The 71,382-nt window shown below is 39.1% G+C and overlaps 3 protein-coding genes across 11 annotated transcripts in view; 2 read left to right on the top strand and 1 right to left on the bottom strand.

Annotated features, from left to right (window-relative positions):
* TWF1 (twinfilin actin binding protein 1) overlaps nt 1–10,938 on the top strand; it is a 19,442-nt gene extending 8,504 nt beyond the window's left edge. For all 3 annotated transcript variants that reach the window (XM_066183121.1, XM_066183123.1, XM_066183122.1), the window contains 5 exons: nt 1–95; nt 4,626–4,751; nt 5,479–5,629; nt 6,036–6,157; nt 7,724–10,938. The exon at nt 1–95 is cut by the window's left edge and continues 10 nt beyond it. In XM_066183121.1, coding sequence (XP_066039218.1) covers nt 1–95; nt 4,626–4,751; nt 5,479–5,629; nt 6,036–6,157; nt 7,724–7,894 — 665 coding nt within the window. In that variant the 3' untranslated portion in view covers nt 7,895–10,938. The remainder of the gene's footprint in view (nt 96–4,625; nt 4,752–5,478; nt 5,630–6,035; nt 6,158–7,723) is intronic.
* Nucleotides 10,939–13,024: 2,086 nt separating this feature from the next.
* Nucleotides 13,025–28,217, bottom strand: IRAK4 (interleukin 1 receptor associated kinase 4). 4 transcript variants are annotated; one of them, XM_066183116.1, is made up of 13 exons: nt 28,030–28,079; nt 27,715–27,887; nt 26,536–26,681; nt 26,015–26,212; nt 25,121–25,281; nt 23,681–23,745; nt 23,324–23,438; nt 20,519–20,628; nt 18,436–18,477; nt 17,327–17,510; nt 16,468–16,530; nt 14,746–14,904; nt 13,025–14,637 (listed from the first exon to the last, which is right to left on the bottom strand). In XM_066183116.1, exons 1-13 carry the CDS (start codon nt 28,030–28,032, stop codon nt 14,605–14,607), a joined length of 1,452 nt encoding a protein of 483 aa, XP_066039213.1. In that variant the 5' UTR covers nt 28,033–28,079; the 3' UTR covers nt 13,025–14,604. The 4 variants fall into 4 exon arrangements, with proteins under 4 accessions (XP_066039213.1, XP_066039217.1, XP_066039216.1 ...); XM_066183120.1 differs by lacking the exons at nt 18,436–18,477; nt 28,030–28,079 and adding an exon at nt 28,104–28,130; XM_066183119.1 differs by lacking the exons at nt 13,025–14,637; nt 18,436–18,477; nt 28,030–28,079 and adding an exon at nt 28,104–28,217 and having other exon boundaries at nt 14,665–14,904.
* Nucleotides 28,218–38,111: 9,894 nt separating this feature from the next.
* PUS7L (pseudouridine synthase 7 like) lies at nt 38,112–54,542 on the top strand. Of its 4 annotated transcripts, none has more exons than XM_066183114.1 (10): nt 38,112–38,221; nt 43,757–43,855; nt 43,945–44,878; nt 45,614–45,692; nt 46,656–46,851; nt 48,522–48,620; nt 50,093–50,174; nt 51,524–51,801; nt 53,442–53,495; nt 54,049–54,542. In XM_066183114.1, the coding sequence occupies exons 3-10, from the start codon at nt 43,981–43,983 to the stop codon at nt 54,370–54,372; spliced, it is 2,010 nt and encodes a 669-aa protein (XP_066039211.1). In that variant the 5' UTR covers nt 38,112–38,221; nt 43,757–43,855; nt 43,945–43,980; the 3' UTR covers nt 54,373–54,542. The 4 variants fall into 4 exon arrangements, with proteins under 4 accessions (XP_066039211.1, XP_066039209.1, XP_066039210.1 ...); XM_066183112.1 differs by having other exon boundaries at nt 45,533–45,692; nt 54,049–54,541; XM_066183113.1 differs by lacking the exon at nt 53,442–53,495 and having other exon boundaries at nt 45,533–45,692; nt 54,049–54,541.
* The last annotated feature ends 16,840 nt before the right edge of the window (nt 54,543–71,382 follow it).

Below are 71,382 nucleotides of genomic sequence, written 5' to 3'. Positions count from 1 at the left end.
CACTGAATGGATATAAAAAATATTTAATATCACAATCCTCCCCTGCACCTTTGACTGCAGCAGAAGAGGAACTTCGACAAATTAAGATTAAAGAGGTATCTAAAATGTCTTCAAGCATGTGTGGGAAATGGTACAGAGTTCCAAATGTGTTGTAGGGAAATGCTTTTCTAGGGTAAAAAAAGGCAGAACAGAAAATGGAAAGTTTCAGAAAGTGTGAGTGGAGGAGCATATAAATGTACTTCTCGATGGGTTGAAACTGCAGGATGATGATGGCTGGAGTTGAAGTGGCATGAGTTATCTCACTGTGTTTAAAAGGCCGAATGTCCGAATCAGAGGTCTGGCAGCTGCAGAGCTTAATTGTTGCAGCTTCATTTTTTAGTATCACTGTATGTCCTTCTTTGTGAAGGGTGACCAGGCACTGGCACTGGTTGCCCAGGGAGGTTATGGGGTCTCCATCCCGGAGATAATCAGAAGATATTTGGACAGAGAACTGGGCAGCTGGCTCTAGGTGGCCCTGATAAAAGTGTCATTGGACAGCGTGGCCTATGGAGATGTCTTCCAACCTCAGTCATTGTTCACATATGACTGCCCTCATGCATTTCCCATGGTGGTAGAAATTGTAGAGAAAACACAGAATAGCAGTTATTGCAGTGAGTGAGTGATTGTCAGGAGTATTTCAGCAGCCTTTTTCTTAGAGGAAAGGTAGATAGTTTCTGGTACCAGTGCACTTGTCTTTGAGAAGAAGGGAAGAGGATTCCAGGATTTATTTATTCCAGGGAAGAGGATTTATTTATTTAAAAATAAAACAGAAATCCAGACTAAATAGCTGATCACTTTAAGAGACTGATTTGCTTATGGTACAAACAATTTTGAGAAAAATCTCTATCAAATGCCTTTAACCAAAAAACTGATTATTTTAGTAGCTGGTAATTGATAGTAACTGATAGCTAGCCAGTGACTGAAAAGTTTCAGAGGATTCTTTTTATCATATTTTTCCTTCATTTGAACACTGTTTATGTCAGATGTATATTAAAATAGGTCATGTGCTGAACTCATTTGTTCTTTAGACTTGTATGTTAGAGCTGTGGTACGTGTGTTTGAAGTATGATTTATTTCTGCAGCTGGATACCAGGCAACCATTGTGTTAAATACAGCTGTGTATTTTCTTTTACATTTTCGCTCTACTGTGCTTTTGCTGCAACTTTGTTTTTTATTGCCTTTTTTTTTTTCCCCAATGGTGTCTATTGTTAGTTTTCATGTCTGATTTTAACAATTCAATGCAGAAATACATTCACCATCATTAAATACTGCATTTTACTTCATCAGCTTTTTAAAAAAAGCAATAATGCATGTAAAACTTCTGTGGGATCAGTGATCACTTCTGGTATTAGTGTATGTACTACATACAGTGTGTTTAGAAGCTGATTCATGCAGACTAAGTCTTTATGTGTTCTGAAAATTCAGCAGCAATACCTTTGCTTTTCAGGGACACATAAATTGCATATTGCTGCCATTTTGGCTTTGTTTGAAACATCTCACAATACATTAACTTGCATCATTTTTCATTTTTCTCTTCATTGTTTCCACAAAAGTTACAAAGCCTGTAATTAGATTTAGAAAACAAAAAGCTTTCTGATTTTAAAAAGCTTTCCATATCTATATTCTTTCATAATTACTCTAAGAAATATTTTACTGGGTCACATCAAAGGATCACCTAGTCTGTTGTCAAGACCTTGAGAGAACAGCAGAAAGCTAGGAAGGATGTAGGAGCAGGGCAAGAAGGCCATAATTACCTTAAATGCTCTTCCGTTGCCTCAACATCTGCAGGTAGTGATCTTCCTGCACAAAAGATGACATCTTACTATATAATTCTTCTTAATAGATTTTTCATCCATCATCTAGTCTTGTCATTTGTATAAATCCACATAAAGGTTTTGTTGGCCACAGGTCCTGTGGCAGCATATTCCACAGCTTGAAAAATACTGTATAAAGAACCACTGACTGCTCTCTAGAATCTTTAGTTTATTCTGATACTCCTACAGATAATGTGGCAAAGGCAAAGAAGAGTCATTCAGTCAGTCTTCAGTTTGCCCCTCCCCTTAGGTAAAGCCCTTTGTATCCCAGAATGCCAACCATATCCTGTGCAGCATCAAAAGTAGTGTGGCCAGCAGGTAAAGAGAGGTCGTCATCTCCCTCTGCTCTGCTCTGGTGAGATCCCACCTGGAGCACTGCATCCAGCTCTGGGGTACTCAGTACAAGAAAGACATGGACCTGTTAGAGTGGGTCCAGAAGGGGGCCACAAAAAATGATGATAGGGTTGGAGCACATTCCCTGTGAGAAAAGGCTGAGAGAGTTGGGGTTGTTCAGCCTGGAGCATTGAAGGCTGCAGGGAAATCTTAGTGGCCTTTCAGTACTTAAAGGGGGCTTATAAAAAATAAGGGGACAGATTTTTTAGCAGGACCTGTTGCAATAGAACAAGGGGGAATGGAAATTTAAACAGGGTAGGTTCAGATTAGTTGTGAGCAAGAATTTGTTTTAATGATGAGTGTGATGAGATTGCTGAGAGAGGTGGTAGATGCCCCATCCCTAGAAACATTCCAGGTCAGATTGGATGGGGCTCTGAGCTACCTGATCTATTTGATGATGTTGCTGCTTACTGCAGGGAGGGTTGGAAGACCACCTTTAGAGGACCCTTCCAATCCCAACTGTCCCATGATTCTCCATCCATGGACCTCTGTTGTATTCCTTATCAGTTATCTCTTCCAGGCTGGCAAGTCCTCATCTGGGTAGTTCTTCCTCCTAAACAAGGCACTCCATGCTTCTGATCCTTTTGCTTTTCTCTGCAGTTTTTCCAGTTCTGCTATGTAATTTATGAGATGGAGGGATGGGGAAGCCAGATCTGCATGTGGTATTCAAGATGCAGGCATGTTACTGATATCTACAGTGCGTAATAATGTGTTCTGTTCTCTATTTTCTAACAATTTATAACATTTCATTTGTGGGTGGGGAATGTTTGGGGGTTTTTGTTTTGCTTGGGGTTATTTTCAGATTTAGTCAGAATGACATGCAAGGTCTTGCTCCTGAACGGTAGTAGCTAGCTCAACCGTATCACCATACACGTAAAAAAGAGGGTTTTTTCCTCCTGTGTACATTTACATTTATTCACAGAAAATTACATCTGCCATTTTATCCAGCATTCAGCAGCCATTACTAATTAAATCTTAGAGGTGAGAATTTAAATATCCTTAAGTGACTTAGTTGGTTCTGTTCATATTCTTATATCTGGAGTTACACTGGGTTACTCTTTTTCCATGTCTTATCTCCACACTTCACAGATTGTTTTTAAGTTTGGAGTACTTGTTTCCTACCTGTATTTTAATATGGTTTCTAGAGTATGGTATTTTATTATGGTTTATTATTTTCGTGATGCCTCTTTTACATCTTTCAGTCAGGATTTTGTGCAGATATATATTTTGCAAAATATTTTTTCTATAACCTTGTTAATAAATTTAGCAATCTTTGTGCAAAGTAAGCTCTCCACCTGCTTTCTTTTCCTCCTTCCTTGTTGCTGACAAGCTGTTCTTTAAAATGTGAAGTATAAGTAAGTGTTGCCACAAGTGTTTGTTTATAATTTTTTATCAGTTTCATATTGTATTAGCATCTCTTTTTAATAAAGCTGCACATCTTCTAGTTGATAGATTTAAGGCCCACACTTTCCATTTGGTACACGTTTTTGACTTTTGCAGCTTCATAACCAATGGTAAAAGTAATTGTGAAACTATAAACAGAAGTGAATATATTCAAAAACTAGTACCTAGACAATAAACTATGACTGAAGGAGACTGAGGGCCAGACCCCATTTTAAGAGAAACTCAGTGAATATTAAGATAAACATAAATTCTTGAACATCAGCTTTAAAATAACTATTCTCTCAAATAATTTGACACTAATATAACTGGATTATGAGCAATTGTCTAGTTTGTCCTAGACTTTTTTTTTTTTTTTACTTTGTGCTAGACCTTCTAGAAGTAAGAAACTAGGATTTTATTTGTTTGTTTGGCTTGGTTTTGATATTGACTTTTTGGGGAAGTATGTTGAAGCAGGAGGGAGAGTAGTAGCTTTACTTTTCCTTCAAGAAGATCAGTTTGTCTCATATTTTCTCTCTTCCTTCAAAAATTCTGACGTCCTAGAAATCATGTCTTTGTTTTGATCTAAAATTTTTCAAGCTATAACAAAGTTTATAAGGAATATTTTCAGTTCAAAAGTATAACACAGCATATGAAAATCAAGATTTTTCTTCCTGGATTATTGTCTCTTTACTAGATTTTAACTTAGAACTTCTTCGCTGACACTTGAACCAGTTTTCCCTCTGATGATTTTGTTGCTGTGCTAAGCAGAGCTGTTTCAGAGATAAGAGACTTTGCCAGCTAGCAAACAAATATGACCTGTAAATTAAAAAATGCAAAATTTTGTATATGGGGATTATTTCTTGGTGTGGTTTATTCTTGGAATAGCTACTGCTAATGCTATGTGTAACTATATGGAATGCATTGTCAGTCATTGTATGAAACCAAATGAATGCCTGCAGAGGTTTCTTTTAACATCTCAGCTGACTTGTGTTCCAGGTGCAGGCGGATGTTGGTGTTGATACCAAGCATCAAACACTGCAAGGAGTAGCATTCCCCATTGCTAAAGAAGCTATTCAGGCTCTGGAGAAACTGAAAAATAAGAAACTCAATTATGTACAACTGGCAAGTATCAAATATTTTAACTATTTTTTAATAATGAGTATAAAATAGATGACCCACATATTAAACAATGTGTGTTGATGTAGTATGTGTTGGAGGTTTGCACAAACGGTACGGGACTGCTGGGAGATGTTTCCACTAGCTTTATTGGGACAGCAATCTCTATACAAGGTTGAGACAATTGAAAGATGGCAACAGCTCACCTCTTTCCAGCAGCAACCAAAGACCTCTTTGTTACAGGGCATTTTAAAAGTTTTCCAGCCAATAGCATGTTATTAAGGCTTACAGACAATTGTTCTAGCCAATCACTAAAAGCACACGTACACCTGCTTCAAACAAAGCTTGCTTGTATGCTATTAACAATACACAATACTCTATTATTAAGCTTAAAACCTTCTACTGTCTTTCTAGGCATATTTTTCTGCAGTCTTAATGTCTATCCTAGCCAAGCCTAAAAACTCAAACTATTGTTTGGTGTCCTTTCTTACTGTATCATTGCATCCTTTCTACTTTCATGCTTTGCAGCTGCAACTAACTCTAAGTTCTCTGCTCTTTCTGTTTCTAAGGCCTGCTTTTACAACTTGTAAAAATCTTCTTTTATTATTTCCCACAGTAGTATGCTGATAAATTACCATTTTGAATTAGATTAATTCAAACTTCTATCTGTCCTGTCATGTTCTCTGGTTTGTTTTTTGTGTATTAACTATATTCATGTTTGCTTTGTTTACAGCAAATTGATATGAAAAATGAAACTATTATTTTGGCCAACACGCTTGATACTGAACTTAAGGACTTGCCAAAAAGAGTTCCAAAGGATGCTGCACGTTACCACTTTTTCCTGTATAAGCACACACATGAAGGAGACTATTTGGAATCCATAAGTATGAGAAAATTTCTCAGTATGAAACTTCACTGGCTTGTTTCAAATTCCTCAGGAATTTTGAGTCGGAGAGAAAGATGTGTCAGTGTGATCATAACTTTCAGAGTAATTTGGTTGTGAAACTGAATTTGTGAAGGAGAGCTGAAATGTTTGTAAAGTATGAGCTGTCCCTTTTGATTATGAACACTCATAAATGTGAAAACATACAGATACCAACCATTCTCTTATCCCCTGTTTGAAATGAAAGACTTGCTGACACAAAAAAGTTCTAGGCCGGCACTATGTTTTTTGCTTTCAGATTGCATTGTTGATTTCCACTGCCTCTGTGCTATAAATCGTTTTATGATGCAGCTTTTGATAGAGTGTATTTATGGTCTGATTTGTGTTGTTGTTTTCTTTCTCTGCAGTTTTCATCTACTCTATGCCAGGGTATACCTGTAGTATACGAGAACGAATGCTCTACTCTAGTTGCAAAAGTCCACTGTTAGAAATTGTAGAAACGCAGTTGTGGATGCAGATAGTTAGAAAGGTAAGTGCAGTTGGGTGTATGGGTATTTTCTCCATTCCTGTTTTCCCTTCTTCATGGGAAACTAGAACTGTCTCTGTTACCACCTTGTCTAAACAGTGACAAGTGTGTAACTTCGTTTGTCCTGAACAGGAAATAATTGATGGAGCTAAAGATACAAAGTTAAGTCATGGAAGTTTTACTCTGTTTCAGAATTTCTACACTTTTATCTTAAACAAATAAATCCTTGTGCATCAAGGAAGTATTTGAGAGTACTTTGAAGGATTTAATAGAATTGACATGATTTCTTACTCAAAGTTGTGTTGCATTTTGGACCAGAACACATTGCTGTTGTTTATCACTAAATTCCATTAAAGCCAAAGTTATGTAGGGATTTTCAAAATAATTTCAAGATGCAGTTCTGAAAACTAGAACTGCTATCTTAGGAGTCCTTGATGGGACAAACAAGCATTTGTAAGTAAGCTGATCTTTTCATTCTGTGTAGATTTTACTGCAATGCAAAAAGTTGCTTCTCACCTCCCAAGCAGACACCACAGAAATGGTCCACTTGTGACCTATGGTTACTTTTTAAACAAGTAACCTTGTTAAAAGCTTAGTTTCTGTGGAGATTATGTTTACCTTAAAAATAGCAGTTAATGCTAACCATTTTTACTGAGATGACATGAATTAACTAGATTTTTGCTATGTGTTTTTGTATGTAATTCTTTTTCTGAAATTGTCTTTTGTACAACAAAATTAAAGCACCATGTGACTCCTGAAAATTCCTGCAGACAGAAATTTCTGAAGCATGTACACGTAACAGCAAAACTGGGGCTGGCAAGTCTGTCAAGTGTTATGGTTGGCAGGGCATGAAGTGCTGAATGCTCAGCAGAACAAGGCCATAGCATTTCTCTGGATTCTAAATTCCTGGAATTTAAAACAGTGGAGTTTGGCTTGAGAACAGAGAACTATTTTCTTTCTATTTGGTTTCATATATCTAGATTTTGAAAACTAAAACATTCCTCTCCATTTTGTTAATTATTTTAGTTTTTGCTTGCTAAACACTTGAATACTTGCTGAGTGACTGTAGCCAGCTAATAATACGAGCTTCTTTATACTCCTCCCCTTCTTTCTCAAGAGATAAGTGAGATAACAATAGCAATGAGATAACACATTGCTTATACAGTTAATGTTTAGAGCATGTTATAGTGAACAACTTCGATTCTTAAAATGTGTAAATACTTAAAATGAGTAAATAAGCACTAGTTTCACATGGAATGTGCTCTCCTAGTTAGTGTTAACAGGTACACTGTGCCAAAGCTTGGGACAAAAAAGAAAGTCCTTGGCATATGTACTGTTTAGTTGTGCTTATATTTCAGGAAAATAATTAAGTCACACAATACTGATAAGAGTACAGGGGAGTCTCAGAAAAGCTATCCAAGATTTCTCAGGGCATTAGGCACAAGTTGGAGAACCTCTCATGCTTGACTTTGAACATTATTGCACATATGGTTTTAATATAGCATTGAGTTTCAGCAAAGTTTCTGAATGTTTTTGACTTTGAGTATGATGTTGTTTTTTTTCTGCCAGATTGAAATAGATAATGGTGATGAGTTAACTGCTGACTTTCTTTATGAAGAAGTACATCCAAAACAACATGCTTACAAACAGAGTTTTGCTAAGCCAAAAGGTCCTGCTGGGAAGAGGGGAATACGAAGACTGATTAGAGGTCCAGCAGAGACTGAAACACCCAGTGATTAGAAACTGTGTTTGTATTTGTTAGAGTAAGAAATGGAATTCTGGCTTTTGGTAATGAATTGAAATCATTCCATTCGTAGATACTAGGGATAAAAAAGAAAAAAAAGCTCTTTTTACTCTTCTCTTTTCTGACCTCAACACTTTTTATATTGTTACATGATTATATTTGTTGACCATGTTTTATGACATATAGAAGAGATAATTATTTTAATGCTATTAGAGAAAAAATAAGCTAGTGTCCCTTTATTTTAATTCAGAATCCATTATTTAATAGCTGTACATGTGATCATAAACTTTGCAGACATAAGACTATGAAGCCCATGTATTCTGTGGGTAAATCACAGCCGTATTCTTATGTATAGCCTATTAAACCCGTAGAAGAGATGTCAGAAGAGATGAAGGACTACATAGCATTGTCCCAGTTGAAACTTTGTTTTTCCTTGTAGCACTAATGGACAATAGTAAAATAGAAGGTTGTCTTTGGATTTTGACGGGATGCGTTGCTGGATTTTGTTGTTGTTTGTTTGTTTGTTTCTTGTAATGGAAAAGATAAACTAAAATCTGTTACCTTTCAATTAATATAAGCATTCAGGAATACGTGGACATTTTCCTAAGCAAAAATTTGGTCATCTCAAACTTAATAACTAATTTAATGAATTATCTTTTAAAGAAATGTGATAGAAAATGCCACAGCTTTTCCAGACTTCTGTATCACTTGTAAGCATTACATATTATGTACTGAATGACCAAGTAAAAGGTGATTAAAAGTCCATGGGTTAGTATACTCAATAGATTATGGAGCTGCTTTCAGAGCAATATGCCTGAAGTATCTAATAAGTAATTAATTATTGGTGCACTTGGAACTAAAAATGTGTAAGTTCAGTAAAAATTGAAGTACTCTTGCTTCATAACAGTGAGTTATCCTTGAGGTCCTACTGTGTTTGCAGTATCAACTGCAATTTTTTACTTTCAAGGTATTCTGAAAATTACTTTTCCTAAATGTTTGAACTTCAGTAATAACTTACATCTGTAATTTAAATCCAGCTAGGTCTTGAATAACTGCTGGCAGCAAGCCCCTGGTTAGGATTTTTGGAGGTTTTTTCCTCCCTTCTTCAGAATACTAAAATCAGCCAGAATAGTCTAAACACGATTGAACTGTAAGTAATGGGTTTAACAGGAAGAAAAAAATAGATTATTTTAATAAGTCCATTAAGGGAGACTTAGACGTGGAAATCAAGTATTGGATGACCTTAAATATTTAAAACTGTGTGATGAAGCAAATACTCGTGAATAGATTATATTCTCAGTGAGGACTTGCTTTTTAGTGTTTTGTATGTGACCTTTGTGGTTTTTGAGTTTTGTTGGTTTTGGTTTTTTTTTTAAAGCTACATGGGAGTTGCCAGCTTTGGTTCATTGGATATTATTGTAGCTGCTGGAAATACTCATTTTAGAGCTGAATCGTGTGTTTACCTGGTAGAAGATGGATTTTAACCTAGTTTTGTAGGGATTAATGTTTTGACACTAGTAGTTCCTGACAAAAAATTGTTTTATCTATTGTTTGGCTATACTAGCTTGCTATTGACAACTGAGATTGCACTATATAATGTGAAGGTTGCAATAGTTGGTTTTACTGTGGTTGTTTATATGCAGCAGAAATTTTACATTTCAGCTTTTTTCCATTTAATTTTATACACTACATCGGTCCAATTCAATAGCTCTTGATCCTCAGCTAATCTCCTGCTTGCCCTTAGCTCTTGTGTTTTTTTCCTGACTCTTGCCCCCTTCGTCTAGGGCAAGGAGCTGGTCTTTGAAGTGTTTCTTCTGTACTATGGCAGGCAGGTCATTTTTTTTTTTTTTAAATATGGTTGCTGTGTGCTCAGCTCATTGTACACTGTAATTAAATGTATTTTTAGATTAACTCAGAATATTTGCAACACACCTAATTCACTTTGGAGTTTTTGTTTTGGTTTGGTTTTAAGGAGTGTAGCATTTAAAAATTACTGCTAGAAGGTTGTTTGAATTTAGTATTCCTGCCCTTGTGCCAGCCACAGGAGGGGTGCACATACATCTTTACACTTTCTTGAGCCAGTAAAGAAGTTCAGCTTTTTAAGACTAATTGTTTTAAATAATGAACAGTTTGACCTGATATGGTTGTGTGCATGTTGTGGGGGTTTTGTTGGACGTTTGTTTTGGGTTTTTTTTCCCTATTACTTTTGTTGTTTTGTTTTTGTTGATGTTGGGATTTTTTTTGGGGGGGGTTTTTTTGTAATCCTGCCCTGGGTAGATGAGAAGATGGAAAACAATCTGGAGGATGATGAGAGCTGGCTAAGTGATTATGCAAGAGCATTTATGATGAGCTGCTTTAGAGTTCTGCCCAAACCAGACATTGTAAATTACCTTATGTGAAAATACTCTACGTGATGTACACACCCTGGCCCAGCCAGGAGTCAGTCATGTCCTGAGCATGTCTCCCCCTCACTTTTCCCCAAAAAGAGAATTGTATGAAGTCTTGCACTGCTGGCTGCTTTTCCAGGCCTCTTGTAGCTATTCTCCTAACAGCAATAAGAAATATCTGTTCCTTTTGTAAGATCTATCACTTTTACATCTACATAGTTGCCTCCACTTCTGTTTATGACTGTTCAGAACCAGTGCAAAATGTGGGTATTAATCAAAATTGCTCCTTTAACTTTCTCTGCTCATTAAATAATTGAAAGTGTCCATTCAAATTGTTGTTGGCCTTCATGAAGCCCAAAAGCAATGCAGCTGCTTGCAGTTAACTCACAAGCTATTAAATAGTTAATTAACAGGACAGGTGATTATTTAATAAATGTTTATGTTGCAAGTTAGGATGATCTTGATCCTTTAAAACACTCCTCTCAAAGGTTAAACTAATCAAGGTAAAAATTGCTGTTGCTCAGATAGACACAGTAAATAAAATTTATCAGTGTGTTTATGTATTCAATGAAAGCCATCTTCAGATGCTAAAATTAACTAAGTTTACCTTATCTATTTTGTAATTTACTTTATAAATAAAGATTGATGCTTTAGCTTGGTGTTGTCGGAATCATTTCACAGTCTCTTTAACAAAGATCTATATTCTAACATCTGAATGTGTAATAGGCAGTTCCCATGGGACTAGCAAGTGACTGCAGGGTGTAAGAAGGGAGGTGAGCAGAAACAGAATTCCTTACTTTTGCTATTAGAGAAAAATCACGATGTTAGAAACAGGTACTTTCCCACTGCTTTATGGGAGCAGCACTTGAGGGCTCCATAGCAGGATCCAACGGTGTTCTTCTCTTGAGGTTTCTGTGCTTTCAGTAATAAGCCCCTTCAAAAATTTCTTCTGTCCTTCTAAAATGCTGAAGTAGTTGACTGGTGATTTAACAGTTCTCTCTGTTCTTACTTGCTCAGCATGAACTACTTAATGAAACTACTCATTATGTTGTTCAATTAAGACTTTTTTTGTATAAACTGAAAATAATTTGCTGTAGACTTTCTGTTACCCTGAAAGTTCAAGATGAAAAGAACATTTACTGGTTTGGCTTTTCTCTTAACTGTCCTGCCAACACATCCTCATGGGGAAATATTTGTGATGCAGCAATTTTATAATTGAAAGAAGAAAATTTGAAGATGTGAACTAGGACTGCAGGCAGTAATTTTAATGCCAAATGCTATCTATAATCAGAGCTGTAAGAGGAACAGGCATAAGGTAGGAGGAGGGAATAGGCTAGGTCTCTATGTACCCATGAATATCAGAAGCAATTTTATTTGCCTTTTGGTCAGTGGGTGGTAAATAAGCTCCCAGCTGGAAGACCCAAATAAAGATGAGGCATTTCCCATTTCAGTAATACAAAGTGCTATGTCTGGTGTGTTGGTTCAGAAAGCAACTGGACAAACTGATCAAAGAAAATTGTACCAGAGTCTTAAAAACTTAAGGAAGACCGTACACCCTGTCCAAAGTGACCGAGTTGCAAACTGTACAAAGCCATTGTATTCCAATGCAGTATCTCTAGGTAAGCAACCTGTTCTTGCTTTTGTTTCTCAGCAGCCACTTATGGCTCATCCCAGCCTGAAGGCTGTGCAGACACCTCTGCTCGGGCTCCCCGCAGCCATTCTCTTACTCCTGCTGTGGCCAAGGGGAGAACTGTTGCCCTTCCTATTAAGTTCTCCTAAAAAATGCAATATTCTTTGGATCATTATAATTTGTTTTCATCTTGCTATTGCTTTCTAATTGTGGAATTGTAGTAAAGCGCTCTTGCTATTTTTCATTCATCTGTCTTTCCCTGGGTGACTAAATTGCTTTATGCTACAGTTCTTAGATCTTTTAACATGCAAAGGGGTTGGCTCTTTTGCTGGAGCATAGTGATCCTCTGTTGCCCTCCATGGCACCTTCCCTGCTGAGACAGGATGTAGGCCAGCCAGATTAGCCCCATCTCTGCCCCACTGGAGCTTTCTTCACCCACCAGGGACTGTACTGGATTTCTCTCAGCTCCAGTTCTATGAAACCAGATCATCCCATTATAAATATCTTGAATGACTCAAGTTACTGATCTGTGTCCTAGAAAGCCTTATTGTAGTGAATAACACGGATGTATTCTAGGATAATTTAATGTTTTTGCAGGGAACAAAAGAAACTAAAGTCAGCTACTCTTATCCTCTCTTAGTGTCTAGAAATGTTGACTTTACTGTGTGAGGACTTCAAAAAAAAAAAAGTTGCCACATAAGTTAGCTAGTTTTACCTAGTTAACCCCTCCTGCTTTCATTCACTAAAGAAGTTCAACTTTTTCCTAAATTGTATGACAGGGTAGCTAAAATGCTCCATTTTCAGTGAGGAAGGGAAAACTACTACCAAAACCTCACTGCTGAGAGCAGCACTGCAAATAGTAATGGTCTAGTATGACAGAGCAGGAACTCCCATGCTTGTAGCTGAGATTCTCCTCACACTGAAGAATATCACGGTTGTATGAACAAAAACATTCCACCATACCAGAGGTGAACAGAGCTGGCCAGGGAGCTGCTACAGCAAACACACTTCTGGACAACAGTATAGCTGTCTTCCAGCTCCAGGGAATAGTAAAAAGCAGATGTGATCTAATAAGAAACCTTCACATAACAGCAGGAGATGTTTAAAACTGAAAATGGCTTCAGCAGTTTTATTCTAATTTAGCTTTACAGCTGCCTTTTTCTCCAGGTTCAGAGCTGTACAGCTTAATTCCATGCAGTGTGGTTACCATAATGTTATTAACAGAAATGCAAGCAACATAAAATGATGATTATTTCCCAGGCTCAAAGTTTAAACAGCAGAAAGAAGTAATAATCCAAAGCTTTTATTTATGTTAACAGTTTTTTACAATTTATACTCAAAAAAGCTAGAAGCCATTAGGTAGATCCTTTTTTCTAAATTAAGCTAGCAGTTTGAAAAGGCAATACAAAATGAATTAATAGCCAGAAATCTAATGATATCATTACATTAGAAATCACATGCTTCCTACAATGAGATATATACTCCTGAATGCAGTCACACATAATCAGTTTTTCAAATTTAACTGTATGCCACACTATGTTCTTATCCCTATGCTATTAAGAAAGTTCATGAGGTACAAAATGAGTTTATATGAAAATAATATCTTTCATTTACAATGGTAATATGTTCATATTTAGTCCTAAGTATCTGGAATCCTACTAGTCACTTTCATTCCATTTTTAGTCTGCTTTGATCTGTCAATGTTTCTATTTTAAAAAGCTTTCCATTTATACTTCTAGAAGTGTTTTTTGTATGTAGTTAATATACATATATATATTAAAAATAGCTTAATAATTTGACTAAGTAAAATGCAGAATGGGTCTTCACATCATTGCTCTGATCCCTATCAGAAAAGCAACCATCTGTATTTATAATCCATATGGAATCCTCTCCTAAAGTACTAAAAATACTCAATCCTCCTAAAATAGTGTCAAAGTAGCTAAGAGTCTTCCTGTGAATAAAAATTAAATGGTTTTTCATCATAGAGTTCACTGTAAGAAGGCATTTGCAAGTGCAAATGCATCTGCACAGCAAGATAACTGTTTTGCTCGGGAATCCTTGAAATGAAAAAACAACCTAGAAAATGTCTTGCGCCATTTAATTGACTAAAACTGACACCAAGACGACTTTTTGATAATAACACATTCACTAACAGTACCAGACCATTCAGACTAATATGAACTCTCAAGCTAAAATATTAAGTAGAAGCTTCTTTTAAAAGGGTAATTCTATTGTCATTTCCCAAAAAGTGAACATTAAGTATCATTATAGCTACTAAATAGTTTTGTCTTCAATAGACAAAGGTCTAATATACCTGATCAAGAGAGCAATTTGCAGAAAAATCATTCTGCCCAGTTAGTCATATGCCTTTGCAGCAGACATACTAGGTAACTGGAAATAAAAAAAAAAATCAAATAGATTATAATATGGAAATGCATTTAATAAGCTGTAGGAGAAGATGATGTACCAGCACTGCAATTTGTTAACACAAGAAAGAGTTTTCTCATGTTAAAGGCCCAGTGACAAAGGATATGTGAAAGAGCTGCTGACAGGCCAACAGCTCACCTTACGTGTGTCTAGAAAGTTCTGGAAAGCAGAACTGCTGATAATGGTGCACTAAATACTAATGAAATATTTGGTACTGGCATCTACATTACAGAAACACTGGTATATCAGACAAAACACAGTATCAAGTTTTTATCTCTTGGAGCTGGTGTTGGACCTGGAAGAGAACAAGACAGAAATATAATTAACTGATACAGTAACCATACACAGGGGACATACACACACACACCCCTAAAATAAGCTTTTTATCTGAAAGACTACATACCATCTTAATGTCTGGCCTTCTGGTCTTTTTGTCATTCAGACACCGATCAGCAATTGAATACATTTTATGAATTGAAGGTACATCCCAGTCACTCATTTTTTCATCAACATAATCCTCAATAGTTGCTTCCTCATCCTCAATTTCATCTTTTATACTTAGCTACAAGAGAATTTGAACCAACAAGCAGATAACATTGTAAGTATCTGAACAGCAAGTGAGAGTATAAATGAACTGTAATTTTTTATTAATTTATTAATTTATTTTATTCTATATCATTTTAATTACCACAACATCATAAAGCAAATTTCTTTAAGCTGTATCATACAGATTTAACTGTCTTCCACTTCAAGGCTCAGTTTTCTAGTATTGTTTCTTCTGTAAGAGAAGAGGCACAATCGGCAAAGTATCTTAATAACCCACAAATATGCAAGCCTAAATTGGTTTAATTTTTTTAAATCACTTTTATAAAGCCTCCTCCTGTGAACGAATGTCTGTCTGCAAACTAAACTTCCATCTCCAGTCGCAGTGGCGGCGGTATCACTGGAAACTTCCAGTCAGAAATCAAATTTTAAATCTGATTTAGTCCAAAAATCCTCAGTTTCAACACACTTGACATGGGTTATCTGTAATCACACATACTGCTTGAGGAAGCATAAATGAATAAATAAGAGGCAAATCTTTTGCCTTCCTCTATGGGTCAGTCTGAATTGCTGACCAGCATTCAACTACCTCAAAATTTTCCTTTCAAGCTAAGGATGCCATATGGTCTTACACTGACCATTCTCTTTATGGTCCCAAAAGTACATTACAAGACAAACTGTACCAGTCATATTCCCTATTAAATCCTATCTCTGAAAAAGCCTACTTTAAAAAACCTGAGTTCTCCAAGGTGTTTACAAGCTCAACGTGATGATTATTCTGCTACTCCAGAAGATACAGCTTAGAAGGACAAAAAACCCCTATTAATACTACCCTTTAGGTATTCCTAAAGATTTGGAAGGAAGTGATTGATACTGTTCCAAACAGTATGGAACAAAATCAGACCTCAATGCTATTTCATACTTAATAAATAAATTAGTCTTTATGTAAAACGTATTCTAGGAAAACCTTGCAATAAAGTTCAGAACTTGGTTTTAAGCTATGTGAAAAGCTAAATTATGAAGAATCTTGTAAGGTTTTTAATTCAAGAGAGTGAGCTCTGAGACTTCAGTGTCCTAATTAGCAGACTGAATTACTAACTGAATAGTAAAGAAAATTCAACCCACCTCTCACTCTGCAAAAAAGGCTCTTAAATTTCAGACTTCACTAAGGGTAAAAGCTAAGGTACTTGCAAATTGTTAGTGAAGTTGAAGAAGATGGAAACTGATACAGAACCATAAAGAAACAAGAGAGATGAACAGAAAGTTTCAGGGAATGAGGAATTATCGGGGCATCTGGGAATATGTTAATAGAGTACAATGGTATTACAATAAGCAGTACTAAAACAAAGAATTCCAGTAGCAGATTAGAAGATGATGACCCTAAGGGCTGAGCAAATCTACCAGCCAAGAGAGAAAAGCTTCAGCCTCACTTCCAAGACAAACATTGACAAAAAAAGCTGTTTTCACAACTACATATTTTAAAGACTAATTTGATTGTCGCACAACCTCTGTTAACTGACTATGATTTAATAGAAAGTGATCTGGAGCAGTGAGAGGGAAGGAGAAAGCAGAAAGAACATACCAGCAACTGTGGCTCCCGGTTTTCATCTACTGGAGGAAGACCTGTTATTATTTCTAGTAAGACCTAGAAGGAAGAAAAATCAGAAGAGAAAATGAACCCAGAATAACCCCTAGCATACATACGATTTGCAAGGAGCATGACCTCCAGCCTGTCAGCAAATACTCTCAGGATCTGTGTATGTCCAAAGATTTCCTATTCAATTCATTGCTTTTTTCCTACCTTTATTTGCATTAACTGTTATTAGATGTGCGGCTTACAGATTTCAACACAAGTTATTCTCACCCTACGTGGTGTTCCTTCACAGCAAGACTGAAGGATTTCCAAACTATTCAAACATAGTGTTGGGCCTACCTTCCCATGAAACTAAATGCTGTGAAGGAAATGGTCAATAATGAGTAGGGTCTTAGATCTATTCAGAATGGATTCATTTTACTTCCAAATATTAAGCTGATGTCTTTTTTGTACTCAGCTCTAAGGCAAATCCAACATGGACATTGTTTTTTTGTGCTGAATATGGTAAAACACAATAATTTTGGAGCATTTTCTTTAATTTTCTTTTTCAGCCTGAGTTACACTTTTGTGCAATACCATGCAAGCAAAAACAATGTTCCACACCACTTCAAACCACATTCAGCTAGAACTTGGAATATTATTTTACTCTGGTCTTCCATGCCGCCAATCAACATATTCAAATGATTGTAACACAGTCAAAGTTTAAAAACACCATCTCAAGAAAATATCTGTTGGGAAAAATAAAAATTACAGACCAGAGTAATAATTTAATTACCGATACTCTTGATTTTGTTGTCTTGTATCATTTACAAAAGAAGTCATATACTGCTTCCCACATTCCACTTACTACTCCAAAACTGAAGATATCAGATTTAGGTGTTATCTCTCCTCGCAGAGCTTCAGGTGCCATATAGGCTGCCGTTCCAACAATTCTTTCAGTCATGATTGTCTGTGTGAATGTTACAGATGCCCTTGCAAGGCCAAAGTCGGAAATTTTGGGCACATATGTATCAGTTAATAAGATATTTGCGCTGGTGAAAAGGGGAGGGAGGGGAAAAAACAAAAATGAAAAGAGAATTTTACAAACAGTACAGTAAATAGGTTTTACGACAGACTAATAATTCTTCAGTAATCAAATGTAAATGCTTTTGACTATCTTGAAAGCTAAGATATTTATACGTTATTCATAAAACAAGTTACGTAAATTTAGTTTTGTTGGAAATTTCTCAATTTCAAAATTCATTCCTCTAAATAAATGAATAACTGACTGCAAGATCCATCCAAGTTTTCTCTTATGTGTGCATGTACGCATGCAAAAAAAAAAAAAAAGGCAAAACAACAAAACACAAGGAAAAAAACTAGACACTCCCCCTATCCCCAAACCTTAGAAATACAAAACAATATTTCTTTCTTATAACAGACCAATTATATTACATTTATGGTTTGGCTTTAAGAGGGACACTAGAGAATACTTAGCTCTGATCAGCTGCTAGTGGATGACAGTTTAATTCTTATAGTCTAAATCTATGCTCAGAACTAACAAAAGTAGGTTTTTTATACCTATTATCTAATAGTATGTCAACCATGACAAATTCATGTGCCAAACAAATAATAATACTCGTATTCTTGTCATGAAAGAAAACCAGGAAATTATTACTGGTTTATTACTTATTACTGCTGGAATATTGTATGTGCCATGTTTTCACTTGCCCTCCAGGTTTTACTTTCCTTCAAAAAAGCAACCCTGGCAAATGAGGCTAATCTCAAAGTCCTTAATGCTTTAATAAAATACTCAATGGGATGAATTACAGCAGACATCTACTGGCTTTTAAACTTATACCACTTGGAACCATTTTTAAATAACTTGATTTAATATTTATGAAATTCTCATTTTCTGATCCCTTTAATGGAACTGTAAGAAAGGCAAAATAGCCTGATAGAACATATAACACTTACTAGAAAGTTATATTTCTAACTTCCCCTTCTTGTTCATCAAACCTGAACAAAATTAACAGAGCTGTAAGTTACAATGGATCACTTGATGTTAGAACTTTTGTAAATAACGCTAGATATATGACCACGACAAAAGGCCAAACACTTGTCAAGGCATCATCCACCAACTGGTTTCCTGTTTAAAGCTCAACATCTTAGAAAAAAAAAAAAAGAAAAAAAAAAAAAAGAGAGAGAGAAAAGGATCACAACTTCATATATCTCAGTTTCTTATCAACTTAAGTCCAAACAGTGGTCATTTTTTGGGGGTACACCACAAAGAGCACAACAAATGCAAATTTTACTGCAACTTTCAAGCTTCAAAAGAGAACTGAAGTACTGAACTATTTCCTGGGCGTAACAAATCCAAAAAACTATGAACAATTGTGAGAATACCCATTAAATCGTGTCCCCTCTAGCCTAGAGAAGCTGTTCTAGTGCCTTTGTATTTATGAATGGTCTCTACATGTCACAGCAAAATGAAGACTTAAGATAATCTTAAATGTCTCTTCATCTAAGTGTTATCTGGGAGTGGCACCACTTTTAATAATACCAATCAAATCTATTGAACTATTCACACAACAAGTTGCAAAATGTTATCCAAACAACAACAACAACAACAAAGAAAACCAACCCCAACCCCCAATTCTCTAATATGATCAACTCACAGGAGTTAGAAGGGTAGAAGCAGTGCAAGGTAAAAAAGTGCATCCCTTCCAGTCATTACACTTCTCCAGAGGCTTAAGCAGGGAAGAAAGAAGAAACAAACTGTCAAAGCAGCAAGCACACACGAGGCCGCTGAAGCAAAAGCTTGTTCCCCACAAGCTGAAAGGTCACAAAACTGAAGTTGCCTGCATTCAGCAGCTGCCAGAAGCCAGATAGATACTGAAAAATCATCCATAACACGGGGTCAGTCATTTGCTCCTTCTTAACCGTCTGAAGGAGTAAGGCATTTGGAGCTTTTCTTCAAAGATTTGGGCTGCTTTTTTTTTTTAAAAAAAATACAGTAAACTGTAGCAGGAAAGAGGAAAAAAAAAGCAACATCAAAAACACCAGTAGAAGACAACCAAACTCTACAACAAAACCCTCACCTATGCTGAGTTCTGATATCCATAGTAAACAACTCTGGTATAACAAAAAATGAACATTATCATTGAAGAACCCTGAACATCATGAACCTGGCTGAAGTAATTTAACTGCACTTATAAAAAATAGGAGTAAATCAAAGGAGACACTCTGAAGAAGTGTTCTAGGGAAAAGAAAAACAAAAAAAAGATGTGTTTCTATCTGAAAAATTCCCTATTTAAAAATTAATTGTTCAACAGCAGCTTCATTAGAAGCAGTTGGTAAAGTACAGAACTTTTTGTGTGTTCTCATGGCACTCAACTATTTGAAAGTAACAGATTATGTTGCAAATTACTATTTACACATTATATTTAAAACACAAATTACAATTACAATGCAAAACTCTCATGGCTGGAAAGCTGCCCAGCAGCTGAGGGGGCTGGTAGAAAAGGAGCCTCAGGGAAGACTCACTACAATTGCCTGACAGGAGGCTGGAGCCAGGTGGGGGTCAGTCCCCTCTCCCCAGTAGCAAGCAACAGGAGAAGAGGAATTGGCCTCAAATTGTGCCACAGGAGGTTTAAATTAAATGCTAAGAAAAATTTCTTCACCAAGTGAAGCAGTGAAAGAGGCTGCCCAGGAAAGTGGTGGAGTCACCGGCCTGGAGATATTTAAAAGACATGTAGATGTGGGCACCTGGGGACATGGCAGTGCTGGGTAACAGTTGGACTTGATGAGCCTAACGGTCTTTTCTACCCTAAGCAATTCTATGGTTCTAGCCCCAAAATTATCTTTAGAAGTCGGTACTGGTCGTGTCCTTGTGGCACAGACAGGATTCTGGTGATGGATGTCACTTGCAGAAGATTGTGCCCATGACTGAAGTAATGCTTTTTGCAGTATGTTCTCTCTAAAATTACTTTAACAAAGGGAAAGATGGGAAAAAAAAAAAAAAAAGAAAATGCAGCCAGCAAAAGTACGCAGCTTTTACCTTTTAATATCTCTGTGAATATGATTATTTTCATGCAAAAAGTTGATGCCATTTGCTGTACCTTGAACAATTTTACACCTCATATTCCAAGGAATTGGTGGAGTTTCATCCTGGATTAAGAAGAAAGGCAAGTAAAAATCTTAAAGATATATATACACTCACATAAATCAAAACAAACATACAAAAACCCCACAACCCAAAAGTGACTTCTTGCTATGTTTTGTTGTTTTTAAGTAGATGATTAAAACCACTACCAGCATACATTTCTTAATTGACTTGGGCAGAAATGCATGCCTCTGTCACATTACACTCTTTCCCTGCCTTTTGCCTTAGATTAAGTTACCAGTTGCAGGAAACGTTCTTGGTTAATGTTTGACTCTGACCCTCCCAGGCCAGCTGCTTTGCAAAGACCTATCTGTATCTACTGCAACTCCTACTTCATACTGGCACTGATACCAGAGCCTTCACCCCGAAGAAAATAATTCACAGCAATCCACAGATTTTACTATCAACAAAAGTCAACCTTCCAGTGGTTTCAGATTTCTTGAGAGTTTAGCTTTATTTATGCTACTAAACCTTAGAAGGACGGACATCTACACTTCAAAACCAGTTCTTAATCTTGTCAGTGGCCAAGGGAAGTGGACTACAGTATCTCAGCATTCTACCACCTCCCTTGCCTGCTCAACATCCAGACACAAAGATGACACAAGCAAGAGTCCATGCATCAAACACATCCAGTGAAGTCACAAAATGAAGTTATCAGCAAGAACATATATTCAAGTCAGTATATTACTCACCTCTCTGATCTTATTAGAAATACTTTATAGATTCTGATTCAGATTCCTTAATTTACATCATAAATTCGTGTCTTCCATGTAAAGGACTCAGTTATTTCTCCTTTAGCTTTTAATAATCCCCAATCTTTTAAGCTCACTTGATGATAATGGCCAGTTACACAGATGAATATTTTCATATACATCCTTGTTAAGCACTCCTCATTTCTACAGATAAACTTGCACTGTCCTTAGGTAACACTTAGTCTCTCTTCTGCACTGATTCAGTTAAAAAAACAAAATAATTGCACATGTAGCAGCGTATGCAAGCAAATGAATCAATCTAAACTGAGACAGCAGTGCTAACAGTGCTAGTCCTTTCCCCAAGCACTGCTACTCATTCTCATCATAGCACCGCTTCTTTCCCACTGGAGCAGAAGTATTTGTACAGCCCTACAAAGGAAATGTCTCCAGGTGAAAATTAAATCTTTTTTACACCAAGCATTATTTTATCAGCCTAAACAGTTCCCTAATCCAGATCTTTCTCCAACTAATAGATGCTTGAACTAGTACAACCAGAGGATCAGTGCTGTAGATGAAGATGGTCTCAGAAGGATGTTGGGGCATCAGGCGGCTCTTTCAAATGCTGTTTATTGCATAGATGGTGTAACAGCCGTCCTGGGTCGTGGGTGCCAGAGCCAAGCCTATAGCTGTCAGCATCAGCTTACAGGTGACACCTGAAGCCACTCTGGTTCTGGTTACAATGCATTATATAGTTTTCTTTACAGAGCCTCTTAATACATACAACCAGTCAGCATCATACACAATACCTTTACCACACCTTCTAACCTATCCTAGCTATTACCATTACCATACAATAGTTAATACTACCCAATCACTAAAGTTAGTACGTAACAGTTTAAGCGTAAAGTTCTTTTTCTGTTTTCTTGCAGTGGAAAATTCCCAAATCTTTTCTCAACTCGCTACATCAGCATGGGTCTTTACCTATGGTATCTCCTGCTTTTCTTGGGAATTGTCTTTACTTGGTAAAAACATCTTTCTTTGCTTGTGGTCAAACAGACTTTTGCTCTAGCCGAAAAACCTTTCAGTCCAACTTAACCTTTGCCTTCTTGGGTTATCCAGTAACTGTTACTTCAGCAGTTTTCAGCTTGAAGCTTCTTTTATTCTTTTATATCAAAACCAGCTTTCATTTCTAAAGAGCTTTCTGCTAAGCATTCATTTCTGTAAAACTTTCCTGTTAAACTTTCATTGTGTACAACAAGTGCGGAAAAAAAAGCAAGCCCAACATTTTAGGTCTGGGGACATGGGTGGTTGAAGTGGCACCAATTTAAAATGTTCACCAGATTACAACCTCAGAAGCTGCAATTGCTTAGTATTAAGCAGATTTTTTGAACTCCTTCAACAAATTAACACAGACACTAATCCACTACTTAAGTCTGGCTTACTATTAGGCTGTGTGTCCTTGATACACAGAGTTGCCTCACCAAACCAAGGCAACTTACTATTTACTTAAGGCCAAGCCTAGTAGATACCCCACTTGATTAACTCAGAAGCATTTACACAAAAAATAATTTTTACAAACGAAATTCATCTTTACTTAGGTACTTCAGAAAGAGATAAGCAGACTATGAGCATTGTATTACAACCACTATCACCAGGTCAATTTCACAATGCAGAATCTCAGGAATCAGCAGAGAACATGCCAACATCAGAACTGGGAACAAGACTGCAACACCCTCTGCACTGTCCCACACAGGTATGGTCAGTCCAAGCTTCTGTGACGGAACAGGTCCCAGTATATGACATTGTACTGTCAGCCTGATTTGACTTCAATCTATCTAAAATGTTTGGGCAAAATTTTATTGAAAGAATACTTGTTATTAGAACACTAGTGGGAAGTAGTTAAAACATCATTTGGCCATCACAGTTCAGCTCCATTTGAAAGACATTCCACAAATTCCTACACATTAGCAAAATACGGCAATTAGAAGGTAGAAAAGATTTCACTTACCAGACAAGCAAGTCTGTCAAGCAATGAACCGTTGGGCATGTATTCATACACCAGACATGGCTGAGCACCATCACTTGAGAAACCAAGTAATTCTACTAAATTTTCATGCTGACACCTATAGCAAAAAAAATAATACCCGTTCACATGTGTTCTGAAAGACTCTCATCATCTGAGGAAAACACAAGGCAGAGGAAACTTGATTCCCAATGACTTGTTTCACCTCTACTACACAAAGCCAGGTTTGTGTGGTGATGCTTTAAAACAAACCAAATGCGGTTGTACTGTGTAAGAAACGTTTTCAGTTAACATGCAAATCGCTATGTTAGAAAGACAAAAATTGTATAATGGTGTACTCACTTTGCCATTATGTTTATTTCTTGCTCAAACTGCTGTTTCAAGTCCTGAACACTAACATCGACCATCTATAAAAAGAAGTATTTGACATTAACATCATTAGTTCATTAAAAAAATGCAGTTGTTTATTTAAAAAAAACCAGAATTGTAAGTCTTTCTTAATTAACTTTTCACAATACACCTTCCACTCAGTTTAAAAATAAAGTATCAGAACATGACTTTAAATTCCTTGGAACACTGGTGTCATGGGTTTTGTAAAGAGCATTTCATTCTATTCCATCTGGGTGGAGCAGAATTGCTTATCTTTGCTCAAATGGGTCAGTGTCACTTATCAGATGGTGAAGTGCTACTTATCTCTCTTCATTGTTTCACTACTTCCATGGGAATGTCTTCTGCTAATGGACCATTAAGAGCTCATCAATGACATTACACATTACAGTGCACTATTGTAAGCTGCTCCACACAGGGAGGAGGAGCCAAACCATCTTAACCTACATAAAAAGCAGCCACGGTCCCACTAGGTATCCAGTTTTTTCCACCAGATCCCTGGAGGAAGACCGGACCCATCTCACCATTGCTGGACCCTTTTTCTTCAACGGGACCATCTCTACTCCAAAAGAACCACATCTGCCACTCCAGGAGGGCTTACTCTGACTGCTTCCAACACCCTGACCAACAGGGTGTCAGGTTGTATTTCTGACTCTGTCAGGGTTTTCTAGGATTTCTTGTTTGTTTATTTGTTTGCTTATTCTTCTGTACTACAACATCTGTATTTTTATATCCCTAGTAAAGAACTGCTATACCTATTCCCAAAATCTTTGCCTGACAGCCTTTTAATTGCAAATTTATGATAATTTGGAAAAGGGGGGGAGGGGCTTACATTTTAAGGGAGACTCCAACCCTCCCTGGCAGATACCTGTCTATCTAAACCAAGACAACTGGACAACTGGATAAATTGATCTAGTTTCAGCAGTCAACAGCTTACTCCATTCACTGCAGTTGCCCCCTAATAGCATTTAATTACAAAATTCAAAATTCACAAAAAATAAATGGTTATGCAGACTAAAATTCTGTGACAATACCTATTTAGCTTGTGAATCTCAACCATCTTAATCTGAAATGGAAGCTTCCTTAGGACCCCTTCTCTTCTGGCACTTTTTGAGGGTGAGGGGGAAACAACTGGGGAAGCACTCTGCTCTTCCTAACAACTTGCTTAGCCCTTCAAAGGAGAGCTACAGAGAAGGCAAGAATTAGCTCCTGTGACTGTGCTGACTCACAACACTGATGGGACTAAGGATAAATTTCTTAATCCAACTAACATGTAACATGCTTACAACATTTTTGGAAATGTATCATTCAACGTTTCTCACAATAAACAAGATAAACAAGCCTATACTATAAAGTACACAGTCATTAAAATGAAAAATTCCCAGGACAACTCACAGCAATGAGCTTCTTGACAGCCACGTTTTTGCCATTGATGTAGCCTTTGAACACAATGCCAAAGCCACCTTCTCCCAGTTTATTACCTCCAGCTGATTCTGGTCGGGCATCAAAATTATTTGTAATACTTTCCAGGTCATGAAACAAAAAATTCTGGAAATCTGAAAGACATTGACATTTAGCAAAAAACTATGTTTACGCTTAAAGAACCAGATTTTCTCTTTCAGTTCTTTTAAAACACAAACTTGCTACCCCACAGAACCTGACACAGGGGAGCCCTACTTCCAGCTCTATGATGAAGATACCAGAAACCCAAAAGGAAGGCAGATAAGCATATATAAATTACCTATGCACAATTTTCTTCACAACTAGCACTGTAGCACACATCTGATTGTATTTTTGATTCATACTTGTACTACAGTAGTAGAAATTAAACATGTAGCAGATCACAGAGAGTCACACTGCCTTATATATAAAAAATACACCAAGGTTATGTCATGTTTCTGGCAGCAACCCAAAAGTGGACCTTTAGGAAGGAACAGACCAACCACACACTTTCCTGAAATGCCTTCTTTAATCATCTTTTCTCCAGCATTCTTAGTCATTTCTGACATACAAAATCTAGTTTTAATGCATGAGATGCTGAACAGTCTATAAAAAAAGTATTGAAAAGGGACAACAGGATTATGTGTGGAAAAAGAGAAATTGCAATTTAATTAACAGTTAAGTTTTCTCTCAAAGTAGGTGTCTTACTGGCAAGATGCTGTTTACAACAGATGCACCATGATAGGAATAGAGCCATCACTCTCATGCACCACTATGATTTATTTCACATGGGGTGAAGGACAGATCAGAAAAAAAATAGCACTGAATTCTACCAAAGTAAATGTCTACCTGTGTTACTGGACTGTGAGCTGCTGCTTTCTTCACCTAAGTAGGAAGAATGTGAATGCTGCTTCTCAGTACTCTGAGCTAAAACAGGGTTTACAGATGCCACCTCTTTTTCCTGTACAGGTAGTTGTTTCTCATGTATAGGCAAGGTTTCCTGTGAAGAAAGAGGTAATGTAACTTCTTGTGGCATCCTTACAGCTTCTGAAAAAGTAATTTAGAAAAAAAAGTGTTAACTACATTAGGAACCAGAAAAAAACTAAGTAATATTAATGCCAGTATTTTGGAAAATTAGGAGACATGAAACTATCACCAGGTTATATTCTTCCACCATGTGTAAATTCCACCACTCTTATTGAAACTTGAAACTCTTATTTAAATTGTTATTACAAGTGATAAAAAGTGGAAAATATATTCACTTTGGGTTATTTTAATCTAATCCTTTCTGATTTCCAAGTTAGTGTGAAGCTCTTCAGCATCTTAGAAAACTGAGAACACAGTACAGTATGCACAAGAGTAATAGTTACCTGGAAGCAAAAGGCTTGCTGGTGCTAGGAACTGATTCCTAATCAGCAGATCCACAAGATCAGCAACTGTACAGTTTGTGGTTCCCCAGTCATAAAGCAATTCACATGTGGGGCTCTTTCCCATTTGTACAAAAGCCTCAAATCTCCTTAAAAGATAAGTTAAGACAAATATTACAAAACAAGAAAAAAAAAACCACCCTCAAGAAGCATGAAAGAAAAGAGAGTAAAGGCAAATGACCAAAAAAACCCACTTGAAAAAAACAAAACTGAATGCACTGCAAAAATCACAAATCTTCTGAAAAAACAGCCAAAAAAACCCTAAACACATTTTAAATCAGGGGAAAACCATGCAAAGTATGGGAAAAACTATGGGAAATACACATATACATGGCTTCAGCTGTTTGTCTAGGATTCATAACATATTGGCACCTTGGACTAACAGAGAAGTAAGTGTAAGAGAGAGAAAGACCCAGATCAAATGGCAAAAATAATTGGTTTGCATCCATTTAGCATTCATACTCTGTTTTGAATATTTTGAGATGGGCATTAAAAAGAAAATGAGATGCAGTTTTCCGACTGATTTAATACCATTATTGAAAGGAAAAACAAATATTTAATAGCACCATTACTAAAAAAGACAGGAAACCCAGGATGATAAATACAGCATCTAAAACTCTCATAGTCTTTGAAACAGCTTCAACAAGGATTCAACAAGCCCGTTAAGCAATGAGGTGCTCATAAAACATTGCGAGCATTACTTCTCAAGTAAACTTGTTAAGTTTTAGTCCTCGGGCATTTGTTGGGCATTTTCTTGGAAACAGTGAATTACGAGTTACATCCCAGCTGCCTCTTGGGCACAATGACATCTATGTCTACCAGTCTGTAAGGTACAGAAAGTTATGCAGCCCGTGCTGTATTGCTAAAATTACCTATGTCTGTAGCTATAATTAATCCTAATTTCTTTAGTCAATTTTCGAGGCTAACTTTAAAACTGAGCTGCAGAACAATTAGGAGTAATTACCTTGCGTTCCCTAAGGAAACGGGACTGTAAGACACAAGTGCCCACCGGCACACAAAGTGCAGCAAGTTACAGAAATGGGATGGATAAACGGGATTAACATGGCATTTATGTTGAATGGGTAATGCACGAGTTTACGTTACGGGACTTTAATGTAGGACCTTATATGCACTTGGCTGTATCTGCTTTCACCGGACGGGTTGGTTATATCCACCGCAAGTTTCTTCCACCCTTCCTGCGGGTCGATGAACTCTGCCAGCCGCCTCACCAGCCCGTAGCTCAGGCAGCGGACATGCGTGGAACCCGTCACGGGCTCGCCCATCCTCCGCTCCTGCTGGGATACAGGGCAGGGTTACCCGTGCGGTTCGCCGGGAAGCGCCGGCCCAGTGAGACGCCACAGCCGCCCCCGGCCTCACGGCTCCGACAGCCGCCCCCGGCCCGGCGGCGCCGCCCCCAGCGGCGCGGCTCTCGCCCACCATTCCCGGCTCCGAGCGCCCCCTGCATCCCGCAGCCGGCGGCGGGCGCCACCCGGACTCCCCTCACGCCTCACCGCCGCTTTCTGGCCGCGGCGCCCGCGATCCCCCCGGCCCGCGATCCCCGCTTCCCAGCGGGAGTTAGCGGCGCTGCGTCCCCTCCACCTTTACAGCTTCCCCTTTAAGGGGGCGGGGCCCAGCCCCCGGGGCCGCTGACGTCACCGGCGCGGTGAGGACACAGCGGAAGCGCTCCCAGCTGGCCCACCCAGAGGCGGCCGAAAGGGGCCCCGCCCCCGGCACATCCCATGTCCGGCCGCGAGGAGGGGGGCTCTCTGCCTCGTTGTCTTCCCCCCCGGCCCTGGGGAACTTGGTAACGTCCTAGGGCCCCTCTGATGGGAGGAGGTGGAATTGGCGCCCCCTGGCGGCGGCTTCCGGGAGCCCGCGTGGCTCCCGTCTCTGTCCCTGCCTTGCTCCCTGCCTGCGTCCCTGCGTCCCTGCGTCCGTCCATCCATCCATCCATCCATCCATCCATCCATCCATCCATCCATCCATCCATCCATCCATCCATCCATCCATCCATCCATCCATCCATCCATCCCTCCCTCCATCCATCCAATCCATCCATCCATCCATCCCTGCCTGCCTCTCAGCCTCCCTCCCCCTTTTTTGTAGCAAACTCCTGACTGCACCATAGGAGGGCAAGGGGGCCCCAAAACCTCCTCCTGTCCCCTGGACATTTCATTCTAGAGACCTACAAGTGCTCCAGTAGGGTGCACAGGGAAACCTGCTAAGAACATGAAATCTGGTCAGGCAAAAGTTTAACCCATGCACATCCCATCATTTCCATAATGCCAAGACAAGTATATGCACACTTGGCTTTACAAAGAGCCCATTTAATGATACTTCTTTAAATGGTAAAGAAACCAAAACTTTCAGTTTTTACGGAAAGTAGCAAGCTTAAAATATGTACGCATTATCTGGATATATTTAGGATATAACATTCCCTTACGCAATTATGATATTTATTCAGAAACAGTAAGCTTGGATTCCGGGTAGAGCTGAAACACCTGGTTTGTGTTCACTGTTGTTTTCATGTCCCATAAATTTATTAGAGAGATGTAACAGCTTAAAAGAGTAAACCCATGTGGACAAAATCCTTTGCTTCCCTTGGGGCCAAGAGAAGGGCTCTGAGCTCAGAGATATAGTAGTAACAATACTAATACCTTTTCCATTTCTTTTCAGGGTAAATGCTACCATCTTCCCCTTTTGTGGGATACTTTATTACGGCTGAGTGTTGTAATTCTCTAGGGGAATGGTTTCTCCCTTCTGACCCCCTGGAGTTTCCTTACCACATAGAGTGACCCTTCCTTCCTTCTCTGACCCCATTGGCTATGGTCCAACTATCTTTTCCCTGAGCGCGGGTGGGGGGGTGGGGGTGGGGAGGCTATATAACACCTCGCCTTTCCTTGTTCTTTCCCTTTTCCCCCCTGGAATTTCGAAGAATAAACGCCTGGGACAAAGCTCCCGGGGAAAGGGCCTCTTCTGAGATCTTTATCTCATCCTTGGTAAAAAAATCCCTCTAAAGCCTCCTAATAACTGAGTAATCTCGAGCCCCCGGAGATGGGCGGGGGGTATTTTTACAGCTGAGTATAGTTCCAAGTCCCTGGAACATGGTTCAAAAATGCTAGAAATCTTGTCACCTTCCCAGTTCTTCACAGCTTGCTTTATTGTACTTTCTTGGTATATTGTTCCCTACAGCTCCCCAAAGCTCTAAAAATGCCTTGAAAACTTTCAGGAATAGTCCAGCTTAAAAATCAGTGGAGTCAGTTAGGAATGTTTCACTGATTTAAGTTAATTTGAACAAACCTTCCATCCTGCTTTAAAACTTGTCATCTTTGTCATGTTTTTCAAGCATTTGGGAGATGGAGAAGCATGCTGATGGCTTCAATGTATTTAACTGCCTCAGCACTCTCAAAACCTCTGCTGAGCAGCAAAGCCAAGGGTCAAGCTCTAAGAGTATCCTCCCTGCCCTCAGGTCACACTGGAGATTTGTTTGTTTGTAAAAATCAGCCTGAAGACTTCTTCATCTGAGCTCTGGCTGAGTTTGACCTATGTGATGGATGGAGGCATCTGACCCTCAAGCTTTCAAAATGTCTGGCGTAACATGGGAGCTCACAGTGTACAGGGATACTGGGTTGGAGGTTCCCAGTCGGGAGCTGGCTGATGGGTAGGAGCCTCTCAGCTGCGGCAAGGGACCAGTAAGCAGGGACTCCCATTCTCTCTGATTTGTGCAGTTCAAATCTGAGTTATATTCAGGGAACCAAAGGTATTGGAGAAATTTGCAAGATTATTTAGGAGCTTCTCAGAAACCAGATGATACAAAAAAAAAAAAAAAATCAGCTAGAAGTCCCTTTTCTTAACAAAAGAAGAAAAGAGAAAAAAAAAAAATAGGCCAGGGATTGCAGGTCAAAAGTGCAGTGTCATAATAGGCAGCAGCGTGTCCAGGAAGGGGAAAGTGAGGACAGCCTAGGAACAGCTCTTATAAAAGCAATAGGAGAGGGAATCCCCTGAGCTCCAATTTATATAAGGAAATTCCAGAAAGCAGGAATCAAACACTGTGGTTCAGGCAAAGTGAGAAATAGGGCTTTTGTAGCTTTCTGTGGTTACCTAGGGTGACTCGACATTTTAAGTACTGATGGGCATTGAAGTGAATCACCCCAGGTAGACGGGGAATGAAAACTCCACAGTCGTGTGGGCCACATCCTGGCCTCTTGAATCTGGCTGGAAATATGCTACTTCTTACACTTCCAGGGAGCACCAGATATTGTCATTTTCTCTTACCTGACAGTGCTTCAGAGTCATCATCAGTGTCATGGTGGCTTTAAGCTTACACCAACCACACTACAAAACAATTTCTCAGTAACCAGGATATGGTAGAAAAGTTCCAACCCCTGGCTTTGAGCAGGTGCTTTATAGCCTGTGCTACGCACATCCTACCCCATCCTACGCTAAGCAACATGCACCATTTCCCTTTTTTCACTGATTTATCTTTGTGCCTTTTTATTGGGGTGTTTTCTCTGCTGCTTGGTTACATATTTGTGTTGGACTGTGAATAATAGTTATGCTTGGTTTCTTGCTTGCTTGGCATAATTGATCTCCTTCATTTAAAAAAAAAAAATTAAAACAAATATAAGGAAGAACTAAGGTGACTGCAGAGCAGGTTGTTTTTCATGTCCTCATTTTCACTTGCTGTTTGACTTTGGTCTGCCATGAAGGGCGGGTCACCAGTGATTGTATCTGTACACACACAGAAGATACACACACAGATACAATGAAGTCTTTCATAGTCAGGCTTTACAAGTAAATGGAGAGTGCTTGTGTTCATACAGTTAGTTTGGATTAGTTCATACATGCTTTTGAATGCTGCCTGTAAGCTGCTTCATGACCTCAAATGTCACGCAACATCCGTCTCACATCCGACAGTTAAGTACCAAGCTGCTGAAGCCTCTCTGTGTGAAGTGGATTTCAGAGTCTTTGCAAAAAAAGGTTTGTGCTGAAAAATTTCATAGAAGTATGCTCTAGTAAATATTACCTTTAGTTCAGATAAAAGTACAGAAGACTTAATTTAATAGTGTTGCAGAAGTCATGTAGCAGTGAAAAATGTAGGAATCCAAGAACTTGTTTACATCAAGTTTTTTTAGCAGGTTGAAAGTTCAAAAGTATAAAAAAATAATCATTGCACATAATACTCCTGTATATATATTTTATAGTGCAGAGTTCAAGAAAGATCAAATTCAACATAGAGTTCATTATTTAAATATAATTGTCAATTTACGAGTGATATTGTAGTCAAGTCATACCTCTGTGGAAAGACAGAGCTTCTCTTGCTTACCATGTTTCTCCAAATTACTTGCAGTAAGTTGCAGGCATGTATAAGCAATGCCCATCTGTCCTGGGTCGAAGTATATTCTATCACCATCTTCATGAACTGTTAAAACCAGGTGAGGCAGTGCTCCCTGCCTCCTCCACTCTGGCTTATCTTCTGTTAATGGGCCATCAGCACCTTTGCTACACAGCTCACAGATAACCCCCTCCTGGACTACCTCCTGTTAATGGGCCCATCAGGCCTTATCACATGACTCACCATCCCATTGTGGGATGCTCCGCCCAGAGGGAGAAACCAAGCATTCCAGCCTGGATATAAGCTGAGACTCTGAACACCAGAGGGGCGCTTACCCACTGGATTCCCAGAGGACCCGAGCTACCAGACCTTTCTACAGGATCACTGCTTCAGGAAGACCACCTCATCTGGACTGCTTCCATCACTACGCTCAGGTTGTATTCTGACTCTGTCAGTGGTCTTTTGTACTATTGCATCGATTTTATTTTACTTTCTTTCCTTTTTTTTTCCTCCCTATTAAATTGTATCTCTGACTTGGAGCCTCTCATTTGTTTTGCCTTCAAACTACTACACCATCTTAATAATTTTCAAGGTAGAGTGCAAAACACAAATTTTATAACTGATAATCACAAAGGGCTGGCCTGGGGAGTGAGAAATCACCTAGATATAGGGTTAGCTGAGGACATAATCGCCAGGCATACTATCATACTAGTAAAATGCATGTATGGAATAGAATGATTTCAATTTACTTATTTGGCGCTGTTTATTTTCTCGTTCCCTAAAGCATCGAGGATAGACATTTCATTCCAGCCAAATGTCATAAAGCTGGCTGCTGCCTTGCACTGGCATGCTGCAAAATATGTATTTTAAGCCCTACTAGCAGTCTCCCTTCTGCTCTGTAAGTGTAATGCCAGCTGCCACCAGTCAGCCTGAGCTTGCCCACTGGCAGAGCAGTTGCTGAGTAGGAGGAAGGCCAGCAGCTGGGCTGAGCATGTGCCCAGCCCAGAGCCAAGATAACACTGCTGTGAATTTATTTAAGTGTGGTGGCTGATCTGGCTGAAGCTCTCTGGAGACACGATCATGCAACTTCTATTCATGTTGGAGATACATACAGGGTGTGTATATTTAATGCTTGTGAATCTAAGGGCTGTGATCTCATACTCTGCCTGGCCATTTGGGAACAGGAGATCACTGATAGTTAAAGTCATAGTGTAATGAGTGTGAGGTGATAAGAAAATGTGGAGGAAACCTATATTAATTACATGAACAAATATGATAGAAACAAAGTTCATCTGACACCAGTTGCTCAAAAAGTTAGCTGTTTAAATCTAAGCTGCCAAAATCCAAGTTTATTTCATTTGAGAGTACACTCGTGCATTTGGATTCAGTTATCTAAATGTAGATCCTGTGTAATTTTAAATGCTCGTGAGACATACCACCTGCTGTTCCCAGAAACGTCAAATATTTTGCAAATTCAGTGTCATATGCCAGCCTTGTGCAACGTCCAAATGGCTTGGAGTACCTAAGTTCTCTAAAGTAGCACAAGAACCTACAAGCATTCCTTGAATAGTTTAAACATTTCAACAGCAAGACCTCATTGTCTTAATCCAAAGCTAAATCCTACTCCTAAAAAATCAGTGACATCCATTCCAAAAGAAACAGACTTCAAAGCTTCAGCTCTGCAAGTGTCCATCACTATGCTTGCATGAATAGCTATCAGTATCACACTGGGTTAGTAGTGATGAAGACTTTGGACAGGAGTAACAGGCTTGAAATAAGATGGAGGACAGGGGATCTCATTATTCTTTGAAAATATGAAGGAGTTAGATTTTTTGCTTCCTTGAACAGCTCAGGAAAGAAAGAGTCTCACAACTCTTCAAATTTGGAAAGTAAAAAATGTTGCTTTGTATATAATGATGAATGGAACAACACATTATTCTCACACATAATAAGCTGTCATCAGATGCTGAATCCAATCTGGAAGCTGGAGATGTTACTGGAGTCCTCTCTGGAATCTGTTTTTGTGCAACATTTCATCCAGCAAGGATGAAAGATCTGCAAGATGTCTGTGAGCCTTAGGTTTCTTTCTGAAATATGGCAATTTGTGATTGATAGAAAATGAAGGTTGAGCTTTTTTCCTGGAAAAGGAACATCTATTGCTACAATCTCATGGATAATGGCCTCTCCCATGAAGGAGTAAATCCTTGCCCACATGAGAAGTCCTCTCCTGCACAGCTGTGTCAGTAAAGAACACTAGTGCAGATGCAGTCTGTTCTGAAGGGGATTTTTTCTTTTAAGAGGAGCTTTACACTTTGCTTGGGTCAGTGAAGCCCCTCTGTGTCTCCTCTCAATTGGTGTGGCATTTGACTACTTGTAGTATTAAGGTCTGGATTATTGGGGTTTTCACTGCATACTTGCTTTTCCAGGTCATTCATGAAGATGTTAAATAAAACTGGTTCCAGCATCCGTACCTGGGGATAGTCCAGTATCTTCTCCATCCTATAAGTGACACTTAAGCTTTATTTTGCTTTCTGTCTTTTAACCAGCTCTCAAACTCTCAAGTAGTACTTCCTCCAAAATAGTGGCATCCTGATAACCTTTGGTGCAGAAGAGCTTTTAGTTAGTTTTTTCTGCACTGCTTGTTGTGTTACTATGTATTTATTCCATCTTACCTTAATTAAGATAGTCAAATTTCCATGGGAGATGCTAACACTCACCAAGCAGCCAAGGATGCTTTTTTGTAGTCCTTCCAGGTGATCAGCTCCCCCTAAACGATTTTTAAATGCTGTGCTGTAAGACTTTAATATTGCACAGAACTGCCCAGACACAGGTCTCAGACGCAGGCTTGGATTCCATCTGGAAGTACAAAGGAGAGGAGCACCTCGGGATGTCCTGTTCCCCAAATGTGCACATGAACACAGTTGCTGGAGGTCACCTCATTGCTTTGTGATGATTATGGCAATTCCCAGCTTGAGCTAATTGTGGTTTAAGAAATTTAATTTGTTAATAAACATGGTGGTAATTCTCACCATCATATCACCATTGAATGCCATAGTGTCCATGCTGGACACTGTTTAGAACCACACATGAAATATGCTTTATGGTGTCCATCATGACACTTTTGTTTCTACTGCATCATTTGACCATTGGTAACTCCAATCCTTTGACATGGGAAGAGTCTTATGCCTTCATCCCTCATCCTTTTATTGTCTTGGTTTTATCAGGATACTGTCAGGTAACTAATGATGTTTTATGTGCAGCAGCTGATTTTTCAGGATGGGCCCCATCTGTATGCAAAAGCAGTCACCCAGCCTTGGTAGAGCAGACCAGTCACCTGAGTGCAGCCAGACCCTAACAAATCTCATTATTGGTTCATTCAACCATATACACAGACGAAAGAGTATTTCACACTGGTTTTTAACTTATTTGAGAACACTTCATGGTCTGATATTACCATTTTAATTTAGGCTACTTAATCTATAGTAACTGATGTTATTGCTTAGATGGAGTTAAACCTTTAAGTAAAAAACCCCCATGTTTCTAGCCATAAAGTATAGGGTATGTGTGTTTATTTTGCATGGTGTGTTTAGTAGGTGGCAGTCTGTCTCTTCCTCTCTAAATTTTCCTGAGTTATTGTCATGGTAAAACCACTCTTCTAATTTTGTAAAAGAGAGAAACAAAATGTAATTTTTACCTTGACAGAACTTTGGGATGGATGAAGCAATTTACTGAAGTATCTTTAAAAAAAGTTTCACCTTGGGACAGAAAATAGAAAAGAAAGATTTAGCCTGTTGCAAGATTCAGGGTTGTTAACCCCTATATAATTATGTACTTAGGTAGACAAAATAATAAAGCCCCTGTATTTCCTAAGAAATCCCCAGTGTGCTATATGATTTCTAACAATGCATCTGAGGAAGCCACACAGCCCCATTATCCAAATATCTGCAAGCTTCACACTATTCAGTGATTTTTCTCATACCATCCCTGTTAAGGAGAGAATGCCTCCAAGCAGAGAATGCAAACAGAGAACGAGAAAGACATTCAAAGCACTGTTGTACAGACCACTGCACTGAACTTGAACATCTGAGCTTGTTTCTGAGTTTGTTCCAGCACACAAGTTGCTGTGGCTCAGCCCTGTGAGCTGTGCTCCTTTGCCCTCCCTGTTGCACGGGAAAGAAGCATCCAGGAGGGGAAATATCTGTCTGACACCATCAGCAGCCCCACAGACGGGTGTGTACCTGCTTAGCCCTGCTCACACAGGCATCAGTCTCAGCGAATTCTGAGCAATGCCAGTTGGCCCATACAAACCCCAGGGACTGCAGAACTCAGCCAGGTTGCTCAGTGTCCCTGGGTGCCTCCAGCTGACGGTGCTGTGCTCTGCACAACCACCCTTCCTGCACTTGCAGGGGTCCTCAAAGCTCTGTGGCTTGTGCCTCAAAGCTGGCTGTGATAGCTAGTGGAGTTTTCTGGCATCTGTCTTAAATCTAAGCAAATTTTGCAGCAAATTAGACCTGCCTATCACACGGTATTGAGTTCAGTGCAGAAAAAAAAACCCAGTATTTTCCAAATCACAGCTAAAGAAAACAGATAGTACTGCAAGGCTACAGATGTTAATCAGAAAGGGTAAGAGCTGGTTTAATATTCCTCTCATCCTGATGAGATTCAGATTGTCCTTCCCAAGACATTGCACTCCTTGGCAGCCCACAGACAAGACTGTGGTGATGGTCATTTACAGTCAGAATGTGAAACTGATGGGAGAACAGAAAGCAGAAACGTGTCTAAATCTGCAGGCTATTTATAGGTACATCCTCAGCAAGAAGAAAACCTTGTTTCTGTTTCCTGCTTCCACATTCATTGTAACAAGTTTGCCGAGACTTCATTATTTTCATGTGGGAAAAGCCAATTCTTTATCCTCACAACTCATTTTATACAGTTTTTACAGAAAATGAAAAAGTGAACAATCCATAAGAGAAAAAACAGTATGATGGTGTACTGGAGGGATAAAAATCACAACAAGCATAAAAAACTTATAAGTAATTTAGTTATGAGAAAACCCATGGCAACTGCAAATTTCATGAAAACAAAAATTTAATGACTTTTTAGAGTGCAGAGTTACTAAAAAAACACCGTATAATTTGGCAGCCTGCTGAACAGCTGAGTAGCTTCCTACGATTGTATGTTGTGTAATTTCATCAGGGAAATTTGTTAACATTCTTGTTAAAGAAATCAGACTATGTTGAAATCTTTGATAGGTAATGAGGCACTGCATTTACTGCTTTCTATCTCTCCAGCAACTGTAAAACTGTAAAAAATTAGAATTCAGTCAGAAAACAAAATTTACTTCAAAAACCCTATATCAACACGTTTTCAAGGCATACAAACACAGAACGTAAAGCTTCATTAAACAGAAGGAGTCAGAAACCATTCCGCGCTGGAGCGGGGGGGGGCTTTGCTGCCTGCAGGAAAAAAGGAAGCGGGGAGGGAAGAGAAGGAAAACTCCGGCCGCTGCCACCTTGCAGCTCCAGCGGGGGAAAGGAGACAACAAACGCCGCCGTGTTGTACTCACATCCGTGGAGATGAGATTCTCGGAATGACCGGCGGTGACAGCCCTGCGGACCCGCCGCGGCTCGCTCGGCCCGGCCCGCCACAGCCTTCCCGGGGCTGCTGCGCTCCGTCTGCCCCCCAAACACCCGCGGTAGAAAAGCGCAGGGGGGAAAGCAACACAAAAAAACCCCTAGAGACCGCAAGTAGCAAAAGAGGAAAAAACACCCAAAAGAAATACAGAAAAAGTTAAAAAGGCACGAGGCGCTTGTGGCTCCCAGTTCCGGGGCCGCCGATGCAGGACCCACCCCGGCAGAGCCGCCGGGGCTGTTGAAAAGCCCGCGCAGGCACCGGGAGGGAATGGCATTGGAGCCTTCAGCTCCGGGGAGGAGTTGTGTTGGAGGAAATGTTGTCCGGTTCCTGCCGTCCGCAGAGCTCGCGAGTTCCGTGTGGCGCTGCAAACGAGCGGTGCCCGGGCCTCGGGGCTTTCGGGATAAAGCTCACCCGCGCGGAGCCGCCGCGGCCAGCGCCCGCCACCGCGGCTTCCCGGGGAGCGGGAGCCGCCATCTCTCATCGCCGCCTGTGGAGACCGTGTCTTGCAGGAACCATTTTACAGAGGCACATGCAATCAGGTTCCGTTTCCTGGCTTTTTATTCGGTTCTCCGTGCGGCTGGCGGCTTAGATTGAAAGCAGTTTTAAAATGGCTATAACACTTTTTAATAGTCTTTTCAACATGAAAAACGGAATTAAAAGGTAACTTTTCTATCGTTTATGGGTAGAGGGAACAGAAACGGACCTAGAGACGCAGGAGATACTGACCGAGAGGTCTCTGGAGCTCGCGGGGGGAGGGGGCGATTGACGTAGCAGCTGCGGTCCTTCAGCAGATTGTAATTTTTTTAAACGAATTTCTAATAAAATACCATGTGGGTAACTATTTTTTGGCTACTGTGTCTTCCCCTATGGCCGCTGCCCACAAAAACTGTCCCAACTCCTACTACCTTTCGATAGAAAAGGCATTTTGTACATCTACTCTCACGTTGTTTCCTACGCCATAGTAATAAAGTTCGCAATTTCCTTTTATCCTGTTTTATTCCCTGTTTGCGCAATACAAGTGCCCGCACATTCAAGGCCGTAGCTCTCCCACGGTTCTCGATCGCTTTTCCGCGGCTCGTTTCGTCGTATTTACACGGTTCTTCAGACCGTGCCCCGCGTCTCCTCGGACGCAGTCTCTTTCCCGGCTCTCGGCCGTTTCCCACGGCTCAAGGCCGTGCTCTCCCACGATTCGAGATCGTGTCTCCCACATCTCCGGTTCTTGACCGTACACTCCTCACGGTGTTTGAGACCGCTGTCTCCCCACGTCTCAGTGGCCGCACTGCACTTTTCGGTCCATGCTCACTGACCCCGGGCGGCGCCTTCCCGGGAGCTGTGTTTCTGCGCTCACCGCTCGGGTCCCGCTCCGTGGGCTGGTTCGTGTCTTTGTGTATTTTGCGCGGCAGGCTGTAGCCGTAACCTTTCGCTACTTTGTGTATTCGCTGCTTGAATTTCGTTTCGCTGCAGGCTGTTCGTTCGCGACTTTGGATATTCCGTCTCTCGAGTCCCTTCTCGGCTTGGCCCGCCTCCTTTCTCGCGGCAGGCTCGGCCGTCGCCTCCCGCGATCGCGGCGGGTCATCAGATATTGTAATAAGTTAGCCGAGACTTCATTGTTTTCATGTGGAGAAAGCCAATTCTTTATTCTCACAACCCATTTTATGCAGTTTTTACAGACCTCGTGTGCAACTTTAATTGATTAATGGCTTTCTTGCCAGCTATTCTATTGGTTAGTGAAAGGTGTTCTACTTGTCCATCAAATCTCAGTATTCTTGCATTTACAAGAATAAATTGTTGTTTACATATTTTTTTTACTGATTTTCATGGGACAAATTCTTTGTTATTGCAGGTGCATTTCTTTTTCAACACAGCAATAGGTGCCTGTGCTAACAAACTTTTCATACCAAGATTGTTTTCACACGGGAACTTGCAAATTTCTTAACTACACTTAAAAAGATGATAGACCAGTTATTAATTTAATAGAGCAAGCCTGATTTTATGAGGCCTTTCTTTTATAATACTTCTACCTGTCACAACACACATTGGTCTGTGTGCTTGATCCCATGATTTATAATGGGGTAAATTCAACACAATGTAGCAGGGGTCTTATGTTTTATGGAGCAGTCATGGCAAGGTGTAGAGTGGGATGATGTTAATCAATAGTCGCCATGACTCCTAAGTTGCTTCTCTCAATCAGAGATCAGTGAGATTGGAGATGGGTGCTAAATTATTGCTAATAGGGGTCCTTCCCACATGGAAAGAATGGGAGAGTGTTAAGACATAAGAATGGGACAAGATCAATGGGTTAGAACATGAAGGCAGGTGCTGAGAATGTAATTAGTGCCTCTGGTCAGCAGATGATGCATTCGTTCTGAGTGTTCTCCTCTCTTGCTGACTGATACTGAGGTGTTTTGAAACTTTAGTCTCCTCACATCATTTAAAACATTATAAAGAACATTTTCAGGTATTTAATAGGGTGCTGTCATTATTACTCCTGTCTTTAACAAGATGATTCAAACACTAGTGTTCATAAATGCCAGGTTCTGATGTTGCACACTGCAGTCTTTACCTTATTTATGTTACGTGTCTCTGCTACGGTGCTCCTGAAACTGCAGCTGATTCTTGCCCTAATATTTGAAACCACTATGTCTCCAAATATCAAGACCTTATAACTCAGACCGTTCATACTCTGTTATTTTAATTAACCAAATGGAATGGGGTAAGTAAAAGAAAAACCTGAAACCCCTTTTCATTGCAATTGAGCAGATCATTAACTGGCAGTTCAGCAAAGTTGCATCAGTTTAAAGGATAAAGCCTTCAGATGCTGGAGAAATTACCTCTGTGAAGACTTTATGCTACTTACATTATGTAAATAATTGTTTGCTGTACAATAGCTGCTAACTGATCTTTCAAAAATCATGATTAGCCAATTAGAAATCATTAAAAATGTTGCACACTTTCACTTTGTGATCTTTCTTTTTGACATCCTTTGAATGACATTTATGTTGTCACTCTGAAGCATGCGTAGTTACATAAGCATTAATGTCACAAAATCTGCTTTTCATATCTGCTTAAAAGCCACAGCTATCCCTCTTGCTTCATAACCGTGGCAATAGAGCCTGTTGTACTAGATGGTGGAATGATTTTGTGATTTGATTCCCGAGTTGTTTCCCTTCAGTCCTCCTGTAACATTCAGGTGACTCCACAGTGAGCGTGGCCAGCACAGCCATGCACGGCTTGTTTGTTTGGTGTCTCTTTGCACTTCTGGTCGGGTTTCCCTGGGGGGACAAAGCAGTTCAGCAGCAATAGTGAAATGACATATACGTGAACTAGGAGCACATAGCACCAGTAAAACTTCCATCCTTAGTGGTTTGGCAGTGGATCATTTGGGAATTAAGGATGAAAGCAACAGATGTTGTGCATTCAAGCACCTGGATAAAGAAATGAAACTACATATATTAAGCAAAATGGTGAAACTTACATTTGTCTGTGATGGCCTATTCTACTCAGATAAGGTACTGTTTGTTTTTAAATAGGAATATGGCTTGGCATAACATGACAAAGCCTTAAAGGCCCTTGTGGCCATGTTACATCTGGGTCAGATATATTTGATATTCTTACTTTGATCTCCTGTCTAATCAATGGGTTTTCAGCTTAGATCTGGAATCCACATCTCTTGTAAACATGAACAATTCCCATACCTTTTGATCTGCAAAATGACTCATTATTCCACAACTCTACGCTAGGACAGCAGAGAGAAGTGATTCCTCTTCCTAGGGGTTTCTTTGGCAGGCTCCCCTGAGACGTATAAAACTCTCTCCTAATAAAACTATAGAGGCTAAACAAGGTCTCCACTGGATCTCCAGGACTTTTTTCTTTGACATTCTTCCCTTGGCTTCCCTCAGGCTTAAAAACTTGGATAAAGTTTGCTATGATGGCTGGATTAATTTACTGCATTACCTGGGACTTGTTGGATAAGGAAATGGACTGTAAAGTAAGAAAGGAAATAATGGATAGTATAGCGGCTGATGAATTGTGAAGGAAGCAAAGAAACTGCAAGAAAGTGCAAGACCATGAAAGTGCAGGATAAGGTTGGACAGAAGGAGAACAGAGACAGCAGAACCGAGGTAGCAGGTGGAGCTTTGAGATGGGCTAGGCTAGGTTGTGAGGCGAAGGGACTGAGGTGCCCCGGGCCAGGGTATTGCAACTGGCTGAGGAGTTTGGAGAAGAAATTAATAATCTGTTCTCCTGGGATCAAGACCTGTGGGTGGAAGTTAGGAAGTGAGAGTGAAGCCAGGCTTCCTCAGTGGGCCAAGGCAGGGGTAGCTTAAACCCCTTACTGCCCAGCCTTCTATGGGGGAGAGCAGGACCAGCCCAGGGGGAAAATAGGAACAAACTTCAGAGGAAGAGATGTGGAAAAGACAAGACTGAGGCCAGCCCAGAGGCACTGGAAGCCCTAGCAAAAATGGGTGAGAAGTGGTGACCACTAAAAGCATTCTTCACCATATGACTATCCTGATCTTCACCACACATCCTCACCACTTCTTGTGGTACAGACTGGTCCTGTTTCTTTCAGAGCTCATGAAAATCTCTCACTCTCTTCTATAAATTTAATGGATTAGGTTTTATATTAAACACCCCAACATTAGTCTTATTAAAAGTGTGAAGGTTAATTTCAATTGCAAGAGATTTTTTTCCCTTTGGAAGCTTACAGCCGCTTTGAAAAAGCAGTTTTTCTCACCTGTCTCTATCCCATTCAAACTGCAAGTACTAAATAAGATATGAATCTTACTAAAAATAGGATGACACTATGTAAGGAAAGAAAATGCCAATGCACTTACAGGAGTCTGAATTACAATAATCCTTCTTACTTTGCCCACGATTTCTATTTCTGTGTGCTTCTATGGTGCTTCTTTTGTGTGTTATATTCAGAATATGGGTAGGAGCTGTGAGCTATTTCTGGTATGTGATACTACACATGGAAGCAATGGATCGCATGAACAGAAGAGGGTTCTGCAGATGATGTCTCATTAGGTGCTATTAAAAGTACATAACTCGCAAATAATGTAAAATGCAGCAGCCTTTCAAGATAGCAAGGCACAAAACCTGCTTGTGTTGTAAGCAAACAGAAACAGAAAGCAGTGCTGCGTTTTTCTAATCGATGGGTTCTGTCCTCCTTCTAAACTGCTTATTTTGATACAAAGTCACTACATGGTCACAGATCTAATTTTTTACTTCAGTTTCCTAGTTAAATGTCTTTCTGTTTCTTTTCTTCAACTAGAGGAAAAGCCAATGTTTATGTGTTATTTCTTTTATGTGCCTTTACCAGAAAAGCACTTACTGAGCTGTGCCAGAAAGGTGTGATGTGTCATCCTTGAGTATTTCAGTGGCTACATATCTGAGACCTGTGGCATCCAGGGTTTAGTAGAAATCAAGGCTGATGAGTTTCCCTGGCGTGGCTTTCACACCATGCACAAATGTATTCTTAAAACATGCAGTGTGGGCCACGTCAAGGCACCCCTGCTGCCAGTTCTCTTACTGAAGGTGCCACTTGCTCATCAGGTAATTTTTAGCTTTTGCTGGAAAACTTCTGGGCTTACTGAAAGGCTCGGGGAGTTCCCTGGGTGTTTTCCATTGGAGAAACCTACATCTTGTTATTGGGGAGCTTTTTGACTTTCCTTTGCAAAGTGAGGGAAGTCTGGGAATGCAATATTTTTCTGTTCTGAGCTCTTTCTGGCTCATGTCTGTCTATGAACAGCAAGTGCCTAAATAAAAAAGGAAAAGCTTCTAGTAGGGTGCTGATTTAAAAACCAACACAGAGGGAACAGCACTAAGGAGTCTGTGTGTAGACGTAAGTATATGCATGTGTATAAATGTGTTAAACACTGTGTGTGGTGGATCCTAAAAAATCATCCTTCAGGCCAAAACCATGTACATTCCTAAGAGAAGATTTCTGGCATATGCCTATCTTTACCTATTTCTACGCAGCACATACAAGAGTGTATCTGTCCGTGTAGCTGTGTCACTCACTTCTGTGGGGGGACGCGACCTTTGGTGTTTTTGAGCTCCTGCCGAGGTCTCCAGGGAGTCGTGCCGCCGCTAGAGGGAAATGCGGCTCTGTGCCAGAGCAGCGGGATATGGGGACTCACGAGTGTGGACTTCTTGATGCTAATACGCGTTTCTTTAATGTTTCGTTGCCAGGTCTGGCCCGTGTCTGTGATAAGCCTGCAGAGGCAGGAGCAGGCTGTGCTTGGAGCTTTCCCTTTCACCCAGCTGGACAGCGGAGGGCAGGGGTTTCTGGTGAGGAAGTTGGTGGTGAGTTGATGGGAAGTTTCTGGTGAATCGATTCTATTCGGCCCCTCTCACTTTCCCCTCTCCGCCCGCTGCAGGAGCGGACCTGGCGGGGAGCGGGGCAGGCCGCAGCCATGCTGCCCGCCTTCAGTTACCTGACGGAGCACACCGGCTTCCGCGGCACTATCAAAAACTCCCCGAGGGACTTCGTAGTGACGGAGCTGGAGGTGCCCGAACTCTTCCCCAGGGACACCAGCGCTGAATTGCTGCAGAAGACCAGCGAAACGCCGCCGGCACAGAGCAGCCCGTGCCCGCGGGAGCCCAAGAATCGGAGGACGGAGCCCCCCGGGCCGGGTCCCCCGGGGTGCCCCCGGGATGCCGCGCCCGGGCCCCCGGGGCGCGGCCCGAGGCGGGCGGGAGGCGGCTGTGCTGCATCCCCCGGCAAAAGTCAGAGTGAGGGAGACCCCGAGCTGCCGTCCGGCCTCGGGGAAGCCTCCATGCTGGAGTCCTTACTCGGCAAGCCCGCGAGCGAACTGCTCAACAAATTTGCCTGTGATCTGAAGGATACGTGGGGCTTGGAAAACAACGTGAATGCTGGCACTAGGGAGTTCTCGCTAGGACCTCGGCTGGACAAGAAAATTCGAGCTGATTTACACAGTGCTGTTAGGCAGAAATTCCCCTTTCTAGTCACTGTTACAAAAGACAATGAAATGATTGTTAAAGGAAATCCTGATTACAGAGAACTTTGTCAATTAGTGACTGAAAAGGAAACAAGTGAATTCTTTAAATTTTTAGATGCAAAGCTAGAAAATTCTACGTTTTCCTTTGAGCCTGATGGAAACAAAGAGCACAGAAAAATAGTTCACCACTTTATCAACAGAAAGTTTGGAAAGCTTTTAGAAACAAAATCTTTTACTGTGACAGATGTCAATGATCAGCCAAATATGTCAATAATGGTACGGTTTAGAGAAAAAAGCTGGTCCAGAAAAAGGTCTGCTGGTGGTTTTCAGGAGAAGCAAGACGTTTATACAGGTAAATGCTACACTTTTAGTGAAGGTGGCAGGTTTATGGTGTTCTGTAGAAAGACTGAAACTCAGGATCATTTTTATATGACACACAGGCCTGGTTGAACTATTGTATATGTTGAAATAAATCATAATCAATACAGTGGTGTTACATCCCTGGAGAATGAAATGGAGGAATCAAGTTACTGCAGCGCTTTGACTACTCACTGATAATGGTTATGGTTCTTTTGATTGTAGCCACTAACTCTGGCATTCCCAGGGTGATAGCTTTCTTTTGGAAGTAATTGTGGGATTTTAGGAGGTGCATCTAGATACTCAACAAGTTAGTAAGGTCAAAGTTGACTTATGATCTCATTCTTTAAAGCAGTTTCTGATGCAGAGAATGTTTCCGGCAATACAACCATGCATGTCTGTTGCATTTTATGAGGTCCTATTTTTAAAGGCGTCAGGGTTTTTTGATTGGTCTGAGTTTTGTGTACTGTTTTTATATTTTTCCTTCTGTGCTGTTAAACACCCATTTGATTTAGTTTTGTGGGGTAGGAGGACAGTTTGTTAGCAGTTTCCATGCTGTTACAGTTTGAGGGGAAGAACCTGTCCATCTGTCATGACAGAACACTGAAAGATAGACATGTTCCTAATAATACTGAGATGATTGTTTCAGCTTTCACCCTTCAGAAAGAAAACCTAGAAACACTAGAAGCAATCGGCTTGTTGGCAGCTGAACTTGATATTCTTCCTTCAGACTTCAGTTACACTGGCATCAAAGATAAGAAGGCTATCACTTTGCAGCCTATGGTTGTGAAGAAGGTGACTCCTGAGAGGTACTTAGAATCTGGGTACAAGCACTTTAGCACCTAGTTTTTAGTGGTATTAAGTATCAACATGGTACTGTCTCTTAAAATGTTCTTACTGATGTGTCTTCCCCTGCCTGTATAAAGCACAGTGGAAATGGCTTTAATCTTATGTGGCCTTGGGGAATATGCAGTTTAGCACTCAAGTCCATGGTAACACTGCACTGCAAACTGGACTGTAAGGCCAGTTGTCCAAGAGATAATTAGCAAAACTTCACGTTAGTTTTTAAATGATGAAGCAAAATGGGTAAATGCATCCACACAGCAGGAAAAAGAAATGATTTTTATAAATAAACAGTCTGTGAAGTTATTAAAGTATTGCGTAGAATTCAAGCTCTTATACTGAATTTTTCCTTTGATTTGAATGACTTATTTACACATAAGAACAAAGAGATTGAGTGGATATTTTAAAGGGTAAATATTTGAACTGTCAGCTGTGTTTCCAATTACAAGCATGTGTGAGCACACCCAGAGAATCAGTGCACTGAATTTGTTTTTGTTAAGGCTGACTGAGAAAGAGCAATTGTGTTTTGGAGTCTGCTAGAGCACATTACCTTTTCTTTTCCTTTCTCTTTAATGAAGAACAGGTTTTGATGAGTGAAGAGTAAAAAAAATGACTAGTTTTTCAATTAAAAAAATTAAAAATTCAGTGCAGTTGATCTGAGAAAGTTTGATGAATTGTTTCATTCCAGCATCTCTCAATATCATAAAAATGCCAATGATGCAAACATTTAAAAAGTATATCTGGATCATAACTAAATTTTAAGACTTCAATCTCTGCATTTGATTTGGTTTTCTCATAATAATTGTTTTACATTCCATTTTATTTTTTAAAGTGTTTTTAATATCAGTGCAAAGGTGAAAAGACATTCATTAGGAGTTGTATAGCTTTAGTAGAGGATGGTTTATAATTTCTCCCAATTATTTATTCAGGTTGAAGGAAATTGGAAACAAAATGGAAAAGAAGGGTATGAAAATATACAACATCCGTCCAGCTTACCAGCACCTCAAACTTGGTCAGCTGAAGGGCAATCACTTTGACATAGTTGTGAGAGATCTCCAACACCACAGTCATGACTCTTCTGCAGATTTGAAGGAGAGAATATCTGAAGCAGTGGAAAGTGTTGAGGTAAGAAAGGCTCATGGTTGCTGAGAATGAACAGAATTTTAAGGAAAATGCTTGTAATAGCACAGTAATGGCAATATTTCCCAAGTTTGGTGCTTTTTGCAGTTTTATGTCTTTCCTACATTACTTAGGGAATCAGGAGTAAAATTGCCTTCCAAGGAGGGACTACAAGTGAATTGATTCTGTGTTACAGACTGGAGACCCCAAGGTGGTGCAGCAAAAGACGAGGGGAGTTCAGAAACAAATGAGTATGGATATAAGAGGCATTGCTGTACAGACCTGACGCCAGCCAAAGTGTTGAGTCTCACTGTGGCAGATGAAGGGGGAAACAATGTACTTACACATCCATATAATGTGTATGTGATACTGTATATACACACATATGCTCAGTTCACATGACAGCTGGTTGCCTTTTTTGGTCATGTGAGGAACACGCATGGTTGGCTTGAAGGAAAAACTTTAATGGTATGAACATGTGTGGAGTGTCCTTCTCCAAGAAAGAAGATTCCCCTGAAATGCAGTGCATTTTGATTGTTTTCCTTAGTCCCTGAAGGAAACTCCCACCATCAGACATTCTTAAACCACTAAGAAAAATAAAAGCAAATAACGGAAGGGAAAAACTGTAGATGATTTTTACCTTATTGATTTTCTTGCCCTATTTTTCGAAGTAATAACTATAATATAAATTGCTTTAAGAAGATTAATCCAGAAATAAAGTCTTGAATGAAAACTACCCAGTGTGCAAAAGCAAAATACATTACATGTATTTTGGAAATTAATTTTATTATTGAGGAAAGCATTCAGCTGGTACTATAATACTTTCTTTGCTCCATCTGATTTGTTTTGTTTTGCTGTTTGGAAAATGAACACAAATTCCTATGATTGTGTGTCTTGCTTTATTACATTTACCTTACTGGTCAGAAGATGAATGACAAAACAGGATATGTATTAATCCAAAATATGCATTTTTCATCTTCTTTGAAAGCAAAATTATGTATGGGACCTATAGGTGTCCAAAGCAAGATTATAAAATTTGAACCTAATAACCATTTGCAAAACAATTATATGCTTTTTGTTTGTCTACTCCATGGATACTTACTACTTTTTAGAAAAGAGGGTTCTCTCTGGGTCACATGACTGTGATTTTACTTCTCACTGGTGACCTAGAACTCATCAGGAGATTTAAAATCCCAATTAGCAGATTAGTGTTCACTTTTGACCTTTATATTGCAATAATAACAGAAATTATCTCACGTGAGAATGAGTAGTGTTTTTAAGAAAAAATGTCCAGGGGTTACTGTTCATTAGCTGTGCTGGTATTTGCTGGAGTAGAGGTTCCATAATCTGACACATTCAAAAAGCTTAATTACTTTGACTTGACCTATAGTTCTAATTATAATAATTAACTATATAGAAATAATTTTGTTTCATTTACCTGGGATCTTTTTAATGATGTGAAGACAATGGTAGAACTTGATAGTCTTTTTAGATGTCTTTTTAGTGCCAAAATATTGTAATGTGTTATGAGTTTTGCTTTTGTTTCATGTAACGTCTGATTCTGGTTTTAGGCATTTTGGATGTAAATATAGATGTATGTGTGTTGTATGCCTGGTCTTTACTAATCATAGCCAGTACTTTCATGCATGTAACACATTTACTCTTTCTCATTCTAGACAAAAGGTTTTGTGAATTACTATGGACCTCAGCGATTTGGACAAGGACAAATTGTTCAGACAGATCAGATAGGATTGGCTTTACTGAATGAAAAAATGGTATTTCCATTTTTTTAATTTGAGTACTTACTGTCAAGAGAATTTCATATTATTGTTGCAATATCTAGTATTGGAGTTGACCTTCTCAACGAACAATTTGATTTGTGAGAAAATTCCATCTGTGTGCTGGAAGTGATTGCTAGATCAGTTTTAATAACAACATGAGCATGAAGATATTCATACTGAAACTAAAACCTTTTTTTAAACAGCAAGTGAAGCTTTAAATAGTTCTGTCTGTGATTGGAATGTGATTGGGATTGTCATCATGCCAATTGGCAGGAGTATGGTTGCATTCCATACAGGATTTAAACACTGAAAAGAAGCAGTCTTCATACAGCGTTTATTCATGATCCTGATAGACTCCAAACTGTAGCTTCTTTATCCTGCTGGGGGTCTGTTTACTTCTTAAAAATATCACATAAGTTTATAACAAAGGATTTGCTTTTTCAATACTGCGGTAATTTATCTGCTATATAGAAGAGATTTCTGCTTTCCATTATTCCTTGACTACTTTCCCAAACTCTCAGTTCTGAGCTTATTAAATAATAATTAATAAGATAGGAGTAATGTACTTTTCAGTGTATGTGGTATAGTGTTTGGCACAGGTAAAAGACTTATCAGACACTACAAAGTCAAAAGGATACTGCAGTATCCTTTTTTTCTAATCTTGTTTTGATTCTGAGAAAAATCATGAAAACTTATCTTTCAAATACAAGAATCAAGATTTGAGGGCTGCCCATGAAAGCTGCTGTTGATGTAGCTGACATCAGACAGCAGTTGGACCAGGTGCCAGTCCCTGAGGAGTAATGATTTAAATCCTTAGTTTTAACTTAATTACTTTAATTTAAAATAGGTAGGAACTACTATTTATATTTAAAATGTGCTAGTACGTGCTTGCACAGTCCAATACAGAGGAGGACAAGAGCCAGGTGTCACAGGTTGGTAGAAATGCTAGCAAATTGAGCAGCCCCTCCGATATTGCAAGTAGCAGAGATTACTGCGGTGTTTTTCTTGTCACAGTGTCATCTAACCTAATACAGATCAGTATTAAAAAACAAAATAGAAAATAGTTGTTCCTCTGTGTGAGACCGTGGAAAGTGTTCAGTCTAAATTTTGCATGAAACATGCAGGATGGAAGGAAGGAGCCTTCCTGTTCAGGATAGAATGATGACAATTTCTAGTGGAGAAGTTTGAATGGGATGACCAAGAAAGTGACTGGTTTCTCACAGAGCTTTTGAAAACTGTCTTACATTTTCTGGGTGACTAAAACCTCTTTTTAATCTGAGAAGGGACACAACACATTGTTCTGTGGCTTATGGGATCTTCTGGGAAAGGGAGAATTTGACTTTGACACTAAAGAACTGATTTAATTTTGGGAGCTTGCAGAATATGTTAAGACAGAATTGGATGTATGATTACCTGTTTAGCTGACAAATAGTCATATTTAACTGAAAAAAACATGTTCTTTCAAGGTGAAAGCTGTGAAATTATTTTTCACACCTGAAGATACTGATGATCCTGTAAACAATGCAAAAAGATACTTTCTTCAAACTGGTATGTCCACTTAAATTGTCCATATATTTATGCAGAGTCCATATTGTGAGTTAATAAGGTGTTGCTGCACAGGGAGATACTTTTTATTTTCCTACTGCTTTATGCCATTTACACTTCATTCTGTGAAACTCAATAGAGTTGCACATTTAAAAATTATATGAGGGTGAGGCTCTAAATGCAAAATAGTGGAAAATGAATGTACTTCAGGTGCAAGAAAATGCAGAAGCAAACACTGTATATCATAATGCAGGAAGAGACTAAGATTGATCAGCGGAGTTCTGGTCTCCTTCCATCTGTCTGCTTTTGGACAATGAACTCCCTAGTGAGGGAAGGATACAGGAATGTGGCACCCAACTCCTCCTCAGCACTTAACATATCTACTTTCTTTCTTTTTTAAACTGAAATCAACAAAATAGGTCAAAGGCAGGAGTGTGCTGAGTAGAGTGCTCTGTTTGCCATATTTATTGCTTTTATCATTCAGCTGAACTTTCTCACTAATTTGAAGTTGTTCTCTACTTCAAATGTATTTTCTCTTCAAATATCCCACATCTATTAGCCTGCTAATCACTGTAGATTGACATACCAGCTATGATATATGGTGTCTACAATAGCTTCAAAAGACAAAGATATGTTTGGTTTCACAAAAAAATTTGAGATGAATGATTCTGTTCTGTACATGGCTGTGTGATGCATGGAAAAACATTGATGTGGACCTTGAAAGCAGCTGCTTGCCTTTTCCTGAAAGCAGATGTAGAAGTCTGTGTAAAAGGCTTCATTGGGTAATCACTTGTAATGTGAAAAAGAAAAAAAAACCCATAAAATTTTAAATATACAGCATTAATATAATGTAGTAAAAATCTGATTAAATGCATTTTTGTCTTGGTTAAGGGTCAGAATTCCCTGGGCATTGTAATTTTTACCTTTCAAATACAGACATAGTTTTTACCTGCTGTGAAATACATCTTCTGAAATGATGAGAAATAGAGATTTAATGTTCTTTTATAGCTTGGTTTTTACTTTCAGTTACCTGGTTCAAAAAAAATCCCTTTGGAGTGATAAAGTAAGTTTCTGAAAAAGACATTGTTCAAACTAGGCCGAGTAACTGAATGACAGCTAGTTTAATTTATACTGCATGAAACAGAATAAAATTCATGGGTCTGTGTTGATAGGCATAAAAGATGAAATACATATATTTGTCTAACATGACACATTGAAGGAAAGGAAATAATCAAAGCATGAGACATTAGACTGACACCTTTTTTCTCTATTTGATTATTTTATCTTTTTAAATGTCAGGTAATACTTGAATAATCAGGGATTACTGACATAGTTATTTTTGTTTATATCAGAAGATGCAAAGGGCACACTTGTGATGCTGCCAGAATTTAAAGTCAGAGAGAAGATGTTGCTACGAGCTTTAAATCGCTATGGTGTAAATCATGAAGGTTGTACCAAAGGATGGCTCAACATTCCTCACTCCTTGCGCATATTCTATGTCCATGCTTATTGCAGTAAAATTTGGAATGAAGCAGCATCATATAGGCTGAAGACTTATGGCTCAAAAGTGGTTGAGGGTGATCTTGTCTGCTTGGAAGAAAATGATGAAAGCATTTCTCTGAATGACAGGGTGAGTCTTGTTGTGAAGTACTTCTTGTAAAATGAAAACAACAACAACAATAAAAAACCCCAAACAACTTAATGCACTTGAATACATAAGCAGACATACTCTAATGCCTTTATTTTGGTTCATTCATTAAAATATTTAATATTTGTGACAAAATTAAAAAACATGATGTAGCTTTTTTTTTGTTGTTTCATCATAAATAGACATATGAGCTACACATATAACTAGCAGCTTTAATCTGTTTTGACTGTTCATTTTATTCAAGTGAGAGGAAGGAACAGAAGGTCAGAAATGATACATGTGAAAATTTAGTCTCAGTGGTATATAATGCTCTTCTTAGGATCTGACTGGGGAAAACTTTCAGAGTAGACTCTAGGTGTGCCCATATTACCAGTCAGTGCACACCTGAGTCTTGCTCTCCACATCAGGCCTTTCCTAAATACAATGATGAGTGTGAGTCCAGGGTGAAAAATGGCCTCAAGGATGAACTGATAATCTCATTGCAGCAGCAGAGGCAAAACATGTTTAGCACAGTTTCACTGGTGCTGGGTCTAAACTGGTAGCAGCTGTTCAAAAAAATGCAGCAGTCTTCTTGGTAAAGTAGTAAAGGGCAGGGAAGTGCTTCTGCTTGCCCACAGCTCAGCCTGGGAGCTGTGCATGGATCCATAGGTGAGCCAGTGCATAGAATCTGGCAGTGGAGTGTCTGGTCCCTGGTTTTGACATGCTGAAGTCCATTCTGAAGTGCTCTCTTCTTTTAGGGGTTGCATGCCTTATTGTGAAGACAGTTGCCAAGTAGCAAGTGGTGGGACAAGAGGAAATAGCCTCAAGTTGTGTCAGAAAAATTTAGATTGTGTATTAGAAAATATTCTTCATCAAAAGGCTTATCAAGCACTGGAACAGGCTCCACAGAGAAATGGTTGAGACACCATCCCTGGGGGTACATGATGGGTGTTTAGTGGTGGACTTGGCAATATTAGGTTTGCAGGTGGACTCAACCTTTTCCAACCATGATGATTCTATCTTTCTCCTGATGAGATCAATCATAAAATGTGCAGTGTTTTATTGGAGAACAAGCAGGTGTGTACAGAGGCAGAATGTAATTAATTTCTTTTGGGTGAACCTCTTACAAATTTGAAGGCAAGAGTATTTGAAAGGCTATCTCCAGTCCCTATGGCGTGGCTTGTGTTTCAGTTGAGATTTTTCTTTACCAGTATTTTTGAAAATGAATGTTAATGAAACTATTAGATCAATTAAAATAAAAGCAGATGTATTAAATTCAGTATTGAGTTACTTAGTTTTATGTAGATACATTCCTTCTTAATATAGAACATTTTTCTTTGTATTTTTACATCTGCTGACGTAGCACAAGATGGCATTGACTTTGTTAACTTCAGACTCAAAGAATAATAGTGGTAGCTAGTGTCAGTAAATGTTTAATGCAATGCCATCTACCCATAAACTGATTAATGTAAATTAAGCATATCTTAAGATTTTTTCATACCTGAATTTATCGCCCCTGCAGTAGTCAAATAACCTTAATAATCTTTGCAAGTTTGTGAGTACAGTGCATAATTCCTAAAATAAAGCACATGTTTTTACTTTTTAAAAGGTTGGTATTCTTTTCTTCTCAAATGTCTTGTCAGGTTCATGTAGTCACTGCTTCAGAAGAATCAGCTAACAAATATTCTATGTACCAAGTAAGTCTGTATGAAAAATTCTGAGTTTTCGATCTTTTTATTCGATTAAAATGTTTTGTTTTACAAAATGTGATTAATTTAACAGATGAAGTCTTCTTGCCTGCCAGAATGCTCATGGAAGAAAACACATGTGAACTAATTTCCACTCTCATAACAAATTTACTTGCTAGTGAAAATAAGTACAGTGTCATTGGCACTATGGCAGTATTTAACCTGAAGCTGAATACTTCGGGAAAGATTTCAGTCTACTGGGAAAAGTTTTCAAAAGCAGTTATGGTTCTAATATTTGAAGATTTCAGAGTGTAGTTGTAACTGAAGTTGTAACTGAATGTATTTACTGCTTTGTTTTAGGAATCCTGTTACATTGATTATTTTTTCTGCTTAAATTACATTCAATATACCTGCCATGCACAGCTTCATTTCACAAGAAAATCTGCTGGTTTACTATTTCAGGCCTCAAACCACAAGGTTTAAACACATTTTAAATGATCACTTTTATTTAAAGGAGAATGGGTGAGCATTACCTCAAATATGTTTGTTTTTTTCTTTGAAGGTGGTGCTTCCGATGGTGGGACATAGTGTCAAGTATCCCAGTAATAAAGTTGGACAATGGTACCATGAACGACTTGCTAAGGATGAACTGGAGTTGTGCAAATTCAGAGTGTCTTCATTACAGCTGAATATACCTGGATGCTACAGACTCATTTTGAAAAATGTTCAGAATCTCTCATATTTTTTGGAAAGTAGTGAAAAAGAGATCAAAATTGAGGACAACCATCTGAGCGATTTAAAAGTCTCTCTTCATATATCATTTGACCTTGATCCTTCATGTTATGCAACAGTCTGTCTGAGAGAAATAATGAAATGTAATTTTTAAGATTCCACTTAATAAAAGATTGCAGGAATATTGTACGATGTTGGTGTTTTACATGTAATGCCAAGAACATAAGGGAGAATAACATGTTCAAGTCATGTTATTGATGTATATTCAAGTCATGTTCAAGTCAGGCAAAATTTGTAGATTGAGATTCATACAGATTAGGAAAAAAAACCATTACCAAAATCCTTTGGAATGCTTCAAAATAATTTCAAACTCTAAATGCATTGAATGCATTGGAATACTGTTACACCAGGCAGGTCTAACAGGACTTAAAGAAACCATGGGCAGCCAGCATGAATTTCCTCTTTGCATAGACATCTGGCTTGCAAAGTTAAGTCCTGGAAAAGTGTTTGTATCTTGTAATTCATAGTATTTTAATTTTTTTTAATATTAAATGTTATTCAAGCAATAATGTTACAAGTTTGCAGCCTAAAGGGTTCTAACTGAAAAGTTGTTGTACTTGGGTTTCCTAAATATATTGTTTCATTGTGTTCAGGTACTTAGTGTTAAAATATAAAAGTCCTGAGTCAGCAGTGACAAGTTGATGGTTGCTTTTGACATTTGATGAATGCCCCAAATTAAGTTAATGCTGATGATTTCAGGATTCAGTAGTGTATAGCTGGGAGTGCCTGTTTCAGTAAGCTCTTCAAGATCAGGCAAGTACTTGACATCACTGAAAAAGCATTTATAATGAAACCAAAACCATGTAACATTGCTTGCAAGATGCAGACTTGCATTCCTGTTACTGTCAAGCCTTATGGTAGCACAAAAAAATACTAACCAACTTTGGAAAAAAGAACTTTTTTATTTTCTTTCTGATTAAGTAAAAAAAAAAAGTTAACTGTGATTAAATAATGGATTTTTGTAAAAGGGGAGAAAAAAACCCCATCATTTACCTTGTCTCTTTGCCACTGTATCAAAATATTTGAGAAACCAAGTTAGGACATTGTGGTTTGGATGGGTAGACAACTAGATGAGTGAAAATGGATGATGAGGGCCAGAGAGTAGTGGTTAAAGGGTCACACCCTCCCTGGAGTGTCACTGGGATGTCTTCTGGGCCCCATCCTGCTTCATATCTTTGTCAGTGGCCTGGAGGTGTGAATGGAATTCACCTTCATTGAATCTGCAGATGACACCAAATAAAGGCAACAATTGGATATTCTGGAGAGTCAAGCTGCAGTTCAGGGCAACCTAGATATGCTGAAGGAAGAGGCCAATGGGAACTGTATGACACTCAACAAGGACGAATGTGAAGTGCTACCTGTGGGAGGGAAGCACGAGTGCAGCAGCCCAGCTCTGCAGTGACCTGGTGGGCAGCTGGACATGGTCTCTGTTCAGCTCTTGGCAGCAAGAATGACCAACAGCCTTCTGGAGTAGGTTAGCAGGGACACAACTGATAGGTCATGGGGAGGTGTTACATTCTAATTTTCAGCAGTCGTTTGACCACATTTAACTTTTACATTCGGTTTTGGTCCCTAGCACAAGAAAAACATACAAGAACTGGACCAAGTTCAGCAAAGAGCCTCTGAGCTCTGGAACCGTTGTCATTTGATGCTGAGGGAACTGGGCTCCATCATCTTGGATAAGACATAGTCTGGGGGGGGAAATCAACAGCAGCTCTCCAGTACCTATGAGGAAGTTAGCAAGAAGGTGGAGCCAGGATCTTTATAGTGTGTGTGGCAAGAGAACAAGAGACAGTGAGCCTAAATTGAAATGACAGATTTAGAATGGTTAAAAGGAAGGACTTTTTACCTGTGAGGACAGTCAGGCAGTGGAACAGGGTGTCCAGAGGCAGTGCAGCCTCCGCTTGAGGAGGTTTGTAAGACCAAATGGGATAAACCTCTTAGCAACTGTCCTGATTTCAGCTAGGGTAGAGTTAATTTCTTCTCAGTAGCTGTTACACTGCTACGTTTTGGATTCAGAACAAGAATGAGTGTTGGTAACACTGATGTTCTGGTTTTTTTGCCAAGTTGACTGTCCTGAGTCAAGGACTTTTTTCTTGTCTCATCCTCTGCCAGTGAGGACGTACACAAAGGAAACTGGTAGAGAGCATAGCTGGGGCAGGTGACCCCAACTGACCAAAGGGATATTCCACACCACAGAACATCATGCCCAGTATATGAACTGGGGGGAGTTACCTGGAAGAGGAGCTGATCTGGGTTCGGGAAGGGAGGTTTGGCACCAGAGGGTGGTCAGCAATTGCATTGAGTATCACATACTTTTCCCCTTTTTATTATCCTTATTATTATCATTGTTTTGTGGAGGCAGTTAAACTAGGGGCCAGAGTTCTCTTCCAACCTGGATTGCCTGTAGATGGCAGCATAACCTAAAGTAGGAAAGTCTACTCATTTTTACTGAGCAAGAATTAATAATATAAGTTGATTTCTGTTTATTGCATCAGTTGATAAAATGATTGCATAATTTTTGAGATGATGCTAACAGTTGACTATGATAGATTTCCCAAGCTTGAGAATTACTGGAATAGGAAAAAGGGAAATAAAGCTCACATAATTTCAATCCATGTATAAAACTGTGCGGCAATGAAGGATCCAGATAATTCTACACCTTAAAAAAGAGGGTTACTCTGTAAGTCTGGGTTTGTAATTCAAAATTTTATCCTTAGCTTTTATATGAGGAAATAGACTGTCATGCAGACAATAGCTACAGAGCCACTGCAGGTGTCTTACAATGCTTACTCTATTACAGTGTTTACTCCACACCTCAAGTTTATGGTATACAGGTGAAATGATGGAAGAATCCATTTCCCTGCCATGACCCAACTGAGTAAACTTTCTTCCGTCTTTGCTTTTCAGTATCACCTCTTCTGTCTTCCATCTGCCCTTAAAAACCCCCGTTTTGGAAAATGATTTTAAACTTAAGAAACTTTGGTACAACACAGTTAAAAAGAATTGTCGTGTCAGCACAGGCATGGTAAAGTGCTCCAGTGCAGATAGGAAGCTGCATGCAGCTACAATGACCAGAAGAAATAAATTAGCACTAAAGGTCTGTTTGAGGGACTATTGTGGTCATCGTCCATGTGGATGAAAAGAGCCTTGAAAACCATCTCATCGCATACACAATTTGAATACAGAAGGTATGAAAAGTTAAGCATTGATTTGGAAAAACACAAAAGGTCGGATTAAAAGGTTTTTGACTGAAAGCCACGCTATTTCAAAATAAAAGATCAGAAGATGGTGTTGAAAGAGTTCCCCTATAATCATTTTAGGATCATTTGTCAGTACTTCAATTGAACACTAAAAAAACCTAATCTTCTTAAGCAAATCATTCTTTCAGCAACTTTAAGGTGAAAGAGCTAATTATGTGTGCCCATAGGTTAAATTCCTAGAGTAGAAGTGTTCTACCAGGGAAGTCAGGTTAGCTGTTAGATCGTTTACATGATAAACATCCTTTTTACTTTATTTTATTTATTTGTAATTCATTCTCTTAATCCTAGCAGCTGTTTTGCAGGGTTGTGTAAATTAACAGCTGAATTCAGAGTTTTGTATGAGTGCAATACTCAGCTTCCTAAGTATAATCTACAAATAAGCAAAACATCCGCACCCGTGCATTAAGAAAAGAAGATTATCATTATGCACTGATCTGAATTTAGGGAAAAGATTCATGTGTTAGTCATCTCTCATTTTACTAAGCACTTCTGTTGCTACCATCCTTTTCTGATAATCCTTAAAGCAATTTGCTGGTACTAATGAAGACGGGTTCCTGATTCTATTCTTAACAAAAGGGGTTTTAAGTTCAGTGACCAGTTGATTTTTTTCAGCACAAATGATAGATAATTGGGAATTTGAATGGGAGAAACGCAAATGTTCCTGATCTGTGAAATCCTGTTACTTTTAATCCCCTACAAATTTGACAACTGGTATGATCCTCAATGAGAATGTGCAAATTTTCAGATCTTTAAGAAGGAGACAGCTTAAAATAACATTCCTATCATGAAGGCAGTTAAGAAGCCAGGTAGATGTATGATTATTGGCCCAGCTCACTCATTAAAACTCTATTAACTCCTCTCTTAGTGCCAGTTCCTGTCAGCTGGTGGTTTGACCTCCCACACCCTGCTGATGAGGACAAACCTCCTTTTCTTTCTCTTGCAGAACTTCTGCCTGTAATAGGTACCCAAGGGAACAAGCTGAGACACTATTAACCCTTTCCTTTCTTTCAGTCTGAGGTCATGCCTTGCAGCACATTGGTTCAGATCTAGATTCCTTCTGGAGGAAATAAAACCAGAAGGTGAGCTCCAGCTGCAGGCCAAGCATATTCATGTCCACATGGAGAAATGCAGATCCAAACGAGAGGCTGGTCATTCGGAGAGTCTCAAATTCTATAGCTAAGTATGTTCTGTTGAGTAGCCTGGACAACATTTCTGTCACACTAAAAAGGTTTCTCATGTAGACATTGTCTGGGAATGTTGTGTTTGCAAGGAAGGCAGAATCAATGAAGTTAGATGTTCACACCATCTGAAACTACTTTATTCTGCTTAGCAGAAGTCAGTCTTTTATATTACAGCAGTTTAAATGTATTTTCAGCTTATATAAAAGTGCTTCTTCCTGCTTAGAACAGTAAGATTTTAAATGACCTTTAGAAAGAACTGATTTTAAAAATTGATTCTGTCTTCCAGAATGTTCCTGCACTAAAAAACTTAATACTGCTTCCTTCTGACTTCATTTGGTCATCCTTGGCTCCTACATTTCAGTTCAAGGGATAGCAAGGAGTTCAACCCTATCCATCCCCTTGGTATCCAGCCACATGTATACGAGTACATCTGGGTCTGCTTCCCAAATGTATCTCCTAAATGAGGTGCTTAGAACAGCTCTGTAGCTGTGCAGTCTCTGCTCCTACAGAGTCTATTCCGTACATACAATGTTTCTTGTCTTTCTCTTAGCTTTTACTGGTTTTTAGTATACCCTTTTGAGATGAGTGATCTAGAACTGCACATAGTTAAGGATATATTTTATTTAACCCTAATTTTGCTCCTAAAGGTCTGATAGAACTTGCCAAAACACATGAAGTGGAATGGGAACACCTTCCATCCACCCCCAGCAGAAGTTGAAATGACTGGGGGAGGCAATACCTACCTTCACCCTAACTTGCCAGTGGATACATCAGATGTTTTGTTAAGCCAGGCACTTTTGGTCAGGTCATCTAGCATCTTCCCTGGGATAGCTTAGATGACAGCTATCTCAAAAAGGCTGCTAAAAAGACATGTGTGTTTTTTTTGTTGTTTTTTCTTTTTTTTTTTTTTTTTTTTTTTTCCTTGCGGGAAAGAAGCTTCTGGAGGGAGACAAAGTCTTTCTGCTAGGAGTCAAAATGTACTTCAGATTCAGCACTGAATTTCCCAGGGTCCTGAGGGCCTGCAATTCTGCAACTGTGATTAGTCCTGACACTCCTTGTGCCAGATTCCTCCTGTCCTGCCCATGGTGTTCTGCCTGATGCCTGGGGCTGGGCCTGGCCCAGTGCCCCCTGGCCACCTGCTCCTGTCTGGGGCAGGGGAACAAGCTCTGGCATGGTTGCCTGACAGACAAAAGATTTTCTCCTTCATAAAACTCAAGTTTCAACATACATCATTTGGGATACAAGCTGCAACTAGGCCATATAATTTATCCCAACACTTCCTTTGTAAATCCACTTTCTTTTACACCTTGCAAGTAATGCTTTTTAGCTAAATGATTGACCAATTATTAAACTGCATTACTTAAAAAATCCTGAAAAACTACAGGGCAGAGTTCACCATCTCACAGTGTCCATAAGCCCTAAATCTTGGTTAGACACCTGATACAGATAGTACTTTTCTCCTACCAGCATGTCCAAGGCAAAGAGTAGTTTTCTGTTTCACAATATTTTCACATAAACATACACTCAGACATTTTAGTAATGCCTCAAGCAGCCCATCAGTTGTTTATTGTCCCAGAATGATGTGTGATATAATGTTACTGTGAATGAACTCTTGTGTATTTGTTTTTTCCAAGGGTAAAAAACAATATACTAAATCGAATTATAAAGCTCTCTTAGAGATCAAGAGTCTTCTATCTCCCCTTTACTTAGAGAGCTTCTCACAGCAAAGCTGGGGAAGTACATCTTGGGATGTGCGGAGCAAAAGAAAAATTTCCAGATAAAAAGAAACCTTTGGGCTGGATGCTTTCAACAACTATTTTAAGAGAAGTGTGAAGGAGAGATAACTTTGGAGGATAGTTTGCTATATGAGAAGGGGTTATTGATAAGATTGATACTGTGGAGTGATGTTGAGAAAGATAGGAATGAAGAGAGAGATGATCTGAGAAGGAAACAGTGCTCATAAAAAGAATGGTATTGGGAAATGAATAACACAGGAGGAGAAAGTAAGTAAGAGATAAGAAACTGTATCTGTGTAAATTGTCATTGCTCCATTTCACTCAATATTTCCTAGCATATTTTCAGTGTATCAGTTCAGAGTGTGACTTGTACTCGCCCACTGTTGCATTTCCTTGAATGAAGGAAACCAGTCAGTGTCTGAAATAGCAGTTCTGTTAAAAGCTGGGTGGATATCCTTGTCAGCTTGACTGGCAAGAGCCAGCTGAGATACTTCAGGGAATATATAGTACAGTGGGGTGTGGGCTGTCAAGGAATATCATGATTAAAGGGCAGTTTAAAATAAAAGACAATCTAATGGAGAAAAAGCATGATTTGGACTCAGTGTGATTATAGTATTCAAACTGGCTCTTGTTTTCAAAAGAAGCCAAAGGGTGTGTTCTGCTATTAATTTATAGCAGCTTTTGAGTATTTTTAATCAGTAAATAGAAGAAAACCATCATATCAATCTTGCCCCTTCTCGCCACATCATGCATTTTTATTTTATTATTTTATTTTACCCTGACTTCTTAATTTCACCTTTTATTTGAAGCCATTTCTCTCTCTAATGCTGAGAACCATCCTATGCAGCAAATAACTTGTGCCCCACTAAGCCAGAACTGTGACCTTTCAATGTTAACCATCCCAGTCAGAGGACCTGCCATGGTCCTTCAATGCTTATCCCTGCACTGGAGACTGTCATTCAGCTTAGTGTAACTACACTGGCATTTCTTTCCCATCTTGCTGGTACAGAAAGAGTTCTGTAAAGTAAAACTGCAGAACAGACATCTAGTTTCACTCTAAGAACATAGGTTCATAAAGTCACTGCCTCATTTTTTGATTGAGCTCAGCCCTTCCATGCTTGACAGCTCTCCAATACGGGCTCAAGAGTGTCAGACAGAGCAAGAAGAGACCCAGTTGTGCCCAGAGCTTGTCTGACTTGAATTTACCCAGCAAGACCTTAGCAAACAAAAGAAAAATAAGTTTGCAGAAGCCTGGTATATTGTCTTTGGCAAAGCAGCTGGCCTACAGCTGATACTTTTCCCTCTGAGGACCTTTTTGATGCTGAATCTGTTCAGGAACTGTGAAGTGATTTGTTATCTTCAAAGGACAGGTTTGTCTTTAGTGCTTTTAGGGCTTGGTTGAGCAAACAGATGAAGTGCTATTCCTAAAATGCAGTAAAAAGTAGCGATCTGTTCAGAATCTAAAAAATTTTAATGAATTGACAAATGAGAATCAGGTGAATGAGAAAACTTCATCCTTGAAAACTTCTCCCTCCTGCTCCATATATTAAACCAATGCAGATGTAGAAAGTAAATCCCTTACTGTGTGGTACAACTATGTTTTATGCTGTAGTCTCTTAAGCTAACATCAGGAAATAATCGTAAAAGTACTATATCAAAGGTCTTTGTTTTGTCACATGCAGTGTTTGCTTTTTAACATAATTTTCTTCCAATGTTTTAATGCTGAGAAAAAATATATGAGAAGAACCAATTAGCATTCCTACTGTCAAAACTTCAGCTGTCACTGGTATTTACTAGCCTCTTTTATGTTCTTCGCTGTAATATATGAGCTGTTTTCTGTGCCTTCTAATACTCCTGTTTTCAGACAGAAATTTGTGCAGGTAGAACAATTCATAATTCAGCTTATTATCAGCATAATTGTCCATCCGAGGTAAAACATCACAAGAAATTTGATTCTAGGATTTAAATTGCTTATAGGCATTAGGAGATTTCCAACCTGTCGTATTTTTAACAATTGAGTAAAGAATAAAAGAGCATATTGTCCTGAGGTTCTTTCTGAAAGACCATCATGTGGCTGTGAAGGAATGTTGAGGTAAAATCCGAGCCAGACAGACAAATTCACAAATGTATGTGTGTGGGAAGGGCATTTGATTTTTACATACCACGGAGTCTAACCACAAAGGTTATCAGAGAGACCCGTGCAGGCATGGAGTGCATTGAAACAAGGTGTTGAGTCAAAAGAGCTGCTGCTTTCCAGAGGTACACATATGGAGGAGAAACTGTGAAAATTGTGTCATATTCCTGGTGTTCTGTGTTTTAAAAAGCATCTTGACACATGCTTGCTATAAAATAATTCAATATGCATTCCTTATTCCTAGAACATAAGATTGATACAATTCACACAAATCAGGTTACAGTAGAGGCTGGATATACAGGCACACATGGACATGGACACTTCAGAGGATATGTCTGACCTGTCTCTGGTTACCCAAAACATCTGAGTCAGAAGACTTTTCCAGGGCTCTTTGTTGGCTCTCCGTGGCAGGAACTCTGCATTGGATACCTACATTCATGTGGAGCTGCTTATCTCAGCTACAGACTGATCATTATACCGGAGTGCAACAATTTGCATGACAGTGCTAGTAGGAATCAGAAGGTGGGTATGATTTACTGCATTTTTCCCCCTTTAATGGCTTAATTATCTATAAAAACAGAGTCATTCAGAGTTGAAAAAGACCAAATCTGTATTAATAGACTCTTGAAATGAATGTGCTTGTTTTCAGGGTTCATAATTAGTACATCCTACAACTTTATTCCATACATGTTTCTTTTGTATCTCTTAGTAAGCACAACAGACAAAACAGAATTTACTAGATGTACTAGATTTACTAGATTATTCTGGTATATTTTAGCGGCAAATGTACGAAAGACTATTTTATGCGGTTTTAGATATGATATCATTTAATAGATAAAGGGTGGGTTTCCAGGGCAAACACCTAGTAGGAATAACAATAGACAAAATAATGAATACTTCCCTTTAAAAGAGGAGGCATTCCTGATATTTCAGAACTGCTTATGAAAATCAGGCCTGCCTGAAAGCCGTACATGAAGCTGACTGCAGAGACCTCCCAAAAGAAAAGAAGGCATGGATGTTCTAGATGCTTTAAAGTAGAGCCAAACTCTCTTTTACCCAGTTCATGAGGGTCAGGATATTCTGAGCCAAGCACGCTTACAGCTCCATCCACTAGCAGATACCCTGAGGCTGGCTTTTTCTAAGTAGTTTTAAAGTTCTCAGCCAAGCTACAACAGAGTCCACAGTAAATAATGTGGGCAGTCCAGGCGTGGCTTTCCCAGCCTTCAGCCTGCTCTTAATCCTGCTGTGTATGTAGGGAGGTTATGTGTGGACATAATTTGCAATTCCATGTTAAAGAATTTTTGAGGTCTGTCTGCTTTTCTTAAAACCCTAGGAAATTGCTGGTTAGAAAGTGCATTAAAGAATATTATGGTAGCAAGAAGAAAGATACTGAAACTGAGATTCCTCTGCAACCTCAATTCAATCTTCTTCTGTGTTGCTGTTATTATACAGCCCTTTATTAATTATTTTCCCACAGGAAATGTGAAGGATGGATAGAGTTCTGAGGAAGACTTAAGAATTGTGTAGTGAAAGAGGCTTTGTGTTGTGATCTGTTCTTATGATGGAGGGATCCATAGAGAAAGGAAAAATGGTCTTTTGTTTCAGACAGTTGAATAAAGAATTGTAAAATGTGGAATTGCAGCAGCTGAGTTCTGTGGACTAGATTCTGTCCTTGCCTTCAGTATAAAATTCCTTTGTAGGAAATTTGTCAAGGCATTTACCCACAGATTTTTTACAAATGTGTCCTCGCTTTTAAGGAAAGCTTTTTTGAGACCCTATCTTCTACAAAGTGTGAGTCATGAACTGAAATTGAAAGTAACAATATTTCCTTTTCTTGAAAATTCAATGCTAAGGATAAGATTTTTCACCTAAATTAAATGGAGAATGTTTCCATTTCTGCATTCCCCCTCCCCCCCCCCGCCCCCCAATTTGGAGATAAATGATTTTCATTTTCTAAGTGTCTGACAAATAAATATTTACTGTTTGTGAGGCATGTATGGTACTAAAATATAATGAAATGTTCATAAGGAAATCAAAACATTTCTGCAGAGCAGGGTTATAACTCTTGCATGGAGCCTGGAGCTGTGCACGGAATGTTGAATGTCAAAGGATTCTTTCCATAGCTTCCTGTCTGATGCTAGTGGCTGTTCTATCCCTTGCATGAGACTACAGATTCATGGGAACAGAGTATACAACAATATTAATAAAGTTATTTCCTAACACATTTTCACAATGGCATTTGGTGGCATTTTCTAACTCTGAATGCTTGACTTTGAAACTTCTGATGCATTTTCTGAATAAGCACCGATAGTCACAGTAGCTTAACTTATAAATAAAAAATCCTGAGGCATCTAAACAGTGCAGCTCTTTTGAGTATATGATCTCTTTTCAGCAGTATCCCCAAAGGAGTAATTTTGATTGAATAAGCATTTGTTATTTAGAAATACTCTGGGAACCTGATCTAATCACCACTGATATAAGTGTTAAGTATCACATTTGTTCACAAAAGGTGATGGAGCTGTTATGATGTGGCCCTCAGGTCACAGTTTAATTTTTCTGAATGTATATAGCATTTATCTCAGACAAGGAAACATGCAGTCATAAGATGTCAATAACTTCATTTGCTGCCAATTTGAGCATAAAATCCAACAAATATGCTGCTATTTCTCTATTTTTCCGTTGTTCTGTAATTTTATAGCCACCTGCAATACCTGTTTAAATGTACTCTAAATTGTGAGAGATAATTGAATGGAAGTGACAGAAGTAATGGGAGCTAAATGCAGAGTTATGAAGGTAAAAACACTCTGCCCTTTCCCTTTTCATCCAAACAGTCTTTGTCAAGCAGAAGGTGATTCAGGAGTTCTCCTGATTTAACTAAATTACAAGATAAAATGAAACAGCAGGTGAGGAAACTTCTATCATTATGGAAACAATGCCATCCCTTGCATGTAAACTACAGCTGTCTAAATCTCCAAATGAAGTTATTAACTCAGATCAAAGATATTCATACAAATGAATAGGGAAGGCCAAAACTCAAAGCAATAAAGCAGGTAACTATAGGCATTGACAGCACAATGGTTTGCATTTAAATCAGCAATAGCACTGGTATCCTGTTACTGGGGGCTATGGCACCTTTCTTTTAAAAGGATTTTCCTGAAATATCCAGAAAGGAATCATTTCAAGTGGTTGAACTACTGGAAGGCAGACTTGAGGGTGCAGCACCCAGACCGCAACAGGGTGTCATGTTGCCCTGATGGAGGCTTTGAAACCCATCCCCTTCTGTGAGAAACACAAAGGATGAACAGCAGGCTTTGCACTGGGACTTAGCAGATGCACGTTCCTGAGCATTACTGCTGTGATCCGTGGCAGCTCTCCTAAATATCTCTCATTTATCCAGCATTTAAAAACCCACAAAAAAACCCAAAAAACCCCCCCAAAAAACAATCCCCAAAAAACCAAAACCAAAAGAGCCTCTTCACATTGAGGAAAAGATGGGATATAGAATCAACATGAAACTTCAGTCCATTTAGCATTAAGAACTGCTGAAGCCACAAACTCCCTGATTTTCATAAGGTGATCATCTTGAAGAGGAAAGTCAAGCTAGCAGTAACTGCCAGTGAAAAGAAAGAAAAAGGAGAGAAAAGGCAGACAAAATATTCAACACCAACCTGATGGTCAATCAACATTTTCAGTTCTCTGGTTTGTGTGCAGCTAGATCTGCAGATAACACTACAACTTTTTGAAGGAGAAGGAAATCATGGCCAACTAAGCAAGCCCCTGATTCAAAAGTGAACGATGCAGTAAACTGTGCATCTTAATGGAGGTGACTCAGAAGATAAGGATTGGCTGGTGCTTGACAACTTACTTTGTTAGTGCAAAGTATTTCTCATGTGACGGATAGCCTTGAATTAATTTGATAAAACACTGACAGTATTTTCAATTTTAATTATTTAGTCTAATACAGATGATAGTGAGCAGTGTGGGACTGCACAACACAGAGAAGTTGTGCCTGCGTGAGCCTTTGGAGCACCTTTGCCCTGCCTGAGGACAACCATCTACCTCAAAATGAGGTCCCTGGAATGCAAAACTAGAGGTGTTTTGAAGATCCACATCCTTTGGTACCTTGGTACCTGATGGGGCTGTAGGGTGACATGTGCTGGGCTGGAGTTTGTTGTCTATACTCTGTGTAACTTCTTTCATCATGGTTTCTACATGGTTTCTTTAAAACTCAAGGATCAGGAATTCCTTCCCTTAAAATACTTGGAGAAGGCAAAGAACTGACCTGATATATTTAAGAGCATTCAGATCCAGAATTCCTCTCCTAATTACTGTGGGGTGAATTTATCCAGTATTTCTTTTTGAAACAGTGTCACTCTGCTGATAAAGAATTCACCACTCATTGTAGTAATAGATGGCAGCAAGAGTTAGCTTGATTTTGTAGGTTGATGACAAGATATTCCCCTGGAAGAGAGGATACCTGCTAAAAAGATTGCTTATGAATTTCATTCAGGGATTATTTAATTACAAATGAAATTTATTATCTTATGGACAATGTGGGAAATGAAGCAAGGGGATAGGAACTATCAGACTAAGAGCAGGTCACTGATTTGATGACTTGGTTAGCTGAAATGATGGGAATGGACTGGTTTATCATCCAACAGGATTAAAAAGAGACAAAATAATGCAAGAGAAAACATACAAAGTAAACTTAGGAATAAAAAATAAATCATTGTCTGTTCAGAGAGATGCTAGAAGTCAGTTTTCTTTGGCACTTACTTCATGCGAACCCATTACTTTGTGGAGGGAGTAGGCATAGGTTAAAGGCTAGTAAGTTCTATTCCCATGTAAACTTAAAGCAAGGTGATAGAAATCATTTATTACAACTTTTTTACTAGCACAAAACCCTTCTTAATTTTATGACAATGGGCATGGTGTCACATTATTGGAAGAATTATTCTTTCTAAGTCTTGGGCTTCTGGTTCCTGGCAATCCAATATCAGGGCGCCAGGGCACCCTTCCAAAGAATTAGCACACGTCAGCCTGGCTAAGCCCAAAGCAAAGACACACTTCAACAGAGCTCTTTTGACCCTGTCTTCCTGCCAGTGATGCAGTAGGTAGTAGATAAAAGGTCCACCTTCATAGCTGAAGTCAGCCTTCAGCTTTGGCCTTAGTATCACCATTATCCAGGCAACATGTTTGGGAAACTGTTAGGAAGTCATCCCAGCACCCATAAGGGAAATGTGTATTAACTCTGAGAACCTGAGTACAACAAATATGATTATGCCCTCTTATGTCTGAATTTGAATTCTAGGATCTGGCTTTGAAAGACTACATATTCTTCTGAGGTTTTGCACTGTAAAGTACAAAGGTTCCTAGAATAGACACTCAAACCACAAATGGCATTAAAAATGCATGGTAGGAATACATAGCAAAAGACTTATACTGCTGAAATGATAAATAGATAGAGGGATAATACAGTGCTGCTGAGGACATGGAATGAGATTTCTAGATTGCAAGATATAGCAAGTATGTACTTCAAACAACCACCCACGGAGCTGTGATGTTTGTGCAGAACGTGACCTGCTTGTGAGGCAATTTCTTATAACAGTTTTGGATTTAATTAGGGGTGCAAAGAACAGCTGAAAGATTTGCACACATAAAGTACTCCAGCAGAAATAGAATGGAAAATAAAAACAGTATTATTTTAAAACCATGGAAATCTTGGAAAGATTAAAACTGTGAGACAGAGATCATGAGCAAATATTGCAGGCAATTGCAAAGAAAAGGGATTTCTAAATCTGAAACTGGGGAAACGCATTCTAATTCTGCAGAGCTGGAGAGAGTTTAAGTCAGTTTATCTTCATGATGTCAAGATTAATATATTTTTTGCACCTATAAAACCTCACAAAAACTACCCATTTTTCATAGCTCAGATGCTGTATGGTCTCCTCCATTACAACAGATGTCTGCACTGGGGAAGAAATTTATGCTTGGTCTTTATCTCTGATTGAGAGGACTGTTCTTAGCTTAAGCCTTGATTTGCTCTCATGGCAGTTATCTTGAAGACTCTGTGGACTTAGGCCATTTTTTTTTTCCTCTCCAAAACCCTCCCTTTGAAAGAATTGCCTCTCACAAATCTCAGGAAGTTGATTAAAAATCCTTTTGTATCTCTTTCCTTACAATATTTTTGTCCCATTATTTTTTTTTTATTGTCCTCAAATTCTTGGTCTGTAAATGTAGGTGGATTAAAAATGCTGAAATGAGAGAGTTTTATGGGTTCAGAAAATAGTTTTTTACCTGCTGTGAAAGCACACAGTGGCTTTCCTCACCAAAATGTGTGAAGACTTTTCAGATTACTTATGTATTCCTGTAGCGTAAACCCTACAGATTATATGTGTAATGTCTTTTGAGAGACTATGAGGTTGTCCCTAATCAGCACCTCTAATATGCAAAATCTTTTTTTTATTACGTAGAGGTGAAGAGCAAACACCTGGGAACAAGATCAGCCTTGGATGCCAAAGCCTGCCCTTAACTCTTGCTGCAGATGTTTGCCTGCATCTTACCTGTGATTGCTTTTCTTTTCCAGGCCTCCCACATGGCAATGTGCTCTATCTTCTTGCAGTTCTTCATATTACAGCAGGAATGTCGTACGAGATATGCTGCTGCCCCTGTACAGGCGGTCTGTGGCTGGACAAGATAAATCTGGCCATAAAGCAAACCAAATTCGGCTAGCCTGGTTCATTCTAGAAAAGAAGCAGAACAAGTCCTTGGGTGAACAGTTGTAGGATAAATTTGAACTCAAACTGGGACCCTCAGCCAACCCTGGTCAAGCCTAGATGCAGAAACATCCACCGGCCAGAGATTTGGGTGGAGAGAGAGATCCCAACCAATCAGCTCTCTAAACCTGGGAAATGCAAACCCCCTATAAAAAAGGGCAGCCAGAATAAACTGATTGCTGTTTGTTGAGGAGGCTTGGTGAGTTTGTGTTGTCTCTGCCTCCAATCAACGACCCCAAACATAATATGCTGCTATGTAGTTTAGTTGAGACATACCCAACTGGTAGCAAAATGGTGAAAGATGCTGCCCATGAACCCATGCTGCCATAATCACTGGAAACTGCTGACAGTTGCTCTTCCTAGGTAAGGTGAAGGAAAACAAAACAGAATGACTTTGAGTTTGCCGGAATTAGTTTTCTTCTATAGGTAATGATTTTCCAATAAAATATTGGATTTTTTTTTCCTACAGCTCTCTAAAATCTCAAGGATTTATTGCTCTTTAAAACTTTTCTGTGGTTTTTTAATTTTAGTAAAACATTATGGAAAGAAGATTAAATCAGAAGAGAAATCAAAGTCTTCCAGTAACTGATCATACAGATTTGTTGATAAAAATACTTCATAATTGCATCAGAAACCTCAAGAATTTTTTTTAAATGATCGCTATTAATGCATTTTTCAATAGCCAGCATATTCAAGATGCCAAAATCAGTGGAAGAATGTTTTCAGTCGTTTAGATGATAAGCAAAATTAGAACATCTATGTTTTCACTACTGTGACTGATCATGTTAGTGACTGAAACAACAGCAAATATTCATGATGAAGCTATATTAAATGATCTTATGGGAGCTAAATTTTCTGCTGTGATATAGTTCTTGCAAAACCACTTTTTAATACATTGTGACTTTGGCATATTAAGCCTTAGAAGATCTATTGATTCTATTAAATCAGTTTCTGAAGTGCCCCTAAAATTCCTCTCCAATTTAGGAAAAATGTCATCTAGAAATTTTGCTTTTAACTTACACTCTGTTTAGAAAGACATTAAAAAAGATCTGACATGAGCAAAATACATTTTAAAATCTGCTTTGTTTTCCATATGAGGCATTGGATGGTTAAAGATAATCACTCATCATCTTTGCTTACTCAAGAGGTCAGGACAATGATTCAGCATACATTTAAGGTCAGGAGGAATGACCAAGGCTCCACATTTGGCATCTAGAACATTCTAAATGTAAAGGAGCTGTGGATTCTCTTCCTATTGCCAAGAACTATGTACAGCTTTCATTCACAAAAACACTGAAACCATGACAACTTGGACCCCAGGCTCATCTAGCCCCATAGCCTACCTCCTACAGTGGCAGGTGCCCAAGGAGATTAGAAACAGGCTAGGAATGCAGCAGTAACTCCCCCAGAATATTTTGCTGCCTGCCACCAGTTTGTGGATCTGGATATCACTTGTCAAAGACACCTTCTTCTTCATTTACCTCAACTGAGATGTGTTTCCTTTGTTCACTTTCCCTGGAGAAGTTGGAGACTTTTATCAGCAGCAACATCTTGTGGCACCGAGTTCTCCAGCTCCACAGAGCTGTGAGCAGTGGGAACAATAAACTCCGAGTTTGCTGTGAGCCTCTCACCCTCATTTGAGGCTCCATAGTTCTGTACTAGAAAAAGCAACAAAGAGTCGTTCCCTATTTACCCCATCCAGGCCTCAAAGTTTTGTAGTCCACATCCATATCACTCCTTGGTCATATACAGTATGAAAGTTTTTGTCTGCCTAGCTGTTTCCCAAAGGAAAGTTTTTCAATAACTTTGAAGATCTTTGTTATTCTTCTATGACCTTTTCTCATTTCAGTCTAGTCTGAACAGAGCTAATTGTCTTTGTCTGGCTTTGATTCATCAAGAAAACAAAAATTAGCTGTAGTTATTCACTGCAGATCTAAATATCTAAGAAGAAAGGAGTTCTACTCCCCCTTTCCTGCCTTCCATATAAGCTTTCAGCTTTCACTGTTGTTTTAAA

The sequence above is a fragment of the Chamaea fasciata genome, unplaced genomic scaffold (assembly GCF_029207755.1).
Source record: "Chamaea fasciata isolate MVZ Bird 193981 ecotype frontalis unplaced genomic scaffold, bChaFas1.0.hap1 SCAF_5, whole genome shotgun sequence".
Taxonomy (NCBI): Eukaryota; Metazoa; Chordata; class Aves; order Passeriformes; family Sylviidae; genus Chamaea; species Chamaea fasciata.
Note: the sequence above shows the minus strand (reverse complement) of the source record. Positions and strands in the feature narration are given on the sequence as shown.

Bases quoted from the DNA above. Each gene is read 5' to 3' on its own strand.
- PUS7L (XM_066183112.1), top strand. From the start codon at position 43,981: ATGCTGCCCGCCTTCAGTTACCTGACGGAGCACACCGGCTTCCGCGGC. The intron at 44,879-45,532 runs GTAAATGCTACA...TGATTGTTTCAG, and splicing joins GAAGCAAGACGTTTATACAG to CTTTCACCCTTCAGAAAGAA. The intron at 48,621-50,092 runs GTATTTCCATTT...TGTTCTTTCAAG, and splicing joins CTTTACTGAATGAAAAAATG to GTGAAAGCTGTGAAATTATT.
- IRAK4 (XM_066183116.1), bottom strand. The intron at 18,478-20,518 runs GTAAAAGCTGCG...AATTTTGTTCAG, and splicing joins ATTCACAGAGATATTAAAAG to GTTTGATGAACAAGAAGGGG. The intron at 16,531-17,326 runs GTAAGTGGAATG...TCTTCCTTCTAG, and splicing joins ATATCTTCAGTTTTGGAGTA to GTCTTACTAGAAATAATAAC.